General features: G+C 43.7%; 12 protein-coding genes across 12 annotated transcripts; 4 read left to right on the top strand and 8 right to left on the bottom strand.

Annotated features, from left to right (window-relative positions):
• Window positions 1–14,515: 14,515 nt before the first annotated feature.
• Window positions 14,516–16,143, bottom strand: K441DRAFT_700744 (uncharacterized protein; the record flags this gene model as incomplete). Its single annotated transcript, XM_067653277.1, has 3 exons — window positions 15,890–16,143; window positions 15,002–15,790; window positions 14,516–14,948 (listed from the first exon to the last, which is right to left on the bottom strand). Exons 1-3 carry the CDS (start codon window positions 15,910–15,912, stop codon window positions 14,516–14,518), a joined length of 1,245 nt encoding a protein of 414 aa, XP_067497662.1. The 5' UTR covers window positions 15,913–16,143.
• Window positions 16,144–31,946: 15,803 nt separating this feature from the next.
• K441DRAFT_669587 (uncharacterized protein) lies at window positions 31,947–32,748 on the top strand. Its single transcript, XM_067650168.1, has 2 exons — window positions 31,947–32,295; window positions 32,351–32,748. The coding sequence occupies exons 1-2, from the start codon at window positions 32,026–32,028 to the stop codon at window positions 32,639–32,641; spliced, it is 561 nt and encodes a 186-aa protein (XP_067497661.1). The 5' UTR covers window positions 31,947–32,025; the 3' UTR covers window positions 32,642–32,748.
• A 2,481-nt stretch (window positions 32,749–35,229) lies between these two features.
• On the bottom strand, window positions 35,230–38,213 carry K441DRAFT_700743 (uncharacterized protein). The gene is made up of 2 exons (XM_067653276.1): window positions 37,843–38,213; window positions 35,230–37,784 (listed from the first exon to the last, which is right to left on the bottom strand). The coding sequence occupies exons 1-2, from the start codon at window positions 38,184–38,186 to the stop codon at window positions 35,612–35,614; spliced, it is 2,517 nt and encodes an 838-aa protein (XP_067497660.1). The 5' UTR covers window positions 38,187–38,213; the 3' UTR covers window positions 35,230–35,611.
• A 487-nt stretch (window positions 38,214–38,700) lies between these two features.
• Window positions 38,701–39,564, bottom strand: K441DRAFT_690758 (uncharacterized protein; the record flags this gene model as incomplete). Its single annotated transcript, XM_067652412.1, has 2 exons — window positions 38,701–39,408; window positions 39,535–39,564. 2 exons carry the CDS (start codon window positions 39,562–39,564, stop codon window positions 38,701–38,703), a joined length of 738 nt encoding a protein of 245 aa, XP_067497659.1.
• Window positions 39,565–40,514: 950 nt separating this feature from the next.
• Window positions 40,515–41,885, bottom strand: K441DRAFT_690757 (S-adenosylmethionine synthetase; the record flags this gene model as incomplete). The annotated part of the gene is made up of 4 exons (XM_067652411.1): window positions 40,515–40,973; window positions 41,025–41,652; window positions 41,724–41,779; window positions 41,844–41,885. 4 exons carry the CDS (start codon window positions 41,883–41,885, stop codon window positions 40,515–40,517), a joined length of 1,185 nt encoding a protein of 394 aa, XP_067497658.1.
• A 2,995-nt stretch (window positions 41,886–44,880) lies between these two features.
• On the top strand, window positions 44,881–48,849 carry K441DRAFT_700741 (putative WD-repeat protein). The gene is made up of 5 exons (XM_067653275.1): window positions 44,881–45,090; window positions 45,160–46,736; window positions 46,790–47,413; window positions 47,652–48,242; window positions 48,280–48,849. The coding sequence occupies exons 1-5, from the start codon at window positions 44,988–44,990 to the stop codon at window positions 48,715–48,717; spliced, it is 3,333 nt and encodes a 1,110-aa protein (XP_067497657.1). The 5' UTR covers window positions 44,881–44,987; the 3' UTR covers window positions 48,718–48,849.
• Window positions 48,850–49,186: 337 nt separating this feature from the next.
• Window positions 49,187–50,658, top strand: K441DRAFT_739620 (uncharacterized protein; the record flags this gene model as incomplete). Its single annotated transcript, XM_067654359.1, has 3 exons — window positions 49,187–49,201; window positions 49,353–49,445; window positions 49,503–50,658. 3 exons carry the CDS (start codon window positions 49,187–49,189, stop codon window positions 50,370–50,372), a joined length of 978 nt encoding a protein of 325 aa, XP_067497656.1. The 3' UTR covers window positions 50,373–50,658.
• Window positions 50,659–50,945: 287 nt separating this feature from the next.
• K441DRAFT_682067 (uncharacterized protein) lies at window positions 50,946–51,833 on the bottom strand (the record flags this gene model as incomplete). Its single annotated transcript, XM_067651536.1, has 1 exon — window positions 50,946–51,833. One exon carries the CDS (start codon window positions 51,831–51,833, stop codon window positions 50,946–50,948), a length of 888 nt encoding a protein of 295 aa, XP_067497655.1.
• A 1,160-nt stretch (window positions 51,834–52,993) lies between these two features.
• Window positions 52,994–57,839, bottom strand: K441DRAFT_682066 (uncharacterized protein; the record flags this gene model as incomplete). Its single annotated transcript, XM_067651535.1, has 3 exons — window positions 52,994–53,866; window positions 53,918–56,013; window positions 56,063–57,839. The coding sequence occupies 3 exons, from the start codon at window positions 57,837–57,839 to the stop codon at window positions 52,994–52,996; spliced, it is 4,746 nt and encodes a 1,581-aa protein (XP_067497654.1).
• A 699-nt stretch (window positions 57,840–58,538) lies between these two features.
• Window positions 58,539–59,539, top strand: K441DRAFT_669582 (pre-mRNA branch site protein p14). Its single transcript, XM_067650167.1, has 5 exons — window positions 58,539–58,640; window positions 58,753–58,776; window positions 58,843–58,899; window positions 58,993–59,120; window positions 59,204–59,539. Exons 1-5 carry the CDS (start codon window positions 58,603–58,605, stop codon window positions 59,302–59,304), a joined length of 348 nt encoding a protein of 115 aa, XP_067497653.1. The 5' UTR covers window positions 58,539–58,602; the 3' UTR covers window positions 59,305–59,539.
• Window positions 59,540–59,806: 267 nt separating this feature from the next.
• On the bottom strand, window positions 59,807–60,212 carry K441DRAFT_682064 (uncharacterized protein; the record flags this gene model as incomplete). The annotated part of the gene is made up of 2 exons (XM_067651534.1): window positions 59,807–59,916; window positions 59,972–60,212. 2 exons carry the CDS (start codon window positions 60,210–60,212, stop codon window positions 59,807–59,809), a joined length of 351 nt encoding a protein of 116 aa, XP_067497652.1.
• A 1,987-nt stretch (window positions 60,213–62,199) lies between these two features.
• K441DRAFT_327382 (uncharacterized protein) lies at window positions 62,200–66,643 on the bottom strand. The gene is made up of 3 exons (XM_067641204.1): window positions 66,576–66,643; window positions 63,231–66,499; window positions 62,200–63,176 (listed from the first exon to the last, which is right to left on the bottom strand). The coding sequence occupies exons 2-3, from the start codon at window positions 66,379–66,381 to the stop codon at window positions 62,308–62,310; spliced, it is 4,020 nt and encodes a 1,339-aa protein (XP_067497651.1). The 5' UTR covers window positions 66,382–66,499; window positions 66,576–66,643; the 3' UTR covers window positions 62,200–62,307.
• Window positions 66,644–69,208: the final 2,565 nt, after the last annotated feature.

Here is a 69,208-nt window from a genome sequence, read left to right as displayed (position 1 = left end):
GATTAATTGAATCGTTTATAGTGTTTGCTGGCTAGTCGTTGTTATCTGGCTCTGGCGACGGTTGTCTAGTTCTAGTAACGGTGGTCTAGCTCTGGCGACGGTGGTCTGGTTCTGGTAACGGTAGTCTAGTTCTAGCAACGGTAGTCTGGTTCTGGCGACGGTCGTCCGGTTCTGGCGATGGTTGTCTAGTTCTGGCGACGGTCGTCTGGTTCTGGCAACGGTCGTCTAGTTCTAGCNACGGTTGTCTGGTTCTAGCGACGGTCATCTAGCTCTAGCGACGGTCGTCTAGCTCTAGCAACGGTTGTCTAGTTCTAGTAACGGTCGTCTGGTTCTAGGGCGGTCGTCTAGCTCTAATGACGGTCGTCTGGCGACGGCGATGGTCGTCTGGTTCTGGCGACAGTCGTCTAGTTCTGGCAACGGTCGTCTGGTTCTGGCGACGGTCGTCTGGTTCTAGCAACGGTCGTCTAGTTCTAGCGACGGTCGTCTGGTTCTAGCGACGGTCGTCTAGTTCTAGTAACGGTCGTCTGGTTCTGGCGACGGTTGTCTAGTTCTGGCAACGGTCGTCTAGTTCTAGCAACGGTCCTCTGCTAGCTGCCGTTCCAGTGCCTCCTAAGTTAGGGAGGATGTAAGGAAGGGTAAAAATTAAGGTGGCTGCAAATTGATGAAATGGGTTNATTAATTGTCTGGGCCCCTGAGGGCTTTGAGCTACAAAGAGATTTTACAGTGCACGTGACCTGTGCACGTGACCTGTGCCTTAGAGAGAATATAGATTATCTGACAGATGCAGAGCTTCGTGTAGAGCCTCCGTACGCAGAGCTTCGCGCAGAGCCTCGTGCAGAGCCNCTGTACGCAGAGCTTCGTGCGGAGCTTCGTGCGGAGCCTCGTGCGGAGCCTCTGTCGCGGAGCTTCGTGCAGAGCTTCGTGCAGAGCTTCGTGNAGAGCTTCGTGCAGAGCCTCTTGTAATTAGCATATAACTTAAATAATATATTATATTACCTCAATTGCATATTAAGGAATATATAAGTTAGTTAACTGCGTATTATTTAACTTTTAAATATGTCAAGTTGGTTAACTGCGTGTCATTTAACTTTTGAATATGTCAAGTTGGTCAATTGCGTGTCAAGTTGGTCAATTGCGTGTCGAGTTGGTCAAATTGCATGTCAATTACGCGAAACGCGCTTAGCAAAGTCAACTTGAAACCCAGCCTGCGAATATTTTCCCGATGTGCGGACGCTAAAGAGACTAAACTATAAAAGGTAAAGTTCTTAGTAAAGCTATAAGAGCAGTTAACTAAGCAGACTCCAATTAAGTTTAATAGAGGCTTAATTATACAAAAGGGTAACCTAATCTAGTTAACTTAGAAACGCCAAGCTTAAAACCTAAGACTTATTATAGTAAAGCCTACGGACCTCACTAGTTCCTATAAAGAGACCCGTAAGACCATAAATATAAAGGACTAATACGTCGCATAGCGTGTAAAAGGCGCCTATATTACCACAGTCTATTAACCCAAATCTACCTATAATTTATCCTTTACGGCCCAGGAAACAGACCTATAAAAGGAAAATATTAAGCAGCTTAATAAGCGTATTTAGTAGCAAATAGACAATATAATAAGAGGACTTACTTTTATACTACTAGACCTAAATTCCCTTAGCGTATTAGTATTTATAGATACCTCCTTTACCAATAATAGGGACCTATTATTACAAATTAGCTTTATAATTGTACTTACGGACTATAATTAGGACGCAAATATACTATATTAGTCTTTAATTAAGTGTAAACAAGTAACCCACAGCATACTAGCTTCTAAGCTATACGTATTAACTTATAGCTTTAATATAGGAACCGCAATTAAGTTAACAATCCAGAAGATTCTATAATTAGAGCAATTACCCCTAGTTCTATACACCGATTTAAAGTCCCTCTACAACTGTATAGTTAAACTAGGTACGACATAAAAGAAGAGGCTTATAGTCGACCTAATGTGCTTACATCGGGCCTACAAACGACGTGAGATTACGGAGGTTAAATAGATCAGCAGCGGATGTTACGGACGCTTTAAGTACGATGTTACGACTACTTGGAGAAGAGTCGGAAGAAGCTAGTTAGTTGATATAGGCACGGACCAGGATGGAACCCGTGGAACTATGTGATAAGGAATGGTAAGCGAGTCACATAATAGTTAAACGTGTTAGCTGTGTTAAATGTAAGGAACGTTACGTCTAATATAGATAAGACGTATATTACGTATAAGAAGGATTTCTTAGGAGTACAGTTGTGTATTTAAGGACCCTTAGTCCCTACCTAGATAGTTTCTTCCTTATAGTAATTCTTAGAATACAATTAGAGTTAATCTGTTAGGCAACTACTCTACCAGTTATTATTACGTTATTAACTTACTTATAATACCTATATACCTAGCCCATTAATAAGTCTACCGTAGTCCCTACTATAAGGCTTCGTTATATAATTACTACTAGGGTTACGGTTTTAATAAGTCGAATAATATACTACTAAAAGCAGCCACTATAACGCTATCAACGGCGGCAACTACGTTAAGATTAGGTAATAACACCAGTATAGTAAACACTAACTTATAATAACCTGTAATAGTAGAACAGTTATAAACAATAGTTAATTAGTTAATAGGAGATAACGCGGCACTTAAAAATAGGATTAATAGAATAGGAGTAGTAAAGGTTAAGTTACTATTAATCAAAAGATTCTTAGGAGAAAGATTAAAGCTTAAAGGATTTTTTACGCAAATATACTTTAAGGTTGCGCAGAAAGAAGTAAAGCTGGCAATAACTATAGATCAAGTAGCGTATGCAGGATTGTTTTTATTAGGAAGAGTACTTAAATAGTTTAAGCCTTACCTTATAGAGATATAAGTAAACGGAATAATAATAATAAACTAGAAAGTACGGTTTATATTTTTAAGCTAGAATAGATTTGCGGAGTAACTTATATAGATATTTAGGGACCCAGAAGCAATAACTATAGTAGAAAAAAAGCTTTAGAACCTAACGTAATAAACTTTAGCAATTAAGTATACGATATAATTCTAAACGCTAGCTATATAACTTAAGTAGAATAATAAGGCGCTTATAGTATAGTATAAATAGGGACTTAAGGCTAAAGTCTAGGACGCAATTATTCTAATAGAAGATGCGGATACCCTAAGGGAATTAATAGATTAAGTAATTAAGATTAATAATAGGATCTTCTAAAGGGAACAGGCTAAGAGAGGCTAGAATAAAGTTCTATAGTTATATAAGACGCAAAATATATAACAACTAAAGCCAAATTAGAAACTATAGTATAGCGTAGAGCTAATAGACCTAAGTAATACTAAAGAAACCTATAAGAGATAGAGTAAGAAACTATAGAAACCTAGAGGTTAAGGAAGAACTTCTGCAGAGCTTCGTGCAGAGCTTCGTGCAGAGCTTCGTGCAGAGCCTCTGTCGCAGAGCTTCTGCAGAGCTTCTGCAGAGCTTCGTGCAGAGCTTCGTGTAGAGCTTCGTGTAGAGCTTCGTGCAGAGCTTCGTGCAGAGCTTCGTGCAGAGCTTCGTGTAGAGCTTCGTGCAGAGCTTCGTGCAGAGCTTCGTGCAGAGCTTCGTGTAGAGCTTCGTGCAGAGCCTCTTGTAATTAGCATATAACTTAAATAATATATTATATTACCTCAATTGCATATTAAGGAATATATAAGTTAGTTAACTGCGTATTATTTAACTTTTAAATATGTCAAGTTGGTTAACTGCGTGTCATTTAACTTTTGAATATGTCAAGTTGGTCAATTGCGTGTCAAGTTGGTCAATTGCGTGTCGAGTTGGTCAAATTGCATGTCAATTACGCGAAACGCGCTTAGCAAAGTCAACTTGAAACCCAGCCTGCGAATATTTTCCCGATGTGCGGACGCTAAAGAGACTAAACTATAAAAGGTAAAGTTCTTAGTAAAGCTATAAGAGCAGTTAACTAAGCAGACTCCAATTAAGTTTAATAGAGGCTTAATTATACAAAAGGGTAACCTAATCTAGTTAACTTAGAAACGCCAAGCTTAAAACCTAAGACTTATTATAGTAAAGCCTACGGACCTCACTAGTTCCTATAAAGAGACCCGTAAGACCATAAATATAAAGGACTAATACGTCGCATAGCGTGTAAAAGGCGCCTATATTACCACAGTCTATTAACCCAAATCTACCTATAATTTATCCTTTACGGCCCAGGAAACAGACCTATAAAAGGAAAATATTAAGCAGCTTAATAAGCGTATTTAGTAGCAAATAGACAATATAATAAGAGGACTTACTTTTATACTACTAGACCTAAATTCCCTTAGCGTATTAGTATTTATAGATACCTCCTTTACCAATAATAGGGACCTATTATTACAAATTAGCTTTATAATTGTACTTACGGACTATAATTAGGACGCAAATATACTATATTAGTCTTTAATTAAGTGTAAACAAGTAACCCACAGCATACTAGCTTCTAAGCTATACGTATTAACTTATAGCTTTAATATAGGAACCGCAATTAAGTTAACAATCCAGAAGATTCTATAATTAGAGCAATTACCCCTAGTTCTATACACCGATTTAAAGTCCCTCTACAACTGTATAGTTAAACTAGGTACGACATAAAAGAAGAGGCTTATAGTCGACCTAATGTGCTTACATCGGGCCTACAAACGACGTGAGATTACGGAGGTTAAATAGATCAGCAGCGGATGTTACGGACGCTTTAAGTACGATGTTACGACTACTTGGAGAAGAGTCGGAAGAAGCTAGTTAGTTGATATAGGCACGGACCAGGATGGAACCCGTGGAACTATGTGATAAGGAATGGTAAGCGAGTCACATAATAGTTAAACGTGTTAGCTGTGTTAAATGTAAGGAACGTTACGTCTAATATAGATAAGACGTATATTACGTATAAGAAGGATTTCTTAGGAGTACAGTTGTGTATTTAAGGACCCTTAGTCCCTACCTAGATAGTTTCTTCCTTATAGTAATTCTTAGAATACAATTAGAGTTAATCTGTTAGGCAACTACTCTACCAGTTATTATTACGTTATTAACTTACTTATAATACCTATATACCTAGCCCATTAATAAGTCTACCGTAGTCCCTACTATAAGGCTTCGTTATATAATTACTACTAGGGTTACGGTTTTAATAAGTCGAATAATATACTACTAAAAGCAGCCACTATAACGCTATCAACGGCGGCAACTACGTTAAGATTAGGTAATAACACCAGTATAGTAAACACTAACTTATAATAACCTGTAATAGTAGAACAGTTATAAACAATAGTTAATTAGTTAATAGGAGATAACGCGGCACTTAAAAATAGGATTAATAGAATAGGAGTAGTAAAGGTTAAGTTACTATTAATCAAAAGATTCTTAGGAGAAAGATTAAAGCTTAAAGGATTTTTTACGCAAATATACTTTAAGGTTGCGCAGAAAGAAGTAAAGCTGGCAATAACTATAGATCAAGTAGCGTATGCAGGATTGTTTTTATTAGGAAGAGTACTTAAATAGTTTAAGCCTTACCTTATAGAGATATAAGTAAACGGAATAATAATAATAAACTAGAAAGTACGGTTTATATTTTTAAGCTAGAATAGATTTGCGGAGTAACTTATATAGATATTTAGGGACCCAGAAGCAATAACTATAGTAGAAAAAAAGCTTTAGAACCTAACGTAATAAACTTTAGCAATTAAGTATACGATATAATTCTAAACGCTAGCTATATAACTTAAGTAGAATAATAAGGCGCTTATAGTATAGTATAAATAGGGACTTAAGGCTAAAGTCTAGGACGCAATTATTCTAATAGAAGATGCGGATACCCTAAGGGAATTAATAGATTAAGTAATTAAGATTAATAATAGGATCTTCTAAAGGGAACAGGCTAAGAGAGGCTAGAATAAAGTTCTATAGTTATATAAGACGCAAAATATATAACAACTAAAGCCAAATTAGAAACTATAGTATAGCGTAGAGCTAATAGACCTAAGTAATACTAAAGAAACCTATAAGAGATAGAGTAAGAAACTATAGAAACCTAGAGGTTAAGGATCTAGTAATTATAGGACTAAGGAGTATAGGCTAAACTAGGGATCTTAATAGTAGAAGACGTTTAGGCGGACTCTATAATAAAGTTAATAGTTTAGAGACGGAGCTTATATAAATTACGGAAAATAGGGTTACTTTATAAGGGATTATAAAGATGGTTAGAGTTACTATATAATAAAGGGAACTAGACTAGTAGTATATAACATACACGTATAGAGGGACGATAGTATACTGCGAGGAATAAAAGAATATTTAATTAGAAGTTTTGCGTTTTATTACAATAACGTATACTAAATTTATAAAAACGCTAAGTATAGTGCAAGCTATTAGCTATAAGAGCCAGAGTTAAAGGGACTTAGAGGAACTAACGAGTTAGATAAAGAATAAGGTCAACTCTATAAGCTAGATTAAAATGTTATAATAATATACGGACAAGGATTAGTAATAATAATAATAGAGTTAGAGTATTTATTAATTAATAGCAATAAGAATAGTAAAGGAACTAACTGGGGGTATCTAAACCTTAATAACATAACGGAAGTAGAGACTAAAACCGCTATAAAGCAAGGTTTAGTAACGGGTATTATAATACTGTTAGATACGGCATCTATTACTTTATAAGACGGAAGGAGTAATATCTAGAAACGATTAAGCAAGCAGACGACTGCTTATACTAGCTTACCACTTAATAAAGGCAAAAGGCTAAAGGCTTAAGATTCTTAAGATAAGATAAAAGACGACTAAGATTCTTAAGATAAGATAAGATAAGCTTAAAGACCTATAACGGACAGAAACCAATAGAGTAGAGCAGTAGCTTAGTTTAAGGACATATGAATAAGCTTGGGATAAGAATTCCTAATAGCATAAGATTTTTAAGAAGAGATAAGTAAGATCTAGGACTCTTAAGATAAGATAAGGACACTAGTAAAGCCTAGTTAGACTAAGGCTGGAGCTAAGCTTAAGTTAAAAGTAAGCTTAGGATTAAAGAATCTAAGGGGCCAAGAATTTGGAGCGTGAATTAGGACACCCATAAGTAAGAGGTAAGAGGCTTCTTTATAAATTAGAGAATCTATAGTATAAACAGCAATTAAACTAGGAGACAGATATATAGACCTAGAGGACTTACTAGGGGAACATAGTATTTAGCCTAAAGATTAAAAAGTTAATACTAAGATTAAGAAGTACAAAGACTTTAAGGATCCACTTATAAGACGCAACGTAAAAGAAACTATAGAGGAATTCAGGGCAAGAATTACCTTATGGTAAGAACAGAAACTAGACAAGAGATCTAGCATATTAGGACGTATAAGGGATAGAGCGCTAGTATAAAGAGTCACTAATAGGCCTAGAATAGGCACACTAAGAGCTAAGTAGCTTACTAAACTGGAATAAGAAGAGGATTTAGGGATTCCTACTAGGTTCAAAGAACAACATACTAAAGGCTATTACAACGCAGTAATAAAGAGATATTTCCTTACAAACGAGCTATATACACTTAAGTAACTATATTAAAAGTGGTATAGATAACAACGCAATAATAAGTAGGAAGATTTCTATATATGGTTGGACGAAAAAGTTATTTAAGACCACCCAATTATAGAGAAGGCTATAACTTATATTAAAGGAGCCTTAATTATAATATCAAAAGATCTAGAGGAGTAATTAGAGGACTAGAGAAGCGAAAGACAAATCTTAGTACCTATAAATAAAGTCGCAACGCTTAGATTAATACAAGAGAGGTTTAAACTCTAGGACAAAGACAAACCAAGAGTTAACCTAAAACATTAAGTATATTATATACTATTATAGATAGCATACGTAGATAATACGTGCAATATATATAGAGCACTAAAAGATAAAAATTAAAAGTATCTAATAAGGATGTATTGGATGACGGATAAGGCAAAATATTAAAATACTAAATATATGCATAGTTGGTACCTAGTAGAAGTTTAAGAATAAGGGGACTTAATACTTTAACTAGGAAGATTCCTTATGGAAGAATGCCTAGATAGACAATAATAGTGGGAGTGTCTAAAGAACACCTATCTATAGCATATTAAAGATAAAAAGCGAATTAAGTATTAGCCTAAGTTAAACTAAGTATAAATAGGATCTAGCAGCTAATAGTTAGGAAAAGTAGAGGCCTATAGGACCAAAGGGAGCTAGTAGTAGAACCTTAGACCCTTAAAGGAATTTAAGGATAATACCTAAATTTATAAATTAAGTGGCAAGATTAACAGTTTAAGGCATTAATAGATAGTGGAGTAATAAGGAACTATATCTTGCTAGCAGTAATAAAAAGAATGGGATTACCATATAGAAAAAAGGAATATTCTTACCTATTAGTAATAATTTTAGGAGATCTAATAGCCTACGGAGGAGGTATTATTAATCTTAAAACAGGACCTATTTAGTTAACCATTAAAGGAAGACTAGTTAAGATATCTTTTAACATATTACTATTAGGGAATAATAAGGCAGTACTAGGAATACCTTAGTTACAGGAATATAATCTAAAGATCAATTAGATTATAGGTTAGGTTGATATTAGAGATACTTAACGCCGCAAGATACAATAATAAGCTAAGTTAGTATGGTACTAAGTAAAAGCGACCTATAAAGAAACAGAAAAAGGGATAAGTTATATACCAAAAAGATACCATAAGTATAGTAAAAAACTATAGTTACCTAAAAGTAAAAAGCTATTAGAGTATATAGCATGGGACTATAAGATAGAATTAGAACCAGGAATAAGTCTAAGGTTCTTTCCAATCTATAAGCTTACTAAAGAAGAAGGTAGAGCATTAAAAGAGTTTATCTAAGAAAACTTATAAAAAGGATACATTAGACCATTATAGTTATTAGCGGGATATCTAGTACTGTTTATACTAAAAAAGAATAGCAAACTAAGGCTATATATTAACTATAGACAGTTAAACAGCATTACTAGAAAGGATAGGTATCCTTTACCCTTAATTAGCGAAATCTAAGATAGAATAGGCAATGCGTAAATCTTTATAAAGATAGATCTAAGATAGGCGTACTATTAGATTAGGATTAAGGAAGGCAATAAATAAAAGGCAGCCTTTAGGTTAAAGGAAGGACTATATAAACCATTAGTTATATAATTTAGGCTTATAAACGCACTAGTAACGTTCTAGAAGTGTATTAACAATATATTAGGAGAATATTTGGATAAATTTGTTATGGTATACCTCAACAATATTATTATCTACTTAAAGAATAAGGAAGAGCATGGAGAACACGTTAAATGGGTCTTAAAGAGACTATAAGAAGAGCAAATACTAGTAGCAATTGAGAAATGCGAGTTCTTTACTAGGAAGACCGATTTTGTTGGATTTATTATTAAACTAGGCTAACTTAGCATAGATCTAAAGAAGATTAAGGCTATAGTAAATTGGTAGGAACTAGAGAATGTTATATAGTTAAGATTATTTTTAGGGTTTTATAATTACTGCAGAAGGTTTATAGCGCAATGGTTAAAGGATATTAAACCATTTACACAATTAATAAAGAAAGAAGAACTATAGGTATAGGGAGAGGAGTAATAAGAACTCTTTAGGAAAGTTAAAGAGTTATTTACCTAGGAGCCAGTTCTTAAGATCTATTAACTAGGACTAGAGACGGTTGTAGAGATAGATGCATTAGACTTTATACTAGGAGTATGCTTTATATAAAAGTATCTAAACGAATGGCATCTAGTAGCATACTACAGTTGAAAGATAACACTACTAGAGTTAAACTATAACATTTACAATAAGGAGTTATTAGGTATAGTTACAGTACTAAAGAAATAGAGAGTATTCTTGCAAGACATAAAAAAACCATTTATGGTTAAAACGGATTATAAGAACTTAATAGGATTCCTAACGATAAAGGAACTTAACTAAAGATAGGTTAGATGGGCAGAGATGCTTATAGAATACTATTTTAAAATTTAGTATATTAAGGGTATAGACAATACGCGGGCTGATACGTTAAGTTAAAAGGCTGAACTATAAAGTAACAATAAGCCATTAGGGGCTTTACTGCGAAAAGATATAGACGGATTAATTAGGTATAATTATCCAAAAATCATAGTAACGTAAGAGAATAAGTTAGGAAAGGTCTATAAGATATTAGAAAGCTTTTAGGTATAAAGGATTCTAAAAGTATAACTAGAAGACCTACAGTTAGATATATACGAAAACTAAAAAGCGAAGTATATCCTAAGAAGTATAATAGAGTAGTTTATAGAGGACTTCTATAAGGGACTAACTTAAGGATATAACGGAGCAACGGGCTTAGTGTTAAGACTTTAGGAGGAGTATATTATTAACAGAATCTAGAGAATAGCTAGAAGGGTTACTAAAGAGTATTTAGATTATTAAAGAAATAAACTAACGAGGCATAAGCTATATAGAGGGCTATAACCTATTAAAATACTAGAAAGACTATAGGAGGTTATATTATAGGACTTTATTATTAAGTTACTAAAATTAAGAGACCCTATTACTAGATAAGATTACGACGTAATCTTAGTAATAGTAGATAAGCTTATAAAGTGGGGATACTTTATAGCCTATACAGAAGAAATTTTAGCGGAAGATATCGCTAGAATCTATATTAAAGAAGTGTTTGTAAGATATAGAGCACTAAGTAAAATCATATTAGATAGAGATTTAAGATTTATAGTAGCATTCTAGGAGGTATTTTTAGCAAAATAAGGAGTTTAAGCAGCAACTTCTACTATATATTATCTACAGACAAACGGTTAAACGGAAAGATTAAACTAGACACTAGAGCAGTATCTAAGGCACTATATTAATTACGCATAGAACAATTAGGTATCGCTATTACTAGTTATATAGTTTGCATATAATATAACACTATAAGAAGGAATGGGTACGTTACTATTTAAGGCGAATTATAGATATAAGCCAAGAACATTATTATCGCCACGTTAAGTAAAGAAAACAAGTAGCAAAGCTAAGTAAAGAATGGAGACTTTAATAAATCTTTATTCAAACCTTATAGAAATAGCTAAAACAGTACAGCAAAGAATGAAAAAGTACTACGATGCTAAGAGATCTAAGGGACTAGATCTTAAGGAGGGAGATAAAGTATGGCTACTATATAAAAATTTTAAAAGTTAATAACTAAGCAAGAAGTTAGACCACGTTAGATTAGGACCTTTTAAAATTATATAGAGGATTTCATTAGTTATATTTAAGTTAAACCTACCAGCTAAAATAAAGATCTACCCTATATAGCATATCGCAATGCTAGAGCTAGCATATAGGAATGTTAAGCTACTAACCTATAAGGTAGACACGTATAGAGGATAAGAAGAAGATAAATAACAAGTTTTAAAGATCGTTAGTTATAAGAACGTAGACAGTAAAATATAGTATAAAGTGAAGTAGATAGGCTACGACGAGACTACCTAGAAACTACTAGAGAATTTAAAAAACGCTATAGAAAAGGTATAGGAGTATTAAAAGAAAATAGGTTAGGTAATATTAATAAGGAAGAATCGCTAAAGAATAAGTTATTTAAGAGGGACCCAGGAAAAGCAACTGCCGAACTACTTAGAGTTGTTCCCCCTACTATAGGAGGAGAGTTAGTTCTCTTATTACCTAGTTCTTAAAGACCTTATTAAACAAGCTTCTACTCCTTTAAACAAACTTTCTTACGGACACGTTCTAAACGCTAAAGATAAGTATAAGCCAGACGCTAAGCTTTAAGGACATATGCGGACTCTTCTAAGGCACACTGAACCTTAAGCAGCGTAGAGGCCAGTTTACCATTAAGCTTTATAGCGGTAGATTAAACACAAGACCTTATAACAAATTACTTAGGGAACTTAAAAACTATTAAGAGTAATAGGACGCGTATATTTAGCATTAGATGCAGAACGAATATTATAAGATAAATATATATTAGCGCGAGTGCATTTAGAATAGGAGGAAGGTTAGTAACCGGAAGGACTCGCAATTACAACGTAACTTAACCCCTCCTTTGCATAACGAGAGCAAGGAATCGCTATTACTTCACCTAGCGATAGTATTAAGGAGACGGTATAAAGGCGACGCTTAACCTAAAAGAGAAAAGAAATTGCTTTAGGTATAATAAGCAATAATATTAACTAAATTAATTAGACGGATATTATACCTCTAGTAAATAACCTAGAGATAATAGGTATCTTTAAGAACGAAGATAAAGAGGAGGGAGATAGTGTTACGGATGCTTTAAGTACGATGTTACGACTACTTAGAGAAGAATTAGAAGAAGCTAGTTGGTTAATATAGGCACGGACTAGGATAGAACCCGTGGAACCATATAATGAGGAATAGTAAGCAAGTCACATAATGGTTAAACGTGTTGGCTGTATTAAATGTAAGGAACGTCACGTCTAATATAGATAAGACGTATATTATATACAAGAAGGATTTCTTAGGAGTACGGTTGTGTATTTAAGGACCCTTAGTCCCTACCTAGATAGTTCCTTCCTTATAGTAATTCTCAGAATATAATTAGAGTTAATCTGTTAGGCAACCACTCCACCAGTTGTTATTACGTTGTTGACTTACTTGCAATACCTACACACCTAGCCCATTAACAAGTCCACCGTAGTCCCTACTACAAGGCTTCGTTACAGCGGAGACAACCTAGCGGACGCTATAACTAAGGCAAAGCCGTATTAAGCTCTAAAAACCCTAATTAACACAAATAAGCTCAATCTAAAGGTTATAGAATGGGTAGAACGTGACTAACGGAGCACTTACGGTTCATTTTACGGGCCGTAAGTCCTACTTACGGCTAGCTTAAAGCACCGTTTAGAAGGCAGCCTAGAAGGCACCTCGGGAGGGATTTCCTATATATTTCTTTTATATTTTACGGTTCTATTAAAAGCAATTACGGAGGTTATATACAAGTAGGTCTATCTTTAAGTACCACTAGTATATAATTATAGCACCTATTATACCAAACGCGTACTTACGCGTTTGGTGCACCAACTACTTATATACTAACTAATTAGGGGGGGAGGCGCGTCAGTATATAGACCATATAGTCTACCTTAATAGAATCGACAGTTACCACTATCCAAAAGAGCATACGATACTATACGTATTTCGTGCCCCTGGATATAACTCACCTATATTATTAAGTTAATACAAACACATACTTATAATTCTAATATTTTGGTATTCCGCGCACGGTCTAATTTTTATAGGACGCTACTAGGGGAAGAGATAAGCTACCTTTAACTAGGTAGGAATATCTAGTCCCTAGGGGGTTAAAAAGGGGCGTATCTATAGGTGTCCTTCTATTAGATCTTATATACTATCCGGAATTACAAAAGGACTCCTTAGCCTATAAGCCATTATAATTAATTAATTAGTTATTTATATAAATGCCTATATAAATACTTATACAAATAAATATTTATTTATTTATATAATTTCCTATATAATTATCTTTATAAACTCTGCAATTAATTGCTAGTATAAATATATACGTCTATATACCTATATATTTACGCACCTATATATCCATATAAAGCCCTATATAAGGCTTTGCACGAGGCTCTACACGAAGCTTTATATAAGGCTCTATACGAAGTCTATACGAAGCTCTGCATAAGGCTCTACACGAAGCTCTATATAAAGCTCTGCACGAAGCTCTACACTACACGACGCTCTACACGACGCTCTACACGACTCTCTGCACGAAGCTCTGCACGAAGCTCTGCACGAAGCTCTGCACGAAGCTTTGCAGAAGCTCTGCACAAGGCTCTGCAAAAGCCCTGCACAAGGCTCTACCTAAAGCTTACCCCCTTCTGCGAAGCAAATCTATACCCACTACCAGTCCTTAATTATTATTTAAAGCTAGCTTATTAGTTTAAGTACTCCAGTTGCGGTAAGAAGAGGGTGGTGGGAGGGGTACGGCTGCTACGACTGAGGGTCGTCGGGCGTAATAACAAGACAATGAATTGGAATCGGGCAAATCGGGCAACGTAGTCTTCTTCGCCAGGTTTAATTTGGTAATTCTGGCTATTAGGAATAGCTTAGGGAGCCGTAGAAGCTAAGACAATTTGGCTTAAAGTAGGTGTATATAGGCCTAAATACCCCGCGCGGGACTAACAAAAATCCGAACCGTGTACCAGACCTTCTAACGAAGGTCTTGCCAAAAGCGGTTGGCGTCTTGGCAAATTAAGCCTTGGCAAGAAGGTCTGGGAACGAGATAACAAGACCGAGCTCTGCATGTCAATCTAGATAGACATCAACCGCATCCACAAATCACAAATCAATCAATATTCATCGTCTGCGTCATCTGTATCATCAATTAGACCCTCAAAGAAGCTCCGCTGTGACCTTATGACCTTATAATTCCAACAAGGGTGGACTCTAAGAATAACGTCTCTTCCTCTTCCTGACCTTCGGACCATCATCCTCATCGTTATGGTTGTCAGCATTCATCTCGGAGTCTCCTTCGTACTCCAGGAGATCGTCGCTATTGATATTGTCGTCGTTTCCCCCGCTAACAGCCTCGTCGACAGTATATACGCTCTCCACATCTCCTTCGCTACCCTCCACGTCTTGGACTGTCCGCTCCCACTGCTTCTCCCAGAACTTCACCAACCCTAGAAGATTGCACACAGCATGTCTCCGACCAACTTCACTGTTGAGATCGAAGAACGCAGTCTCTGTCATATGTAGGTACGCTTTTGATGCTCTCTGCTTCTCCGCGTCGGTACACTTAAAGTACTCCATATAATCTTTGGTCCAGTGAAAATACATAAAGCGCATAAACGTTTGGGTCATAGCTATAACAAACGCCCTGGCACAGAAGTCAGCAGTTAAGATTAGATGGGGAGAGAAGGGAAGACATACCCATCTCGATCTGGATAACTCAAACACGCCGTCAGCGCCTCGCAGGTATACTGTGACAAATTAGCGTCGGGAACCACTGGCTGATTGTCGTCATCGATACATCGAAATGCCTTCTTGGCTTCTAGCAATGCCAGTCGGCTCTTCCACGTCCATGGATGTTTATCTAGCCCCTTCGTCTCCACCTTCCAGATGCCGCCATCGTCCGTGGCGTCGACCCTTAGCGAAAACAGATTATGGTGCACTCGTACTCGATCACCTCGAAATTCTAGCATAGTTTCGCTTCTCGGATCCTGTCCCGCATAGAAATTCAGTATATATCGAATAAAGGCCCTGGCAAGATCGACTGTTACGTCCTCGGGCTTGGTCCTGTTGGTATGCTCATCATTGTCCCGGTAGGACTCTTGAGATGAATGGGACGACTGGTGTGATTTCTCCGAATCGCTCGACGATGTTTCTATGTTCTCGCTGGATACGTAATCCTTGCTCTGGGTTTTCCGCCTCTCCCGTTGGGGACGTTTTCTTGCTTCGACAGTTTCTTCAGTGGCCGTACATTTCGCCAGCGCAGACCAGAGCATTCCCAAGTTACCGTTCTGCTGCTCCAGTTGCAAGCTAGATTTGTACTTCAAATCTTTCTTCGGGAGTCCATCCACGAGACGTTTGATGTTATCCCAGTCTTCGTAGTCCTTGAGATCGTTTGGCTCTGGCGCGAACCCTTTTAGGACGGGAAGAGTATTGCCGCTGGTGTGCTGGATGAGACGACAAGCGATGAGATGCTCCTTTTTCCATTCGCTAGCGGGGAGGTTAAGATTTTTCTTTTCTAGCTCAAGTATTGTGCCAGCATTGGGGTATTTGCGCCTATATTCCTCCGGGCTTCTCGTTGGATATTACGGCTTTGTGGTCTGGTTCGTCATTGTTGTAAGGCCTATGGCAGTGAGAGAGAGTGGGTTACGAATGTATTAAGAATGAGCTCTCGGGGTAGCATATTTAACAGTTGTGATCCCGCTCTGACTTAACTCAATATTAAGGCTCTCTGACTTTTTATTTTTTCATTATACTACGTAAAGTTACCGCGCTCTGACTTAACTTTAAGGCATCCATCTCTATAGTTAGCGCGATAAAAATTTAGCAGGCTCACCCGTGGCTCTAATTGGCTGTTGCTTAGGAGACCTCCAAGAGTCATACCCTTCTACCGTGGTTCACAACGGCGCTGCGCCCTGCCAATCTCAAATAATTACAGCACGAAATAAACTAAATGCATCACGCCCTGAAGTATACAACCAATTCAGGTCTCGTTTTCGCCGCTTGCTAATCCTCAACGTTATTTCCATTATCCGTCTATAACCGTCCTTTTTATCCATTCTATCGAGTCCGTGTTGACCAACGACTTATACCAGATAGCATCATCTTTGCTGCTGAGCGTTAGGACCTCCAGACGGTCCAAATCCGAGACAACGGCAACAGGTTCCGTTTCAAAGGGGCCCCCACCGAGGGATTTCCAACTGGTCCACTGAGATCCCGTAAATGCCGAATGCCAGACGACATAGTCGGTTCTAAGGGCCAGGACATCTAGACGGTTAGATCCCAAGGAAGAAATTGTTAGCGGGCTTCAAAAATCTCTTCCTAGACTTTCTACCTGGCCCCATTCGCCTCCAAGCTAGTCCAAGTGCCACATCGCCATATCTGTTCCAAGAGCGACTATATCGATCTGGTTGGCTCCCCAAGAGACAGCTGCTGGAGGGGTAGAGAAAATACCTTGTAGACTTCCCCAGTCGGAATCCCATTGCAGCCCTTCGTTCCCTCTATAGGCTTTGTGGTAAATCGAATTGTTAGTTTCTAATGCGAAAACGTTAAGTCTGTTTCCCCCACAATGCTATAGCCGGGGGGCTCGAAAAAATGCCACCAAGGCTCATCCAGTTTCCGCTCTATTGGTTATTGTCGAAGTATTAGGTGTATATAGCTCCATCTAAGCCTATTCCGAGAATGTCAACCCGGCCCTCTCCCTAAGAGATCGCAGCCGGCGGAAAGGTAAAAACTCCCCCCAAGCCACTCCAGACCCCATCCCATGTAGAACCGTTGGCGCTCTTGTAGTAAAGACCCCTATCTAATCCCAGTGCAAAGATTATACCGACATTTGGCCCTAAGGATATCGCTAAAAGTATTTGGTAACAGACTGTTCTATGGTATACGCTTCCCGTTAATATATGTGAACTGGGTGTTATAGAAGTGTGCGATGCCATTAGACCTTAGGTATTCGCAGCAGTAGACGGAGAGCTAGCATATAAATTAGCCATGCCTAAAGCTCGCACACTATAGGAGATACGCAGTAGACAATATACGTTAAGATTGTCTATAGGGAATTGTATTAGAGAGCGAAACCCGTACTAGAGTCTACTGTAAGGCTTCTAGATAGTATATAGATAAGAAAGAAAGCTTCTAGATTAAATAAAGCATAAGGTATTTAAGTGGCCATCAATCTCCGGCTAGAACCGGGCTTACGTTAAGTTTACATCATTTTTCTTGTTCTTATTCGCAAGTACACCTCCAACGGTCCCTCCTATAGCGACAGCGATAACTGGGAAGACGGCAAGCCCTACACACCACAGCCTACGCTTAGATTTCCTTTTAGGAGCATAGGTCTAAGCTTCAGTGTCAGTTGGGATAGGATAATTTTCTTTATATTATTTGCCTTCAAACGGTAGAGGAGATGTATACCCATATGCGGCGTTGGGATCTTGGCCATACTTGTCGTCGAAGCTTTAAGCCGGGTACTTTGGCGGGTCTTGAGGTACTACTCTAGGCCTTCGTTTAAGCGTCGACCAGCTATAGTTCTGAATGATTTGCGGAGCAGAATCACCAACAATGCGTTTATTAAACTGCAGATCTTAAAATAAACTAGGAACTAGGAAACAAACAGAATCCCTCTAAATTTATTATTTTACGGATCTAAATTAGAGGCTTTGGGTGCATCGTAAGGTATATATCCCTAGCAACAGTGAAATTCGTCCATATATTATTGATAAGGCTTAGCTAATAGGATTAATAGGATCTAGGGGCGTGCTAAGAAACATTCTAGCGTTCCCGTACGGGCGGGACGCCACCTTTACAGGGGGTTAGGTTTAGAAGATAGAACCTAAAAAAGGCAAGGCTTTTCTAAATAAACTCCTAGGGAGACGGCTTAATAGCTAGACGGCTCTAAGGACCCCCTAGACGCCGCTACGTATATAACTTATATAAGGAACGTAGACAGTAGCCGTAGTAAAGATTACTAGTAGTAAGCCACCTAAGACTAGGATAATGTATACCTCTAAACGCATATCGTATATAGGCGTATCGCGACCTAATATTAGATGGGAAGAAGGCTTAGATAACGTATACCCTAAATATATATTATGCGCAGGTATATTATAACCCGACGTTAGAATAGGGCTAGGATAATATATACCCCTAAACGTATATTATACGCAGGATATCGCAACCTAACGTTAGAGAACGAGATAAGGATACTATATACCCTAAACATATCGTGCGTACGATATTGCAACCTGACGTTAGAGAACGAGACTAGGATACTATATACCCTAAACGCACTATACGCAGACGTATTATAACCCAATGTTAGATAGGTAGAAGGCTCGGACACTATATACCCCTAAACGTATACTTTATATAGGTATATCGCGACCCGACTACGTCTAGCCTATACTATAATAGTTGCGGGTTATAGGCCTTATAGGCGGCCCTAGTACTACTATACTAATAACTTAGCCCTAGCGGACTAGAGTGTCCTATTATTCTTATTAAGACTTTAACTAACCTAATAGTACTAAACCCTTAGCCTAGGTAACGGTCCCCTATAATAACCCTATGAGTTACCTTACTAGCACTAACTTTACGCAGAGTCTCGTGCTACGGTAAAAGTAGTAGTAGCTACTTTAGCTAAAACGGCTTATAGAATACCCCTAAGTTACTAGTCCATCTATAGAGTATAAGGGACGCCTTTATACGCTCTATATGCGACTACCTAGGGGCAAGCTCTTACTAGTAATATAATTAAGAACTCCTAAGGTATAATAAGGTCTAGCCTTACTAAGGACTTCCGCGAATACCTAGGTAACTATAATGCCTACTAATGCTCTATTACGCTACTATATACCTTATAGTAAGCTATAGCCTCTTACGACCCCCTACTTAAGCCTAGCAGCATTATTTGCTTAACTTTATTACGGACCTCCCTAAGCCTAAAATACCTCCTTATCCTTATAGACTGTTTTATAAAGCTAGTATGCTACTACCTAGCCTTATAGCTAAAGCGAAAGTAAAAGGTAAGCGCTACTACTAAGATATAGCCTATACTAAAGAAAGGTAGAGGATATAGGGATTAAGGAATAAGCTAATGCTTATAGTAAGAGTTATGGTATATATACGGGGTAAAGCTTAATTTATTAATATCCTATATAAGCTATACTTTAACGCAACCTAGTGACTCCCTAGCGACTCCCTAGCGACTTATAGGTGGGGCTACGGCGTATAATAGTAACGAAGCTTAATTTGTTAATATATCGTATATACTATAACCCTTTAAAAAGTACTCTCCCTAGACCTAGTCCGTTACTCTATACTATCTTAGTAGACTATTTATATAGTAGGTAATAGGCCTATTTATAACTAGAGTCCTTTAACTAGGGTTTATAACCTACTAGTAACTTACTAGTAGTAACCTATACTAATAACTTATATATATTATCTAACGTCTATCTATAACTAGGGTCCTTTAACTAGGGTTCTTTAACCTACTAGTAACTTACTAGGAGTGACCTACACTAATAACTTATACACTATTCTATGCATATACTATATAGATAACGCGTAAGGCTAAAGCATAGGTTAGTGGCGGGTTTAATGGGTATATAGCCTTATTATCCTAAATTTAGCTATATATAAGTAACCTATAACCTACCCGCGAAGTATATATAGCGCTATACCAGTATAGCGTAAGGCTAAAGCATGGGTTAGTGATGGGTTTATCGGGTATATAGCCTTACCGTCTATAAATCTGGCTGTATATAAATAACTTATAACCTACCCGCAAGGTACTAGCAACCTACCTATATAAATAAGCCTTTAGAATATTTCTAGTCTACTAAATTTAGGTAACAGCATTGAGCTCTACTAGCTCTACCTATTAAATAGACTAATTAGGATTTTCTATACCAAGTATATAAAATCGCTATTAGCTTAATAAAATATAGTAAAGTCTTAGCAAGCCAAATCTAACTAATTAGATAACTTTAACCGGCGGTTAAAGTTCCTTAATATCATCGCGTAAGTGTACTACCTATCTCTCTATACGCAAAATTAGGACGCTCTTTCCCTTCTAATTTTTTCCTTATTAAGGTTTTTATAGGGTTTTATTAAGGCCTAAGTATATAAAGGATTGGGGACAACCCTTTTAAAAGAGGGGGGGGGTATTATTAGGTAAAACCTAAGTATATAGTTATATAGCTGCGAGGCACAGGCGACTTGTATACGACCTGCCCACAAGGTATATACGCTGCACATACCTAGGGAAATCCCTTCCTTACCTTGCACCTTAGACTCCTCCTTCTCCTTTAAGGATTTGTCTACCTATAATATACCCTATTATTCTATTATTAGACTCCCTATCTATATCCTTACCTTATAACTTATAAGCTTCAACGTACTATTAGGGATAGAAGGTATCTTCTATTGCTTATAAGCTCTTTAATTTAATAAGGGTTTTTACTTCTATAGAAATATAACGATCTTAGATATATAGTGTCCAGGAATATATTTATAAGTAGCTTACCCTTATAAATAATAATATGTATACTCTTACGCGGGCCTTTTTAGCTAAGTAATTTTCATTAATAATATGTTAGGAACTATACTAATTCTTTTAGCTAATGGCTTTCTAATCCCTACTTAGATACTAATTTAGAACCTAGGGATAATACTAAAGATAGTAATAAAAGTTAAGATAAACGTTCTCCTTATTAGTCCCCCGTCCGTACTAGCCCGTCTTTTTACTACTTAAAGAAGAATATTAGTAAAAATACTAATACTTCTAGGGATAGAAGTGCTAATAATACTGCTAATAATAATATTAAGATAGAAGAGGAGGCCGCTGTTACTACTACTAGTGCTTAAGTTATTATTTTATTTTATTATTATTTTTATAAAATAGCTTTATATAGTATCTCTTTAGTACCTTTAGGATATTCTAATACTAGGAATTAACTTTATGCTTTAGGGATACCTTTACCCTAAGCTTTGGTAACAATCTATATAAAAGTAGTGCATTACTATAATCCCTATATATAATAAACGGGTAGTATTTCTATAGGTACCTTATAATTTCTTTATATTTCTAATTCTTTATAGGCTATCTTTTTACTCCTCTTTATACTATTAACTCTACTATATATCTCTAGTACTAGACTAAATACTCTCCTTTTATCCCTAGAGGGCCTATTAAAATCCCTAAGGCCTCTTCTTATAGTGCTACTACTTATTCTTAAATAGCGTCTTCTCTAGATAGTATCCCTAATAGTTCTCCTATAGATCTCTATAAGCTTCCTCTTATAGAATTCTAGGATCTCTATTATAATAGTAAAACGTTCCTATTTTTAATACCTATGCTTAACCCTATAGTTTTAATTTAAAAGGTCTTCCCTATTATTTTACCTATAGTATTTCTAGAACTATTACTAAATCTTAGTTTATATTCTTTAGGAAAGTTTTAATTAGTAAGTTATATCCTAGCTAAAGGTGCTCCTTAGGTTCCTAACTATTATACACATAGGAGTATCCTTCCTAATAACTAAAAATTCGCGCTTCTTCTAATACTATCTTTTATATTCTATTCTAGTTTCCTATTAATTTCGCTAGATAGAGACGGTTCTACACTATCTCTTCTCTAGTATAGCTTTAGTAAGGAAATATAAAATGTAGGATATATTAGATATAATTTTAGCAATTCCAATTTATAGGCTTAATTTCCTTTAGTTTTCCTAACTATCTTAAAGGGTCTAAGCCACTAGTAATCCAGCTTCTTCTTAGTACGTTTTATGTAGATATTTTTTATAAATAGTAAGACTTTATCTCTTATCTTAAATTCTTTTAGTATATATTTTTTATTATAGTACTTTTTAAGTTCTTCTCTATAAATTCTTATTTACTTAATCCTCTTAGACGCCACTAGTACCTCCCTTTTATAAATAATGTTCTTAATATTCTAGGGGTTATTTACTTTTAACCTGAACAGTGCTTTATAAGGGGTCATTTTTATACTACTATAAATACTTATATTATATATATGCTGCGCTAAGGCTAACCATAGTATCTAGTTATTTTGTTAACAACTAATACAGTAATGGAGGTAGTGTTTTAGTAACACATTTAGACGCTCTATTAGCCTATCTATTTATAGGTAAAAGGTAGTACTTATTCTTTACTATATTTTTAATAAGAGATAGAATAAAGACTAAAATATACTATTAGATACGGTACCTCTATCGGATATAATTCCCCTTAGTATACTAAATAAGAGCTACTATTCTAGAAATATGTCTACTAGCTCTACTACTATAATTATTATTATAATAGTAAAGTACCTTAAAAACTTTATATATCTATTAATAATTACTAAAATAGCGTTAATAACCTCTCTAGTTCTTATTTTAGTAGGGGGTAAGCCTATTATAAAATCTATTATTAATTCTAATATAGGTCCCTATAGAATAGGAAGCACTAATAACTAGCCGTATAGGTAATGCCTAGATATTTATACCCCCTAGCATATATTATATCTTAATATATAGTGCTTAACCTCTTTAAATATTCTATCCTAAAAGTATTTCCTTTAAACAGCCTTAAGGGTTCTATTAGCACTATAGTAACCCCTAAAAAGGTTATTATAGAAAACCTTTAAATTTTTATCTTAAATCGCTTAGTGTAAGGGGATCTTATAGACAGGGGGCTATAAGGACACGATTGTGGAATAGGATAGATTGGTAAGAGAGACAAATCCTTAAGGAGTAAGGCCTTTAGGATTATGGAGACTATATACTATAGGCACGTGCCTTTAGCACGTAACCAGCGACTATTTAAGGGGCGTCCGGGGGTTGTCCTAAGGGCAACCTAAGGTGACCGCAATAATATCCCTTATATTCCCCCCCCCCCCTCTTACAGTCGGCCCTAATCGCCATTACTTTACAGTAGGGAGATTATAAGGGCTCGTCCTAGAAGGGGTTTAGAGAGATATTAGAGAGGTGTCGGTATACCGCTATATATTATCTATCTATCTAACCCCTACTTTAAACTCCTAAAAAACCTTAATAAGGGAAAAACATAACTGGAGAAAAGACGTAAAGATTACTAGGAACCCACTAGAAGCTTACTAGAAGCCTACTAGTAACTACCTAAACTAACTTAAGGATTTTTATACAACTTTACATCTAAGCCTTTATGCCGGTCTGTAATTAATTATAAGTATTATAGGTAATTTAGTATTCCTAATATAGTTTCGTAAAACCATTTAGTATATAGCTTAGCATATAGGGCCTTAGCTTACCGTTATCTTTTAACTATTAAAATATAATCTATAATTGTTTTATATAATCCTCTATATTACTAACGTATTATTCCCACATTTGCCCTTAGGCTATTAGATACGGTTAAGGTATTAATTAGTTAATTAAGGAGACTTGTCTCCTAAGATTTAGTGTATATGCTTTTAAATCTAGTAGTCCTATACCATATATTTAGCGTAGCTCTACTACCTAGCAATAGGGACATTTCGCAATAGTAATTATAGCTATTATACGATTGTCAAGAACGTCTATAACGTTAATCTTTAATACTATAGTATTATTTTAGGTATAATCTAACCTATATACGTCTTTAATTGACGTCTTAAATGCCTTCCCCTAGCCGCGTACTTAGTTTTTATAAGGAAGTGATGGTTAGATAACTATACTTATATTTCCTTTCTTTTAAATAACGCTATTATAGCGGAGTTATATTAGTAAGGTTGTGGCTATTTACTAGAAGGGTATTAGACGGTAAAGTATAAGAATACCTTTGCTTATTAAGCTGCTCCTTTTCCTTAATACCTTACTTTCCCATTATTAACCTTCATTTAATTTGGACGTATCTTTAATATATTATTAAGATTTTCTTCTTTTTTATCATTAATTTAATATACCTCTTCGTTCTCCTGCTAACTGCTTTTCTAAGTAGATTTTACAGCATATCTTAGCCTTACCTTTATATATAGAACCCTAACCTCCGCTAACTCGCAACTAGTGCTACATCAGCATTTTGTTGGGGTGCCAAGATCCTGGAGGCCTCCTGACAGGATTTTGATTTTCCTGGAGGTCCTGATCGTCCTGACAGGCTCCTGGCAGGCTCCTGGCAGGATTTTGATTTTCCTGATCATCCTGAACGTCCTGAACGTCCTGAACGTCCTGATGTCCTGAACGTCCTGATCGTCCTGATCGTCCTGATCGTCCTGACAGGCTCCTGACAGGCTCCTGGCAGGATTTTGATTTTCCTAATTATCCTGAACGTCCTAAACGTCCTAAACGTCCTGATTATCCTAGTCGTCCTGACAGGCTCCTGACAGGACCCTACCATCCTGATGCGCTCCTGACAGGAAACTAGTATTTCCTGATCGTCCTGTCAGGTTCCTGGCAGGATACCCCCCCAAAGCAACACCCTATGCACACCCCTCAAGCAACACTACTGGGGCTCTGCACGAGGCTCTACATACACGAAGCTCTGCACGAAGCTCTACACGAAGCTCTACACGAAGCTCTACACGAAGCTCTACACGAAGCTCTGCACGAAGCTCTACACGGGGCTCTGCACGAAGCTCTACACGAAGCTCTGCACGAAGCTCTGCACGAGGCTCTACATACACGAAGCTCCGCACGAAGCTCTACACGAAGCTCCGCACGAAGCTCTACACGAAGCTCTGCACGAAGCTCTACACGAAGCTTTGCACGAAGCTCTGCACGAAGCTCTGCACAAAGCTCTGCACGAAGCTCTGCACGAAGCTCTACACGAAGCTTTGCACGAGGCTCTACACGAAGCTCTACACGAAGCTCTACGTACAAAGGCTCTGCACGAGGCTCTGCACGAGGCTCTGCGCGAAGCTCTGCGTACGGAGGCTCTACACGTGCCTCTGCCAAGCTACCCCCTTCCTTACATCCTCCCTACCTTAGGAGGCACTAGAACGGCAGCCAGCAGAGGACCGTCGCTAGAACTAGACGACCGTCGCTAGAACTAGACGACCATCACCAAAACCAGACAACTGTCACTAGAACCAGATAACCGTCGCCAGAACCAGACAACCGTTGCCAGAACTAGATAACCGTCCTAGAGCTAGACAACTGTCGACCTGAATCGAAGTTCCTTACTACCATCGTAATACTGTCTGACGACCTAGATCGTCTATACGAACTATGTCTCAGTTGTCTCGTATCTTAAGCTCGTATGTCTCATCAAACGTCTTATTACCTATTTCTCTTAACTATGACCTACTACATGACGACGTCGTCGTCATTGTATTTAGACTTACCTGATGTATATAAGAGAGCTTCTAGAGCCCTCTTTAATAAACAGAGTTCTTATTCCTGATCGTCCGTTTAATAGTTATAAGCCTAGGCCGTTTACTGTATTATCTTTAATTCCAAAGCCTTTATTCCCATTAATTTTAATTATTATCTTAATTATAGACAACTACCCATAATGACTTCTTAATAAGAAACCCCTTCCGTTATTATATTATCTGTTATCCTTATAAGCCTAAATAATTAGGACGAATAGATTAAGGTTATTAAGTTAAAAGTAAATAACAATCGTCTCTGGAAGTATGTTGACCCATTAACACCTAAAACCGATCTGCCACAGCTTAAAGAACCTATTCGTGCCTTATTTAAGGATACTAATAGCCAGGGGAAGATGAAGCTTGCGGACCTAGATAAGGAGGAGAAGGAGGAGCTCCGTACGCTTAAAGCCGACCATAGGGATAATATAAAGCTATACAGAAAACAGCTGTTAGCTCTTAATACGTTGCGTAGCTATATCCTAAGCTCTATCTTACGTACCTACCTTATCTACACATTTAAATGTACCACTACCTATAACGTCTTAGTATCTCTTAAGAAGAGAATTGCTCTAATTAACTACGCCTAAAAGCTTTAAATAGCTACTTAATATGTAAGGCTTAAGAAGGCGCCTTAGAACTAGAACTTTAAGATCTAGTTATAAGAGTAGGAGAAGGTGTATACTAAGTATAAGGAGCAAGCTCTACCTAAGGTAGATAGTAATTATTTAGTAAAAGACTTCGTATATGTAGTTAAATCTATTACACTAAGCTGGTTAGAATATTGGAAGAACGAGCTTAATAAGCGTGAGTGGGAGAAAAAGACGCTTCCTACCTTCTTTAAACTGGTTAAAATATACCGAAACTACCGTTGTACGGACCTCGCCTAAAAGGGTAAGACCCTATAAGGAGGATCATTCGGAGTTACCTTTAAAGATAAATTACCGAATTCGAAGCCTAAATTAAAGCCTTAATCGTTAGCAGATAAGCAGAAGAAGAAAAGGCGACCACCGCTAGAGTGCCTATGCGGAAAACGTTACTACTTTAATAAGTGCTGGTACATCGTAGATTCGATTCCTTGCCTATCGTGGTTTAAACCAAGTAACAAAATTTAGAAGAAGGTAGATAAGAAGATCGCTAATACGACGCCTAAAATTAAGGCTCGTATTAAGTAAATTAAAAAGGATAATTAAGCTAATAAGGACGATCGAGCCAATAAAAAGCTAAAGAAAGGCAGCAATTAGAGCTTACAAGGGCCTACTGGAAACTTTGCAGTTTATTATATAGGATCTAACAACACAGCTTCCAATTACGAGCTTCGCGATAGTATAATTCTTGACTTAGGAACCAGCCTACACGTCTTTAACGATAGAGCCAGGTTCATTAGCGACATTAAGCCTATATTAAAACGCATCTACACGGGCTCGCATATAGAAGAAATCGTAGGCTATAGTATAGCTGTATTCACAATTGATAACCTAAAAGGGAAGAGATAGATATAGCTCTTAGGAGCAGCCTTTATACTAGGCTTTTATACTAACTTAGTATGTCTTAATAAGCTTAATAATAAGGGAGTCTACTAGAATAATAAAGAGAACACTCTCTTCTATGGCGACAACGAGACGTACGCCTACTATGGCCACCACTATAGTCAGAACACTATCGAATATAATAAGCTAAAAGGTGACTTACCTAAGGCTTTATTTACGACTCAATTAAAGCCAATAAAGCATTTATTAAAGCCTCTATTAAATTAGGCAGAAGGCTATATATAGCACTAGCGATTGGGCTATATAGGAAAAGACGCAATTAAGCAACTACCTTAGTTAGTGACGGGCGCGATTGTAAAAGGCCCGATAATAGTAGAATGTAAATTATGTGGAGTAAGTAAAGCTTACGAGGTGATATTAAGAAGACTACTAACTTGGTCGCTAGTTCCTTTCTATAAAATCCACCTTAACTTAATACCCGGAATAGTTGCATTTAATAGCGATAAGTACGCGGTATACTTCCTTAACGACGCAACGCGAATAAATAAGGTAGAGATGATAGCTAAGAAGTCGTCCCTTACCCAAATTGTTATTAATTATTGTAATGTTATTAAACAACGATATAGCTTTAAGGTAGCCATTATCTACATAGATGGAGAGACGTCTTTTATAGGTAAATTTAAGAAATAGGCAGCTAAATGAGGAATTAGTCTCAAAAGATTAGCACCTAATACTTAATTATAGAACGGTCTAGTGGAACGATCTAGGGGGGTAATTATACAGAAGGCTTAGTGTATAAGAATTAAGGCTTATCTACTAGAAGAGCTATATCTTAAAGTCTATAAAGCAGCTGCCTATTTACTTAATCGAACGCCCAGTAGAAGACTTAGGTAGTAGATACCTTTTAAAAGAATCTAGTTAGCTATAGGTATATCACCACCAAAACTAAATATAGGCCACCTACAAGTCTACGGCTGTAGGGCCTACCCTCTTAAATATAAAATCCTACGCCTAAACAAGCTCGCGCTAAGGGCCTATATAGGATATCTGGTAGGGTATAATTCGACAAATATATTCTAAATCTATATTTCTAGTTAGAAAAAGGTTATTAGAACAAGAGATATAAAGTTTAATAAGCGGTTACTCTATAATAACTTATAGCCAGATCTTATAAATATACTCTAAGTTAGAACTAACTAAATATTGGAAATTATTAATATCTATTAAATATAGGATCTTTAAGACGAATTGGAATTGTTATCTAATAAAAGCGATAAGACTTAAGACGAGATTTAAGTTAACACCAAAGGGAGATAATAGGTGGAATCTGGTGGAAATAAGGAAGAGCCTAATATTAAGAGTAGTAAGTAACAAGATTTAAGCTCTAAAGACGACTTAGCTCACCAGAGCCTCTACTACTATCCTTAAATACCTTAGTAAAGAAGCCGCACTATATCCTAGTTCCGACTAATAAAGCTAAGCTAAAGAAGAAGATTAATGGCGATATAGGAGAGCAAAACGTGGTTAAAGGAAAGAGACTTAAAGGACGATTAAAGATCTATATAGGCTTTCTTGCTAATATTACCGACCAGAGCCTTCCAGCTTAAAGATTAGTTTTTAATATAGGGCTTATATTTCATAAAAAGCTATACCGTAATTAGCTCCCACTGCTGCCTAGAAATTAAAAGGAGCTTTAAAGACATTAATATAAGGAAGAGTTTAAGGCTGCTGCCCGAAAGGAATACACGGACCTTTAAAATTAAGGAACGTTTTAAGTCGTTAATAAGACGATCTATACCAAAACAGTGCCTATTATCTAGGTATTTATATATAAGACTAATATTAACGGATATTTAATAAGGTTTAAAGCTCGTCTTTACGCACGAGGTAATCTACAAGAGTTAGTTTATAAGGACACCTATGCCGTAACTTTAGCAGCAAGATCATTTAAAGCCTTAATGGCTATTATTATAATATTTGACCTAAACTGCTAGCAAAGTGACGCTGTCAATACATTCGCAAATAGCGTAATTGACGAGGTCGTATATATTAAGTATCTAGATAGATTTCTAATTAAGGGCAAGTACCTACTTCTCCAAAGAGCGCTCTACGGATTAAGGCGATTACCTCTGCTATAGCACGGTGACTTAATAACAACGCTAAAAAAGGAAGGCTTAAAGCCAGTGGCGGAGAAGCCTTGCCTATATCAAAACGATTGGCTAATAGTCTTCTTCTATGTCAACAATATCATAGCTGCCTTTAGGAAGAAAGACCTACTTAAGCTCTAAACCTTTAAGGAGCACCTTATAAGAAAGTACGAGATTAAGGACCTAAGTAACCTTACCTAGTTCTTAGGAATTTAAATTATCCGCGATAAAAAGAATAGGAAGCTCTAGCTCAGTTAGGACTTATATATTAATAAAATTGTAATAAGCTTTAAAGTTAAAGATTATCGCAAGATATATATACTAATGGGTATTAAGGAACTTAAGCCTAATCCGGAGTAAGCCTCTAAGTAGGATACCTACGCCTATTAGAGGAAAGTTGGATCTATACTCTATACAGCCAATATTACTTATTTAGATGTGGCGAGAATAGCAAGTAAGCTGTTAGAATTCTTATAAAATCCATTACCAGTTTATGACGCAGCTACTATAAGGGCAATTGCCTACCTTAATTAAACTAAGACTCTTGCGATTAAGTACTTAAAGGAGAATATAATAAACTAGATCTTTATAAAGGCAAGTGACGTATTATTTGGCGACAATCTAGTAAGCAGGAAGAGTACAGAAGGCTACCTATTCACCTTAACCTACGCACTTCGCGTTGACAAAAGTGGGCGACAGGTAGTGAGGGCGTTCTTGGCGCATAAACAACCTTCGCACTGATTATACACCCTCTCGTCAATTCCGGTGGTTAGCGTGTTTTATTAACTTTCCCTTAAACAGCAAAAATACCAAAACTTCCCCTACAAAAAGGCCGTGCAGAGGTGGCTGCGCTAACCACCGGAATTGACGAGAGGGTGTATTAGCAGGGCTTTAAGTGCCGTAGGGGTTATCTTAGTAAGCGACTCAGACGGCAAGGGCAGACCGAAGGCGCACTCACTAATACTAAAGTGTCACTAGTCTCCACCTAAAAAAAACGCCACTTTTTTTAACTAATCAGCTATCTACCGACCTTAAGTCTGCCCTGCCGTCTGAGGGCCTTTGGTGTGAGTTTTGGTAAGGCTTAACTTTAATTTTCGCAAATTTGTATGACACTCTCTCCTGTATATTTAACTCCCTAACTATACCTATTTAACCTAATAAGCTAATGAGTTGAGTTAGGCCAGTCTCCTCCATAATTAATTACTTTTTTATAATGGGAGTATATTAGTAGGGGGCAGTATCTTTGAGCTCGGCGATATGCACGTGATAGGTTATGTGATAGTGCGCGGGCCAGTTTCTTCCTTATAGTAAGTAGACACCGACGCGTGCTTGCCCTCCCTAGCTCTGCAAAAACCTTATGCGAAGCTCTACTTAAAGCTCTACTCAAAGCTCTACTAATATGCAGCACTAATATACTAGGAAGTCTTATAATCGTCTCCACGAATATCTCTACGAACGGCTCTACAATCGCCTATACAATCGTCCGTATAAACGTCTCCACTATCGTCTCTATAAACGTTTGCACGAACGTCTGCACAAAAGCCTGCGCAAAGCTCTTTATAAAGTTGTTACAAGGCCTTTAAAAAATAAGTCTAAATACAAGCTCTATATAGAGAAGCTCTATACAAAGCTCTGTATGACGCTCTGCTTAAAGCTCTACTTAAGGCTCTCCACAAGGCTCTATCGAAGCTCTACTCGAAGCTCTACTCGAAGCTCTGCTCGAAGCTCTGCTCGAAGCTCTATTGAAGCTCTATCGAAGCTCTATCGAAGCTCTCGGGGGGGTGGGAGGGGGGCATCGAGAGAGGATTCGCGCACGAGTCGGCATAATAAGACGCGTCGAGAAATTTCGACCTATAATTTTAGAACTTTATATTAGCTAAAATGCATAAATAAGTACATAGATAAATAAAGCGGCCCTTGAAATATAATTGATTACCTTTTAAAGTAGTTAACTAGTTAACTAGTGGAGATATATTGCTCTTTAGTAGCGTCGCGTTTGATTAATGAGTTGGTATTTATATATTTTCGCACCAAAGGCCCTCAGACGGCAAACTAGACAGGAATCCGAAAGATAGGGGTTAAATAACGCTAGCAGGGGTTTTATAAAGCTATACCATTTAGGTATTAGAGGATTTAATGTCTGGTTTGCCGTCTGAGTCGCTTACTGAGATAACGTAGGGGAATTTCAACGCAGTACTCTCAAAATTCACCATTCATTCTGCATAGCTATATAGCAATAGCGTTGTTTACCCGGCTCTCACGCGGAGTAATAAGTGGCCGATTCAGGCACGGACCTCAAGCCCCAAACAAAGACATATCAATACTCAAAATATAGTAAGGCAGATAGTAGTGTATAGGGTTAAGCTCGAGATTTACGAGATTTATGTGTTTTAGGTGCTTTAGGCATATTGATGTCGGTTTTGACCTACCAAAATGGGTGTTGTTTGGGTAAATAAAGACAGGCACGGGCCTTAAGGGCTGTGCCTGAATCGGCCACTTATTACTCCGTGTGAGAGCCCGGCTACCCACCCCAGGGTTTACCCTGCCATGTGCGCCCGCTCCTCCCCAATCAAACGAAGCTCATCCTCACGGTGGGGTAAAGTGGAGACAACAAATTGACTCTAGCGCTTCTTTCCACTAACGCATTTGTCGATCTTGAAAAGTGACTTCTTCCCGATGAGACTCCAATGTCCTACCTGTAAAAAGCCGTTCGGCAGCACGCATTCTCTACAACAACACACTGGCAACAATGCTTCTATGTCTACTGGTTCTAAGTCATGTAACATTTGCAATCTATCATTCTGTAGCTTGGATGCCCTGCAACAGCACTTACGTTCCAAGCATGCTTTAGATCGCCGTGTTCTTCAAAACGTACCCTGTCAAGCAAACGAGCCTCAAACTATTAGCCCTACCACACATCCAATACAATTTTCTTTGGACGAGGCTTCAAGTCCACCTCCGCAGTCGCCCTTAGAGCAAGCGTTACAACGGCTACGCCTTCAAGTAAACCAAGATAGATGCGCAAGGGTAAGATCATACCTCTCTTAATGACGGTGGTGTACTTGAGCTGATCAGAGCTTAGATAAGAAGAGACGATGCGCCGCCTAAGCTTCCGGCGACCGACTCAAGCTTGAGGTTCACTCCTGTCGCATTCGTGAAAGCAGGAGAAGCACCTAAAAGAAAAAAAAAGACGAAGGCAAGGAGAACATGCGAAAGAGGGCGTGGTGATTCGGAAAATACGCCAGTGATAGGCTCGGGTTTTCGTGATCATAACTGGGCTCTAGGCGAAGGCAACAGCGATGGTTATAATTGGGCTTTATGTGACAAAGACTGCGGCTGGTGCGGCCATTGTGCTGATCACGTTGACTATTGAGCTTAGTGTAGTTCCAGACGGTATAATAGAGGCAGATGGGCAAAAGCAATTGGTATGAAAGAATCCTTCGCGACTATGTACCGCTCTTGCGTAAAAATAAGAGAAGCTTCTTTTATAGTACTTTTAAAAAATAAAGCTATTATATATAGTATTAATAAATTAAATTGTTATTTAACTTTTAACTTTTATTATTTTTAAATAAAAACAATAAGTCTATCGTAGTATTTCTATAAGGCTTCGTTGTACCCTTAATTATTTTTAGTCTATAATAATAATTCATTGCTTAACGTCCGATTCGGATCCCTATTGGGCCCACGCGGACCACTCCTTATATACATGTGGGGAGAAAACTCTATTTAAGAAAACCCCGTAATCCATCTCCCCGCCTTTTAGGACTCGCCTACAAAGGGTACTAAAAATGCAAGATTAGACGCGCTTAGTAGAAAAGCTAAATTACAAAATAAAGAAAAGCTATTAGGAGCAATATTTCGAAATGACTAATTAGGTATAACCACCTAAAGATCGCAGCAACTAGAGAGGTATAAATCTACGAATTACCGGAGAGTAATTAGACACAAAGGATTTAAAAGGCGCGGCTTAAAGATCTAAACTGTTACGGAACTTATATCGGCAGTAGTGCAACTACTGAGAAGAGGCACGAAACGGGTTGGTTAAGGCAGCACGGTGAGTCACGGGGTCAGTTCGGAATGTGGGAACGTGGGAACGCGACGTATTAAACGTACCGGCGTACCCAGTATATTTCTTAGAGGTCGGGTTGTGTATTTAAGGAACTATAGTCCCCACCTTAGATCTTTCTTCATAGTAAATCTTAGAATATAACTAGAGTTAATCTATTAGGTAACCACTCTGCTAGTTTATATTTACCTTATTAACTATTATTTACCTATATACCTAGCCTATTAACAAGTCTACCATAGCATTTCCTATAAGGCTTTATTATATATTTACTACCTAGCTATAGTATAATAAGTTAGATAAGATACTATCTAAAGTAGTACCTACGACGCTATCTATAGTAGTAACTACCTTAAGGTTAGAAGGAGATACTAGTATATAAGATAATGACTTATAAGTAGTTATAATAGTATAACTTAAAGACTTTATAGCTTAAGTGGATAATAACTACCTAGTATTAGTAGAATAATTATAGGATATAAAGAGAGAGGGGATTAAGATGCTATTAACTAAAAGGTACGTAGAAGAAAAGTATAAGCTAAAAGGATTCCTTATATAGATATAATTAAAGATTAGATATAAAGGAACTAAGCTAGTAAAACTAATTAATTAAGTAGCGTATATAGGATTATTCTTAACGGGTTAGATATTAGAATAGCTTAAACCCTATCTTATAGAGATATAAGCTAATAGGTTAACAACTACTAACTTAAAAGCGCGGTATATATTCTTAAGCTAGGAAGGTTTTATAAGTAGACTTATATAGATATACGGAGATATAGAATTAATAGCAATAGCTAAAGGAAATATTTATTAACTTATATAACGGGGGTTAGTAATAGAATATATAACGTAGTTCTAAATACTTATAGTATAGACTAAAAATCGTCCGTAGGCTTGTTACGGCAGCAGTGGTTCCCAAGGAGGTCAAAAAGTAAGGTAGATGTAAGATTTGCGGTGTGGGTATTAAACGAGCGACTTGATTGTAAATCTATGGAAATCAGGTGAACTATATACACAAATGTAGAGTCCTAACCGTAGGATCTATGACTTGATCTATGACTCATTTTAGCCATATACGAGGTATGCGAGATATACGAGGGTAGTGCTGATGCTGCCTTCCAGGCAGCATCCTGTATCTCAGCAGGGTACCGGTAGTCGGTTTCAGTAGAGCACCACAGGTGACTCGCAGGCGCCTCGCAGGCGAGTCCTAAAAGGCGGGAAGATGGATCACGGGGTTTTCTTAAATAGAGTTTTCTCCCCACATATATAAGGAGTAGTCCGCGTGGGCCCAATAGGGATCTGAATCGGACGTTAAGCAATGAATTATTATTTTTAGTACCCTTAGTATACTAAATTTCGAAATAGAATTCTATAAGCATTTCTACCTATCTAACTTATCTCTTATTAAGGTTCTTTAGTTATTAAGAACCCCGTTAGGTTCTTATAATCTATTTTAACTATAAATGGCTTTTCTATACCTTATAAGAATAATCTCTATTCTTTAAGTACTATAACTATACCTAATAACTCCTTATTATAGATATTATAGTTTAGTTATAAGCTTTGCAGTGTGGGAATTAAACGAGCGACTTGATTGTAAATCTATGGAAATCAAGTGGTATAAATACATAAAAGTAGACCCCTAACTCCGAAGCCTATAAGTCATTTTAACCATATCCGAGACATACGAGGGTAGTCCTAACGCTAGTGAAATAGGGTAATATGCAAGGTCCGGTAGTCGATTACATTAGCTTTAGTAGTATTATCTATAATATACTACTAGGTGCTATATATTCTAATATTTCTATAATAAGTATACTCCTAGTGTAAAGTCTAATGCGTCCGTTTCTACTATCGTTTCTAGTTTCGGCTAGTAGATTTTAAGGATTAGATCTTAGGTAAATAGTTCCTTAAGTTCTTTAAATAGCTTCTTCTACTTATCGCCCTATATCTATAGTTCCTCTTTCTTTATTAACCTTATAAATAGCTTAATATTTTTTTAACTATTACGCGATAAACCTCCTATAGTAATTACAAAACCCTAGGAACGATCTTAACTGTATAACGTTCTCTAGCTCTTACCAACTTACTATAGCTTCTACTTTCTTTGGTTCTATGCTAATATGTCCTAGTTTAATAATGAATCCAATAAAATCGGTCTTCCTTATAAAGAACTCACACCTTTCGATTGCTACTAGACGTATTTTAGGAGCGGTGTAGAAAAAGAATAGGTATAGTTAGATCTATCCAAGTAGAGAAAAACATCCTCATTCACGACAGCCCCCAAGGCCCCCATACCGTCTTCGAGCGCGCTCCCCAGAGCGGCTGTTGCGGCGGCGTCAGCCCATTTCTCCCCGGCAGCGTCATGCGCGATGGCTTAGGCGCACCATTCGCCGTCATCAGATCCGGCCGCACATCGCCAGCCAATTTCGTGCGGCGCGCCCCAACAAAGGACGCCGGGACGACAGACGCCGGAGCAAAAGCCGCAGCAGCCTCATCCGCCGTCCCGCCCTCCCCAGCCACAAGCGCGGCCAGCCGTCCCTTCCCTCCTTCTCCCCCTCCCCCCTTCCCACCCCCCCGCGGCACAGGCTTGAACCCCTCCAGCGCCAGACTCCCCACCTCCACGTCCGCCGGCCCGCCGGATTTTAACCGCGGCTCGGCCCCCTTGGCCCGCCGCCGGACCTGCGCGCCGAGGACGGTGGGGTACTCCTCGCGCAGCCCCGTGCCGCCGCGCTGCGCGACGCCGGGCTTGGGCATCGCGTCGTCGCGATCGGGCGCGGTCGGGCGCGGCTTGTAGACGGCGTGGGCCTGCCGCTCGTGGAAGACGGCGTCGATGTAGCGGGTGAAGCGGGCGGGGCAGTGCGAGCACGGGTGGTGGTGGTGGTGTTGGGATTCTGCTGTGGGGGAGCTGGCGGGGTTGTCGAGCGTGAGGCCCTGCGCGGAGAGCGAGTGCGCCTCTGGGAAGGCGCTCGAGGGCGTGATGCCGCCCGGCGCGCCGACCCAGAGGTCCATGCTGTGGCCGTCGACGAAGTGGGCGGAGATGTGGTCGGCGCGGGCGCTCCAGGTTTGGAGGCGCAGGCCGCAAATGCCGCAGGCGATGACGACGTCGCGCTGGATGGGCCGGCACCAGTCTGCTATGTGGGGTAGGAATACGGCTTGTTTGTGGACTTGGGTCAGGTGTTGGAGGAGTTTGTCTTTCCGTGTGAAGGTGCGCTCGGAGCGGGGGATTGGAAGGCAGCTAGAACAGTTGCGCGAGTCGAAGTGGGTTGGGGATGGATTTGGGAGGCCACAGAAGGCGCAGTTGGATGCGCCAGTGTCGGATTGAATGGTGGGCCCGTCTGGCATGCAGATCCATTCTTGCTGTGGGAAATGGACAGACTCTTCGTGGCGGCGCCAGTCGTATTTTTGAGCAAAATCCGTCGAGCAGAAAGTACACTGGAAGATTTTATAGGGATGGGAGGGCTTCCTGATAAAGGGTTTCGCTTCCTGCAGTGTTGAGTTTCGCTGTCTTTTACGCCCTCTACGAGGACCTCGATTTGTCATAGAGTCGATGCTTGCATGCGAAGAAGCAGAGCCTGAGTTACTGCTGAACGCGGTATCGGTCACGGACATAGCATCTGCCCTACTTGAAGATCTTCTCTCGTTGCTAGGGTGTTTTGTGATCTCATTTGAATCGAGTGAAGCGGCGGCCTTCCGAATAGCATCCTCAGATATCCCCTCGTCTTCAGGGGAGCTGGAAAGGAATCGCTCCATAGGATCTTGTTGAGGCGGTGTGGTTTGTCTGGGAACATGGATATTCGCAGATGCTAGGAGCTTCTGTGATTCTTGGTCTCTGAAGCACCTCCTTTTCTTCGCTGCTACGGGCTGTCCCCTACTAGCCATGATCGGTTTGATTATGAACTCGGGACCGGAAGTCTGCGCGCTCTTTGCTTCGTCGGTATCACCCAGCCCAGATTCGACATTACCGAGTGACGGTGGCGGAGGCAACTTCCGGGCCCTGGCATTGGCAAAGAAAGTGCGAATTTGGCGTAAAGATAGATTGGTTGCCTGTGCTAGCTCTTTTATATCACTCTTCTGGAGATAAGGGTCGTGCTTATGTCGTTCGAAAGACTCCTCAAGCAACCTTTTGGCGTCAGGAGGTATTCGACAGTGTCTCTTCGCGTTGCTTTCGCTGCCGGTAGCATCTTCACCCTGTTCCGGTAAGGCCAAAGGCTCGGGCACTACGATGAAGTCGTCGAACCGGCATTGGGACGGTAGAACGTCCCATACGTCTGCGAGATCTGGGCCTGTGAAATCAGGCCATTGTGAATTGGCGAAAGCAATACTATCCTGAAGGCTGTCCCCGTCAGGGAAAGCGACCAAGTTTGAATTCTGCTCTATGTATTGAGAGTCCAAAGGGGAGAGATCTGGGACCGGTATATTGTCCACTGGCGTGATAGGCCACCTGTAAGATCTAGATAAGTATCGGCTCACGGAGTTAAGGAGCCACACCTAAGACTAACTCAGAGATCCCATTAGTTGTATTTGTTGTCGGAAGGCTGCTTTCGACGCCATCGAAGCCCGAGTTGGCTTCCAACCAAAAATCGGGGTCTACATTGGGGAGGGAGGAGAGCAGAGCATCCAGCTCGTCGTCCCTTAAACTATCCATGACTGCGTAATTGAGAGAGGGCAGATCCGACGCCCTGATTGTCACTACATGGCTCGCTTGGTGCCATAGTGCGGATATGTATCGTAATCCTAGTTGGTGTTTGGCTGGTAGGTGTGACGCCAAGTGTCCGCCCTGATCATCAAGCTCGAGCCAAGGAAGGTAAGGCCCCAACATGGGAGCCACATTGAAGTACAACATTAGCAATGCTAGTAACTCCGACTTAAATGCAGAAGTTTTCCGTATCAGGCGTGAAGGGGTTGAAGGAGGCAGAAGCTAGAAATAGGCTTTTACTAATATGGAAAGCCCGATATTGCCTGTTGACCTGTGCTATTGATGAAAGCCATGATCATGCTCCTGAGACTGCTCCTTATGTTCGGAGACTGCTCCTTATGTCCGATGACTGCCGATGACAGTTATGAAGGCTGCTGACGAAGCATCTAGGTTTGCTTTAGATATATTTCGTAGCTCTTTCGTCCGCTATTAACCAAGAATTAACGAAGAATTAACGGCTACTTCATAGCTATTAATAATCTAAGTAGTCCGGTGCTATCGATTTTGCTTATCTTGGTGTCAATACCTTCAACAATGATGATTTATGTTCGATGGCTCCTTATTTATATTCGATGGCTGCTGATATATATTTGTTGGCTGCTGATTTATATTCGACGGCTGCTGATAAAGCACTCAAGTCTACTTTAAATATATCTCCTACCTAAAACAACAAACCCCCCAACAACGCCCCGCCCAACAACCCCCCAACGATAGGAAATCCATAACCGCCCCCGTACCCATATCCATACGGCCGCTCATACGGTTGCGCCGGCCTCACAAACCGCGCATTCGGATTCGCATACGCGCCGCCCTGCGCATACGGACTATACCCGTAGGCGCCCCTCGGCAGCGCCGCCGCCGCCGGCCCGTTCGGCGGCTCGATGTACACGTCGCGGCCGTCGGTGTCCTTGCCCAGGAACTGCGGCTCGCCCGTCCGCAGCGCGCGCGCCATGGCGTCGCGTGCGCGCAGGTGGGCCTCGTAGGCGCGGCGCTCCTGCTCGGCGCGCTGCTGCCGGGCGCGCTCGCGCTCCGCGTGCGTTGAGTGCGTTAGCTTGTCCTTCATGCGGCGGCCGAACTTGTGGATGCCGGTTGGGTTGGCGTCGTTGGCGTCGTTGGGGGATTTGCGTGGAGGTAGCTCTGCATGCTGCTGCTGCTGCTGCGGGCGGTGGGTGTCGTCGTCGCTGCTTTCGGCTTCGATGTCGGCGAGGCTGACGCTGCGGTGGAGGCGGGTTACTTTTTCGCGCTCGGCGGGCGAGAGGGTCGAGAGGTATTGCTCGTCGTCGTAGGGGTGCGACCATATTGAGCGTGGTGGCGAGGCGGTGGTGTCGATGAAGAATTGGTGGTGGGTTTCTGAGTCGTATTGTCGCAACTAGCCTTCGGGCAGAGGTCGAAGCTCGTCTTCCATGCTGCGCCGTTTTTGAGGAGGGATGCCATTGCGGGATTCATGCTGCGTGGTGGAAGTGTTTGGTTGATTCGTTGAGCTTGAGCCGGTGACAGTAGCTTCATATGATGGTGGTGCATCCATGACGTCGAATGTTCGAGGTTAAGTATTGAAGAGGAAATGTTTTGATGTGCGACTGAGGGAAAGCTTTAGGAACGTGTAGGATTAAGAAGAGGTGTAGCTTTGAGAAAGTGCCAAAGGCGTAGTATTTATCAAAGTTTGTTGCATGCACCTTGATGATAAATTGCAGTGTTGTCATCCGATGACGTTGTTGTGAGCGGCTGAGCCAACATCTGCTGTGAGCCACACAAAAGATTAGAAAAAAAACAAATGTTCTGATTTGACATCAAATCGGGGCTGCGTCAATACGAGCAAGCAACTTTGAACAGAACCAGCCACCGAAGCGACTGCGCATGTCTTCGGGAGTCTGCAGTTCCAGCGACAACCTTCAGTCCCTCTCTCGACCCTTTGTATTTGCGATAAGCAACAGACAGTGGAGCCGCATTCTGCTTTTCGGACTGCCTGACCAGCACTTGCTTAGCGTGTTAATTCAAATCACCATTGTTAGAAAGCATTGACCTTCAGATAGGCAAAAATTGATAGCATCCGGCTACTCGGAGGATGTAGCTCGGCGGTTGTGAACGGTTTTTAATTAATCTGAGCCCCCGGGGAGGGGGGCTTCCTATGAATGGTTGTGTGGAATCTTTTATCCACGAGATGGACCTGCATCCAGAACATTTGCTAAGAGCTCAAGCCTTTTCCCCAAGGTTGAACTTTATCCTAAACGCCGACGCTTGTATGAAATAATGCCTTTTCTTCGCGGTGGGTATTACCTCCAAGGCCTCCGCGGCCTCAAAATGACTCTATGTTGAATAATCTGAAAGTTCTGCACCTGAAAAATGCGATGCGAAAACTTTCGTGGGTATATCCCTCCGTGCGCCGGTTGTTGAAAGACGAATTCCCACTATACATGCGTTTCATTCATGTCATAAATGTGGTTGAAGTTGATTCAATCCACAGTTGCCGCAAGCCGCTTACAGAATAAGCTGCTTGGGCTTCTCCCACTCGAAATCTTGGTTCGAGAAGTGGCCGTTCTTGGCCGTCTGGAAGTAGATTGGGTTAGTAAGGTTGAGCTCCTTGACGATGACACCAGGTCTCAGGTCAAAGTTGTTCTTGATTATCTCAACGAGCTCGTCGGAAGATTTGTCGGATGTGCCGTATGTCTCAACGAAGATGGAAAGAGGCTCCGCGACACCGATGGCGTAGGAGAGCTGGACGAGTGCGCGACGAGCTAGTTTGGCATTGACAAGCGACTTGGCGATCCATCGAGCAAGGTAGGCAGCCGAGCGGTCGACTTTGGAGTAGTCCTTGCCGGAGAAGGCACCACCACCATGAGCACCCCAACCACCATAGGTATCGACGATAATCTTACGGCCAGTCAGACCGGCATCACCCTGAGGGCCACCAATGATGAAGAGGCCCGAAGGTTGGATCTAAACAATGTTAGCGAATATGAAGAATATGCTAAATACTAAAATGCTTACGTGATAGACGGTGTTGTCGTCGAGGTACTTAGCGGGGATAACCTTCTTGACGATCTCCTCCATGATTTCCTTTCGGAGCTGCTTAGTCGAGATGTCCTCGCTGTGCTGAGCGCTAACGACAACGGTGTCCACTCGTAGAGGGATGACAGCACCACCATCGTGCTTGTACTCAACGGTGACTTGAGTCTTTGTGTCTGGTCGCAGCCAGGGAAGGCTTCCGTTATTTCGGGCCTCCTTCATGGCACGGTTGAGTTTGTGAGCGAGCTGGAGAGTCAATGGCAACAGCTCGGGCGTCTCATCAGTAGCGTAGCCGAACATGATACCCTGGTCACCAGCACCGAGTCTCTCAAGAGCCTCATCGTAGTGAAGACCCTGAGCAATGTCGGGCGACTGTTGCTCAATGGCGACGAGGACGTTGCAGGTCTTGTAGTCGAAACCCTTGTCGGAGTGATCGTAGCCGATGTCCTTAATGGCGTTTCGGATAATCTTTTGGTAGTCGAGATGGGCCTTTGTTGTGATCTCACCGAAGACCATGATCATGCCGGTCTTGGCGGCCGTCTCGCAAGCGACCTTGGAAAACGGATCCTCCTTGAGGCAGGCATCGAGGATGGCGTCTGAAACCTGATCACTACAGGAAAAGAGCGATTAGCAACTGAGGGGCTTCGGAATTTGTGGCAAAGAGCGAAAAGTCAAGCTCACCAGATCTTGTCTGGGTGGCCCTCACCCACAGACTCGGAGGTGAACAAGAAGGTGTTCTGAAGGAGTGTCAGCATGCCCAATTTTGTAAATCAGTCAAAATGGCTCGGAAGGGAGGGATACCTTCTTGTCCGACACACCGTTTACTCCATTAGCACTGACCATGTTTGCGGTATTGAAACAGAGTTTAGGAGTTTGAAGCTGGATCAAGAGTAGTCGTAGGAGGAAAAGAATTGGAAATGTGAGAGAAGGCGCAAGGTTTGGGGAGGGTGTCGGTTTAAGAAGCGGAGCGGAGAGTGAGCAAGGGGAATGAGTAGTTTTCTGTGCCAATTGCCGAAAGAAAAATCGAACCGATAACGGGCCAAGAGAGCACATCATCGCCTCACCGCCTGTCACTCTGACGTGCTTCTATTGGCCGTTGTTGGCGCCACAATATATTATTGCAGCGGCAGAATGTCTAAAGTCCGGAGTCTGAGCTTGCTGAGGTAAAGGCCAACGTTACCTCAGCAAGCTCAGACCATAGAATCAATTAGCGGACATACGGATACAGGCAAAACTCCTTAGTACGATATGGCTTCTGCAGCCGAGCGTATCGTAATATCAATGGTATCGTTGTATTCAGGTTTTGTATGTAAGATACACCAAAAATCAAATTGTAGTATGTATTGTGTATCTACATACGCGAAGCCGTAATTGGGCGACTGGCTCTACCAAAGAAAGAGGTAATCACCACTTGCTTAGTGTTTTGAAGCCGTCGGTCTTAAATTCGACGATCGTGCCTTAATAGAGTTACAATAACCTCTCTATCACCAGCTTCCTGTTGTTCCCTATACTATTAAAGGGTTCGTAAGGCCTCTAGCGCCTCATTAAGCTTAATTTAAGGTTGTTGGGCGTCCTCTTTATCTATTTTTACATCGCGATCAGGTCCAGCGTAGAGTGCGTATTTTCTAGCGTTTAAAGTTAGAGAATCCATAACGACGTAGCCTCTTAAAATTTCAAGACCTACCCATAATTAATAAGGTAGAATTAAGTATAGAGAGTAAAATCTAAGGTTTAATTTAACAGATTTTAATAAAAGTTAATAGCTAAACTTGCGGTAAGGTAAGGCCAAATCCAACAAATTAAAACTGGTTATACCGATTTTAGTGGAGGCACCTAACGATATCGTAAAAAGTCAGATTATCGTTAATTACGCCAAAAAAGGCTTAATCAGGGCGTGTAGATCGTAATACCAATGGTATCGTTATATACCCGGTATCGTACTAAGGAGTTTTGCCTGTATCCGCAAGCGGATATCGCTAACCTTTTTTGTTAAAGAGTTGATTATATGGTCTGAGGGGACTTTTCTAACGTTTCTTAAGCGACGCGACTTATTTTGTATATAAAGCAGTTACCTTTTTTAACGAAATTAATCTACATCCCTATAATAGCTATTATCTTAGAAATACTATTAAATTAATCTATAGAAGTAGCTCTATAATCGATTAATATGTTTACCCTATTAGCCCCCAGGATGTTAAGTAGTAAGCGCCGCCGAATGGGTAATGTATTAACAATTAAATCGCTCGCCCCTACCATAAATATAGCACTAGTTAACCGGCGGACGCGTGACGCCTATCTAAACGCTAACTGGAGTATCCGCTAAGCGGATATTAAAGGAAAAGAAGGTTAGTTATTTTAGAGCATTTACGGGACTAGTACTAGGCCTTTAGTAACCTTTCTTTAACGTAGCTATAAGGGGGTGTACGCGTATCATTTAGGGGGTGTATGATTATCGTTGACCAATTTTTTATCGTGTTCAAGTGTCTACGATTTAGTGTTAGCGCAAGTGCCAATTTCATCTTCCCCGAAGAGGTTAGTCAGCTTGCGGACCGATTGAAAATCCGCACCAACGGAATCACGAGCACTGAGGTAAAGGCCAATGTGTCCGTTGTTAGCGTTTCGGCCCGACCTCACAACCGAATGTTGCTGCGGCTGACAGACAACGTTGGGCAGTCTAAACTCAACAAGGTTTGGTGAGAGAAACAACCCTCATTGCCGTTATCTCATAAATCAGACCCCCGGGGAGAAATTGCGCTACGACGTGGAAGGACTAGCGCTACGCTTGTGGACCTTACCCTAGTCCTGTAGACTCCTGGACCAATCAGATCACACTAAGAGGAATTTCTCCCCAAGGGTCTAAGAGCTTATGGGCGCCCTTTATATAAGAACTCAATGTTTTTTATTAGGCGATAACTCTTCCACTATAACGCGTATCTTAACCCTTTTATAACGTCTAGTTATTATAAAAATACTATAAGGTAGGAGCTCTTTAATTTCTCTATCTATTGTATTAAATAACGACGTCGTAGCTATATTATATAGTTAGTTGCGTCGGTCGTAATTTATTGGTCGCATTTTCTTATTAGTTGCATTTTCTTATCGGTCGCATTTTCTCGTCGCAATCTTGCCTTACTGCTATGCCTTACATACTTCTCTATGTCTAATTATCTCTAAAATAATACAAGCTAAAAGCTCTTTTTCTTCTCTATCGCCTCTATATTATAGCAATATTATAGCTCTATTCTACGAGAAGTTAGATATAGGTAGTCGGTCATTTTAGTCTATTTTATTGCAATCTTGCCTTACTACTAAAACTTACGTACTTCTCTACGTCTAATTACTTATAAAATAGTACGAGCTAAAAACCCTTTGTTTTCTCTATCGTCTCTATATTATAGCAATATCGTAGCTCTATTTTATAAGAAGTTAGACATAGGTAGTTAGTTAGTTTTAGTTAAAATCTACAAAACATTTAAATTTAAAGTCTAACTTATATTCTGCGACGATGTATCTTACCCCCTAGTATTCTTAGTAGGGGGTTATAATTTATAAATATATAGATATAATTACCTAAAGAATTTATTACATCAATAAAATATATAATAAGTCTTATGGTTAGGACGTCGCTTATAAAAATATACAAAATTTGATTTTTAAAATATTCAATTCTCACCAAAGCGACGCCCATAAGCTCTCAGACGCTCCGCAGAGGATTTTGTCAGGTGACAGGGGTGCGCAGGGGGCTGATATTAGTGCGCTGTTCTAATTGGTCCAGAAGAGGGTCTATGTGTTATCCCATGTCACGGAACAAATCTTCTGCGGAGCGTCTGATTCATGAGATAACATTGCCGGCATGGTCAAACAGATCTGACGTGAGATCTGTCACGTAATGGCCTTGTAATGGTTGTCGCTTGAGCGCGCAATTCCGTCCCTTGCTACGGCTCAATGTCAGGTAGCACTCAACTTATCAGCGGCGTATCCGCAACCAACAGCGCACAGGTTGTAGCTGGTATAGTTCACGGACCGGTATACTTTGGAGATAGCGAAAGTGAGTATTTCAGCTGGCTAGCGCTAAATTCTTGAATTTACTGAAAGCTGACTGACCGTTTACGGCTAGACAGTCCGCTCAACCGCTTGCCGTACGCTATTGATGCGTCGTTCAATGCCTACAACCGGGAAGACGAATCTCTTTGCCTCCCTAATACCCGCATCGACCTACTTCGAGAGATATATAATTGGGGAGATGGACATGACGAGAAACGCTTTATCTATTGGCTGAATGGCTTAGCCGGCACAGGAAAGTCTACAATAGCTCGTACTGTCGCCCGCAAATACTTTAATCAGGGTCGGCTTGGAGCCAGCTTCTTCTTCTCAAGAGGCGGCGGAGATGTTGGCCGTGCTGACAAGTTCGTTACAACTGTTGCCTTGCAGCTTGCGAGCAGCGTGCCATCACTCCAAGGAGCTGTATCTGACGCAATCAGAGAGCGTAGCGATATCGTAAACCACGCTCTTAGCGATCAATGGCGCCAACTTGTCCTCCGTCCGCTTTCTAAGCTCAGGGTCAATTCACATCCCTCGCCGTATGTTCTTGTGATTGATGCGCTGGATGAATGCGAGGGCGACAATAAAATTGAAATTATCCTGAAACTCCTAACCGAAGTTAGATCACTAAAGACAGTCCGGCTACGAATATTTCTGACGAGCCGACGTGAAACTCCGATTCGACACGGGTTTTACGAAATACCGGAGGCTGAGCATCAGGATTTTGTGCTCCACAATATTTCACCGTCGGTTGTAGACGACGACATCTTTCTTTTCCTAGACTATAGCCTTCGAATTATCAGGCAAAAGCGCTCCCTAGATGCTGGCTGGCCAGGTGAAGAGACTGTTAAACGCTTGGTCCAGAAAGCAGGTGGCCTGTTCATTTGGGCCGCAACTACCTGCCGTTTCATCCAGGATGGCGAAAAAAGACGGGTTATCAGAAATCGATTATCTACTATTCTCGAAGCTAGCAGCTTGATTGCAGAACCCAGCGGACCAGAAGAGCGGCTCAATGAGATGTATACTACGGTTCTCAGGCACTCGATTCCAGTAAAATGTTCTGATAGAGAAAGAAAAGAATTGCTTGACACCCTCAGAAATACCCTTGGAAGTATAGTAATTTTGCTCTCTCCACTTTCTGTGCACTCCTTGAGCAAGCTGTTGGATTTGCAAAGAGAAGACGTTGACGACAATCTTGACAATCTGCATGCAATCATGGATATTCCAAAGGACCAAACTCGTCCACTACGCCTCCATCATCCCTCATTTCGCGACTTCCTCCTTCACAAAGATAGATGTAGTGATTCCAATTTCTGGGTGGACGAGAAACAAGCACATGAGAAACTAGCCGCTTGCTGTATTCAATTGATGTCGACTTCTCTTAAGGAAGATATCTGCGGCGTTACTGTACCGGGTACGCTTGTAGCCGATGTTGAAAGCAGTCGAGTAGAGCAACATTTGTCTCCAGAGGTCCAGTATGCATGTTTATACTGGGTACAACACCTTCAGAGAAGTCGTGCTCGGTTGCGAGATAACGACCGTGTCGATCAATTCCTACGGAACCATTTTCTCTGTTGGCTTGAAGCGCTTAGTTGGATGCAGAAGATATCGGAAGGAATTCTTGAGATAATTTCTCTTAAGTCTATTACATCTGTAAGTTACCGGCGATAAATTATAGAAAACTTAACTAAACGGCAAAACTCTAGGCGACCAATTGTCCTAGTTTATATGTGTTCATTCATGATACAAACCGATTTGTATTACATAACCGGGTTGCGATAGAGCAGGCTCCATTACAAGTATATTGTAGTGCGCTCTTCTTTACACCAGTGATGAGCATAGTACGGAGAGAATTTATGGACAAGATGCCACGATGGATTAAGAGAGGGCCAGAGGTAGAAACAAACTGGAGTGCGATACTACAGATCCTCGAGGGCCATTCGAGTGGTATCTACGCCGTGGCCTTCTCGCCCGACGGCAAGCATCTAGCGTCCGGTTCGAGCGACACTACAGTGCGGGTCTGGGACACAGCTACAGGAGCGACGCTACAGATCCTCAAGGGCCATTTGAGTTCGGTCAACGCCGTGGCCTTCTCGCCCGACAGCAAGCAGCTAGCGTCCGGTTCGGGCGACACTACAGTGTGGGTCTGGGACGCGGCTACAGGAGCGACGCTACAGATCCCTCGAGGCGGCCATTTCGGGTTGGGTCAACGCCGTGGCTCTTCTCGCCCGACGGCAAGGCAGCTAGCGTCCGGTTCGATCGATAGGACAGTGCGGGTCTGGGGATGCAGCTGCAGGAGCGACGCTACAGATCCTCGAGGGCCATTTCGGGTGTGATGTCAACGCCGTGGCCTTCTCGCCCGACGGCAAGCAGCTAGCGTCCCGGTTCGAGCGACACTACAGGTGCGGGTCTGGGACGCGGCTACAGGAGTGACGCTACAGATCCTCGAGGGCCATTCGACAGTTGTCAACGCCGTGGCCCTCTCGCCCGACGGCAAGCAGCTAGCGTCCGGTTCGAGCGACACTACAGTGCGGGTCTGGGACGCGGCCTACAGGAACGACGCTACAGATCCTCGAGGGCCATTTGAGAGTTGTCAACGCCGTGGCCTTCTCGCCCGACGGCAAGCAGCTAGCGTCCTGTTCGAGCGACACTATAGTGCGGGTCTGGGACGCGGCTACAGGAGCGACGCTACAGATCCTCGAGGGCCATTCGAGAGTTGTCAACGCCGTGGCCTTCTCGCCCGACGGCAAGCAGCTAGCGTCCTGTTCGAGCGACACTACAGTGCGGGTCTGGGACGCGGTTATAGGAGCGACGCTACAGATCCTCAAGGGCCGTGCGAGTTTGGTCAACGCCGTGGCCTTCTCGCCTGACGGCAAGCAGCTAGCGTCCGGTTCGTTCGACGGGACAGTGCGGGTCTGGGACACAGCTACAGGAGCGACGCTACAGATCCTCAAGGGCCATTTAGGTTCGGTCAACACCGTGGCCTTCTCGCCCGACAGCAAGCAGCTAGCGTCCGGTTCGTTCGACGAGACAGTGCGGGTCTGGGACGCGGCTGCAGGAGCGACGCTACAGATCCTCGAGGGCCATTCAGATGTTGTCTATGCCGTGGCCTTCTCGCCCGACGGCAAGCAGCTAGCGTCCGGTTCGATCGATAGGACAGTGCGGGTCTGGGATGCAGCTGCGAGCGGCGCTACAGATCCTCGAGGGCCATTCGGGTGATGTCAACGCCGTGGCCTTCTCGCCCGACGGCAAGCAGCTAGCGTCCGGTTCGTTCGACGAGACAGTGCGGGTCTGGGACGCAGCTGCAGGAGCGATGCTGCAGATCCTCAAGGTAGATGTTCGAATTAGAACGCTCTCGTTCTCCAGCGATGGGTCATACATAGTGACGGACCGTGGGCGACTATGCCCAACATCTCTTCACCCTAGTGCGGTGCTTTCTTCCCCTTCTCCATCACTACAACCAGTTAGTACCCCGTATAGGGTCTTTGTGCGAGATGAGTGGATATCACGCGAATCGGACCGCATGCTTTGGCTTCCTCCTGATTACCGGTATTCGTGCTGCGCCATTCGCGAGAGTGTCGTCTGTTTAGGTCATCATTCTGGTCGCGTGTCAATATTTGAGTTCTCCTTTTGAAAAACTGGATAGCAAACAAACCTCCTCCTAATCCACCTCCTTGCAGATACCGCGTTATCTATACACATATACAGGAAATCTAGAAATATCTAATGCTGAGAAATACAAAATTATAAATATAACTACTAAGAGATTTATAAGCTAAGATATCTATCTTAAGTTTGACTCATGACCAAATTTGTAATAAACTCTTCAACTAACTTAAAGATCAAAAATAATATATCCCTTTGGCTGGTAGATTTAGTCCTACGGTTATCGATAAGAGCTAGCCAATAGAATCAATGGGATCAAGGCTCCGTAACCGTACGCGTACTTTTGATTCTATTGGCTAGCTCTTATCGATAACCGTAGGACTAAATCTACCAGCCAAAGGGATAACTCACAAAATCTCATAGAACGCGATTAGATAATAGCCTTTCCTTATCAAGTTTACATTAAACCTATTGGGTTGTCTATAGGGGTGTGGCTAATGGATGAGAGTAGAGTAGGGCTGACTTCTCTTACAGGGGGTCTTTTTCTGTAGAGCTTGCAGGGGTGTATTACGCTAGGATTAATTTAGGGTTAAATACGCCAAGAGCCGTGAGCCAGGGTGTGGAATAATGTTAGGTAGTGCGTGCGAAAGCCAATTTCGCTAGTCACTGTATCCAACATCATCCTCCGCGAACCCGAACGCCGCACACTGCGTAGAACCTGGACCTACCATGAGCAAGTTCGGCGTGCTGGTCATGGTACCGAATTCGTATTCCGTATTAAAATGTCCTCGACTTAGCTAATACCCAACCAAGGGACCAGCTGGAGCAGGCAAATCAACCTTCTGCACTGCACTTATCCAGCATCTGCGGAACAACAAACGCCCATGTTACTATGTAAACCTCGATCCTGCCGCCGAAGAGTTCGCTTTCGAGCCGGATATTGATATCAAAGACCTCATCAGTCTCGAGGATGTCATGGAAGAGATGGGCCTAGGTCCGAACGGCGGCCTGATATACTGTTTCGAATTCCTGCTCGAGAACCTCGACTTCCTTACAGAGCCTTTGGATACTGTCACTGATGAGTACTTGATCATATTCGACATGCCAGGCCAAATCGAGCTGTACACACACGTCCCTATCCTTCCTACACTCGTGAAGCATCTCATGCGGGGCTCACTCAACATCAACATGTGCGCAGCCTACCTCCTCGAATCCACCTTCGTCATTGACCGGCCCAAGTTCTTCGCCGGCACCCTGTCCGCAATGAGTGCCATGTTGATGCTGGAAATGCCACACATCAATATTCTCAGCAAGATGGATCTGGTGAAGGGACAAGTGGCGCGAAAAGATCTGAAGCGCTTCATCGATCCAGATGTTGGGCTGCTGGATGACGATCCATCGCGGACAATGGAGTTCGAACAGACACCGGGAGACAGCGATCCCATGTCCACCAAAAATGTCATGGGTGGCTCCTCTTTCAAACGGCTCAATAGAGCGGTCGCGCAACTCATCGATGATTTCAGCATGGTATCGTTCCTACAGCTAGACGCACAGAACGAAGACAGTGTCGGCGCCGTGCTAAGCTACATCGATGATGCTATACAATACCACGAGGCTCAGGAGCCAAGAGAGCCCAGGGACGAAGTTGAAACAGACATAGGATATGACGCCATGGATGAGTAATGTATAAATCGGTGCATGCATTTATATGGAGTTTGGCGGCGCTACAAGAATTCATTTGACATCAGAAAGGCGTTGAGAATTCATAAAACTCCTGCCCTAAGAGTGTGGATTTCTATATAAGGAAAAGTCCTGGGGATATATTCTGATCTAAGCATTTTATACCCATTAGAAGTTGCCAGCAAGGCTGAAACGGTACGTATCTTGCAATTACACCGCTAAATTCAAAACGCCAGTGGTTCTCTATATAGAACACAATCTTCCCGAGTTTTCAACCTCGTCTCATCTTGGAACTCCGGGCCCCGTTTCGCGCTCTGCAAAACTCTGCCTATCCTTCAGACCCCTAAGCTGCCTGAATGGACACTAAAACTTCGCAGCGGAATCGATGCTCATGACGCAGGCGCCATCGACCGAACGTCAGGGTTTGCTTCAGAGGACGGTCTTCCCTCCCCCCATCGCAGCATGCCTCAAAGCCGCTCCCCCCTTCCCCATCTCCAACCAGGGAATCCAACCAGAAACCCCAACCCTCCTCAAGCCTTGCCTCCCCATCCCAAGCCATCCCTCCGACCACCCCCACTACATCCACGTCTCCGGCCCCCCAAACGGCGGATACCTCCCCTCCCTCCCCCTCTCCACGCAATCCCACCCCCACGGCACCCTCCGACTCAAAACCTCATACCCCGCCACCCTCCTCAGCCTCCTCCCCGCCTCGCTCGGCCGAAACGCCTCCACCCTCACCTCCTCCAACCGCCGACTCGTCGCCGCCCGCACCGCAAACCTCTCCCGCTCCCGCTCCCGCTCCCGCCCACACCCCGGCACCGCAACCACAGTCCTGTACCTCCCCTCCTCCCGCGGCGCCCACTCCGCGCCCCGGTTCCGCGGCGAGCGGGGGGAGGGCGGAGGAGGAGGCGGCGGGGGAGCGGCGGCGCGCTTGACGCCGTGGCCGTGCAGCGGTGCGTAGCGCGGTTCCGGGGGCAGGGCGAAGCGGACGTGTTTGCGGGTTTGGCGGGCGTCGTGGGTGTGGGTATGCGTGTGTGCGAACTCGGTGCGCGAGGGGGAGAGGGAGAATTCGGTGAGGGAGGTGCGGCGCGGTCGGCGGGAGAGGGCGGAGAAGTGGATCCAGCACATTTGGAGTGGTGCTTGAGGTGGTGCTGGGGATGGTGCTGGAGACGGTGTTGGAGACGGTGCTGGAGACGGTGCTAGAGACGATGGAGGATTGGGTTGCGGTGGAGATGGTTGAAGTGGGTTGGGTTTGGTGGATTTGGTTTGGTGAGTTTGCGGATTTGGAGGGATAGGTATAGCGAGTAGTGGAAACGATAGACAGACGTTTTCTGAAGAGCGGAAACTCAATAGGAGGAGTGTATAGTAGGCGTATATAGCAGTCTCCCCAAAATCAGACGAAAGATAGAAGCAGCAACGCAATCTAACGAACGAACCTCCCCAGGCACCCTCCCCGGCACCCATCACTGTATATACCACCACCCCCCTCCACGCGCAGCCGCAAGACCCCCCATCTCGCACGCCCAGCAGCGCAGGTCATGCTGGACCTGTCGTCCGCAACATCCCACGGGACCCCTTCCACCATCGCGCACAGCGCGAGGGTGAAGAGGAGCGCACGCTTGAAACTTGAAACATGCCTGATTCTCAGTCCTCTGTGGTGGGCAGAAAACATCAGCGGAGGGCAGAAACATCAGCGGAAGGATCTGGAGGTTATGTCATTGGTGAGGGCCGGGTGACTCTGTAAGGTACGCGTGCGTGGTTGGTGTCTTGCATGCCGCGCCGGGGTGGCGTTCGGCGAATAGGGAGCTTGGGGCGGGGCGTGTTGGGTGCCAGGTACCGTGGCTTGTGAGACATCAAGTTCTTGGGGGTTGCTGGATGACTTTGCTATGTCGACATTTCTGCTTTGCTCTACTTTGCTTATAAACAGAAGGATTATATTTATTTTAAGGAATAAAACGTTTCTTCATTTATGCAGTTATTTCCATAACGGCTGAGTGGCGTCAGAGCACCACGGCTTGACAAGACACTCGCAGCTACAAGAGCCAGATACCCTCTTGGTAGCATGCCAACTGCTAGAAACTATGGAATTTAGTAGTCTGAAGCTACCCCAGGTGGCTCCGTGTGTAGATAAATAAGTCGAACACAATGGGCGCAATCAAGCAAGACAATCCCCAATCCAGCCACCCTACGGCACGGTCTGCTGCCCAGAAAATAATAAAAAAAGCTGAAGTGTACACGCCGCGTCTCAGAAATCAAAGAACGAAAAAAACCTACCGAAGAGGTATTACACGGGTATTGGACTATCCATGGTACTTTTACGCCTAGTCCGCCTTTCGCAATATAAAGGGATTGAATAAACGCCGTTCTCCGTGTCTCTCTGAAAATGCCCCCCTCCAGCCCAAGTCCTGTTCTTTGCAAAGTAAATGAAGTAAAAAAGAGGCTCCACCCACACCATCCATTCGTCCAACCGCTGTAAAGTCCGAGCATGAAAAATATCATTCATCAACCAACCATCCAGATGGTTTTTAGTGCACTATTCCTATGTGTGAAAACTCGCATTAGTAGGCGTTCCGCATTTTTCATCATCATGGGTGTGAAATGACAAGCTCTGCTTTAGAGATAGGTCACTTGCTTCTTCTCCTCAATCCAAACTCCTTTTCCTGCAACTCTCGGGCAAGTCGCAGACTCGCTTCCTCCTCGGTTTCCGTTTGTGAAAGGGCGCGCGAACCCGTTTCTAGTTTCAGGGAGCCTTTGCTCTCCAGCCGCGCCCTGTTGACGTGTGCTGACCTCGGGGTCACGTCTTTCCCGCTGGCGACAGTGCCGGGGGTATGGCTTGTCTTGCGACCACTGGTGCTTCGGCGCCGGATCTGCGGGATAGGTTGAACAGATTCTAGCGTAGAGACAATGCCATTTCGTTGGTGTTTAGGCGAAGTGCTCTGGGCCAGATCTGTTAGTGGCGACGATGGTTCCGCGTCTATGTTATCACAAGGTTTCGGCGCCGATGTGACGGGATTTCGCCGCTTAGAGATACTCTGCAAGCTTTGACGATCCTGTGTTTCCACGAAATGCTCATCAATGGGATTCTCGATTGACGAGACGATAGCGTCTGCGTGAGGTACAGCGTCTGGCATTGGCTCTGGAGAAAAGGTAGTGTTCCGGCTATTCAGGTCGTATGTGCTCTTGGGTAGCGGAGGCGTCATCTGCGGGACTTTGGCAGGCGAAGAAACAACGATGGAATCATGAATCTCTATCGACAGAGCTGTATTTGGTCGATGTAAAGCCCCTTCCATATGGATATTATCCCTGGGTCTGGAGGTCGTTCCAACACCTCTAATTGTATCGCTAGTAGGTATTGGTTCCTTTTTTGGCTTCTTTTTTGCTGGACTGGCACCTTCATCGCTAACTCGTCTCTTTTTGGAAGCCGAACCCCGGGGCACTGGTACTTCTGACGCTTTGACAGGATCGATATTCCCGTACTCATCGTGAACGCACCGGCGCTATTGCTACTGTTAGGCGCAAACATACAAATGGATGTGATTGAAACTCACCTTGCTTTTACGGCAATCAAGACATGCTTTAGTCCTTCCGGGCTTATTGTTGGGCGTCTCCATCGTAAATTCGGAGGCAGACATCCTATCGTCAACGATGACATGTCCGTCGACCTTAGCCAACCTCTGTGGTATAGCTATCACAGCACCAGCATCGCTTTCCCGCCGCTTGAAATCCCGTGCAAGCGGGATGACCACTCCCACGAATTTCGAATTTCCGGCATGAACCGAGCTGCTTTGGGAGGAACTGGAAGCTTCTGCACGCGAATCGGAAGATCCACCACTCCCGAGCGATGCCACGAGCTCATCTTTGTGTTTGCATCGGATTCTCCGTTTCCTGCACGCGTCACAAGCGATTCGTTTTGGTCCGAGCTGGGATGTCTTCGGAGTGCTCAGATGCTTCCCGTTCTGGTCCAAAACGGGACGCTGAGGGGAAGGAGCCGGAGAGTCACCACGTATAGATCCAGTGGCGACAGGCGTCTCTGATACCATCGCTTTCTGTCGCGAAGACTGTCGATCTCTAGATGCACGGATTGCTTCACTCCACGATTTCCGCTCCAGTTTCTTAAGTGCAGCGGCGCTGAGCTTCTTTTCTCCCTTAGATTCTCCAGTTTCCGGCAGAAGAGCTTCAGGGTGCGCCCACTGAGGAATATCCTCATTGCCTCGCTTCCATGCTATCCACATAGCAAAAGTTTTGATGAGGGTAAGCGGATCTCCTCGTCCTTTGGGTATAGAACGTGTTACTGCATTACGAGTCTCAGCTGTTATGCCCTCTATTCGGCCAAGGGATATCATTACGGTCCTCCAGATGTAGTTCGCAAGGTCTGGAAGACCATCAAGCTCAGCCTTGGAGTAATATCGCGCGTTATAGTTTTCCAATCCAAGATCAGAGTTGTGTCCAAACTTATTAGGCTCACAGTAAATAGGAGTCGGCCGGGGAAATTGGTTTCCGTCGTGGAAAAGCTGCGCAACGGACGGTGGGAGAGGATCTGTTTCGAGATATTTCAAAACGGTAAACCATAGCACTTTCTGAAAGTGAGGGTATCGGAATTTCCTCGCCACTTTCGTAGCCTTTTCTACCTCTGCGACCCGAATCTGCATGCCGTAATTCAGCCGCGTGAGAAAGTTGCCACCGATAACCAGACTATTTTCGGGTGTCCAAACTGCATGTATCCAGCCGGACGGAATGAGCATGGTATCTCCTTGGGAAAGATCTATGCGATAGCATTCTTTGACCTGATGAGGAAGGAATGTCCAATTCTGAGCAGGCGATAAACACCACTCCTCGTACTTCTTTAGGTTCTGTTTCGTTGGCGGTATAAAGAAAAATGTCTTCTTTCCTTTGACGATGTGGTAGTAGACGGACGAGCCTCCGAAATCGATGTGAAAATCTGTGTAGCAGTCCGCCACAGACATAAGACAGTAGAACTGGACCTTCGGGGCATTGGCTTTGTCTTCGTCAGGCCAGACAGCATCTTGTAGATCCATATCGCGAACTACTTTCGGCCTTCGGATCAGCCTTCCAAGCTTGCTTTGAGACACTTCGAGACTAATCACGTTTCTGACAACCTTCTCGCCTTCTTCCTCGTAATAGTCCGCCCACCTCCTCATATTCCACCTCTTGTCTTCGCCTTCTTGGGACTTCACGTCGATGACCTCGACTCTTTCTTCTGGCCCGTACATCTCAGCTACTCGACGTACAGTCAATCCTTGTGGAATGACCATGTCAAGCTTATCTTGGCCATCGTCAGGGACATATTCGTAGTCGTAGTCGTCAGCATCAACGTCTAGGTCTTGGCCTTCGCGAGGTAGGGCAACTCGAGGAATATCTGCATCCGGGCCGGGGAGTATAGGGCGGGGATTTAGCGCTGCTGGAATAACAACTGGCTCGCGGAACCCATTCATTTTCTCAAAATATTCTGCTGTGACGAGCTCAGGAGGCAGACGAGCAAACGTCTCTTCGTCGAATTGGAGAGTACCGTCTTTAATAGGCTTAATGTAGTGGTGCTCGGGGTTCTCATCGGAGGTACGCAAGACGCCCTCATTGAGGCCTGCATAATCCACGGCAGTGTGGGCTCGGGTGGACTTTCGAACAACTGCTTTTTGTTAGTGCCAGACATATTCTACGAATAGTAGAATACTTACAGGTGGTGGGACCGTGTTTCGGTCTACATTGTCGACAGAAGAACTTATCGACGCTCCGAACGTCTCTTTCATTCTGGAAACCGGCACAAGCAAAATGGAACCAACCCTTGCAACCATCACAGCTAATCCACTTTTGGCTTTCTCCAGTCAGGACGTTTGAGGTAAAATTGCATCCAGCGCAGACGGTGACTTGAGTGGTAGCATCCACCTGTTCTCCAGGAACAGGATTCGCTTGCGCAGGTACATTGATAATCATGTTGTTATTAGGAGGCACAGAAAGAGCGCGAAGGGCGGGTTTAAGTGGCGGAGGTTCTAGGAGCCCCTCAGTTCCTTTATCGACCCGGTATCCAGTGTCTTGGGTTATACCAGATAGGACTTCGGCCGCAGGGGAATCTCCGGTGTTGCGTGGTGTTCTTATATCCGAGAGAGAATGCCGTCGGTTTTGTGATGCAATCTCGTGCCTCATATCTGGAGGACCTGGATGACCACTAGGCACTAAATTCATTCTCATATCATCTGGTGATACCCTATCTAACGAATCTGCGGGTAGACTTTGTGGTGAATGTAGCTGATCTGGAACCCCCGCTGTGCCAGTAGAAGCAGCGGTCTTGGCTTTAGCAGCGGTCTTCTTCTTTTTGCTACTTGCACTCCGAGCTCGCGGGCCCCTTGGCTTTCCTTTCGGCCATCCCTGATGCGATTTCTGTTTCTTCGGCTCTGCGCGACCATTGGTATCAGGTGTTGCCAAAGGGGCGGTCGAACTGAATGTATCCTCGGGCGGTGTATGTGTTTGTAAAGCAGATCTATCAAGATTTTCCTCATAAGTACCGTTAGGTATCTGCTCCAGTATCGTAGTGGATGACAGTTCCCCATGCCGTTGTTCAATTCCCTGCGTCTCTTCATCTCGATATTGAGGGGCCCAATGGGATGCTTTGTCTCGTACAACTGCTCGCTCATGTGGAGCTGAGAAGTCCTGGTGGCTTGGCTCTACAGGACTCCAACCATTCGCTAATTGTATCCTAGACTGCCTTGAGAATGAACTAGCGCTTCCAATCTGATGGAAATCCAGCAACAGCTGAGCATCAGATAATCTCTTGCCCAAAGCGTTGTTATCCTCCTGGTAGGGCCGAGACATTGGATTGTCTTGATACATCCTCGTCCCATTATCAACCATCTGCTCCACGTTGTAAGACCATCCATAGGACGGATTATGGCTCGTTGCTGGTCTTGAAACCGACTGGGGAGGGTATTGCGGTGAAGGGAAGACCTCCGACCGTGCCCGCTTCGACGGTCTTTCATCGTAGGCATGATTGAAATCCTCAGAGAATATATGCTTAGCACCATACCCGTTCGAAGGAAAGCGTGGTATGGTTGTCGGAGATATAGGAGCTTGAGAGGACCGACGGGAAGGTTGTGCGAAGACAGGACTTGCAGCTAGGGATGAAGCGGCGTTTGCGAGAGTATCTATTGGAGATCCTTGGACTTCAGTGTGTGATGTAGTTGGGCGCGGGTGCTGAGCGCGCTTGGGGGAAATAGCGGGCGCGCCTGGATGATCGTGATCAAGTTCGCCATGTCCTCCTCCACTCTTAAGTTCTTCCGTCTGCCCACTGCTAGCGCGCTGGATATCATTCGTTCCATTGTAGTTCTGAAAGAATGTATGGCCCTCTCCATCGCGGCCTTCGACTGGAGTGAGCGGCTCAATGAACTCGTGCGGTGGCGGAGGCGTGCCGAAGCGCAGCGGGGGTAGCCTATACTGCGCTTTAAATGAATGACAACTCATAGTGATGCCCAGGTGATACTTGGGTTGTAAATGGGGTGGGTGGAAGGGACTTCGGGAGTCCGCACGAAGTGCGCGAAGGCGCAGCTACGGCACCTGCTGTAGCGGGTATCGAAATGGATGGTGAGTGAGAAATAGCATGTCCTGAGAAGGGATACAGGCACAGAGCTATGATAAGGTCGATTGATCGTGGGGAGTAGAACTTTGCGGTGTCACTGGCAGTTGAGTTGTGGTGGGGATGAGAGCGGGCAGTGGAAGTCCTCCGTATAATCGAGCCACTGCTTTGCCAGAGCAGGGCGAGGCAGAACGCAACAGCCACAACGACTTTTCAAAGCAGCAACATGCGGAAACGGGGCAATGATGAATATGCAGCATGTGTTCACAGTCAGGGATTATTTAGAAGTGGTTTCAATTTCCCGTGTCTCAGCGAGCGCTCTATATATGTACATACATGATGCCGTTCGAGGCAAGTCACCAGCGCTCTCTTCATTTTCACCGAAAAGCCAAATCCGGTATATCTACAAAACTCTCTGTGTGGAAACAGCGCTCCATATGTATTTGGGATATTTCACCATCTCTAGTTGGTGGGATAGGCGGTGATGGAATGAAAGGGTGCTTCTCGAATCAAGCGGTGCCAAGCCTGGAGGCTCAGCGGCGCTGAACAAACCATTCGCCTCCACATCGATCTTCTCCGCCCTGCCAGATCCGGTCTCACGACACTACAAAGTCCAACTCATCTATCCTTCCAATAACCCACTCCAGTAAAATGAGCCGAGGCGGAAAGCTTGCTCCAGAAGTTAATCGGTGAGAAAGCCCAGTCTTTGATTTGTTGGTCGCTTCTTGCATATTTGCTGGGACACCCCAGACATCACCGCCATGAGTGCACACGACACCTGCTAACGCGTCTGATTCGTAGAGCTCTATTCGTAAAGAACCTGAGGTATGGTTTGGAGAACACCCGGGTGCTGTACGGCGCGCGAATGCGACTCTTCTAACAGCACTCTAGCTACAACGTTTCACCTGAGGAACTCTTCGACCTCTTCGGCAAATTCGGCCCTGTGCGGTATGCTGCGCTTTTTAGAAACCTGCCCCTGTTACACTCGAAAGATAATTTGATACTCTTTTTTTGACCTTACGGAACTGATGATGAGTCCAGTCAAATCCGCCAAGGCATCGCCAACAACACAAAAGGCACTGCATTCGTAGTCTACGAGGACGTCATGGACGCGAAACAAGCCTGCGACAAGCTCAACGGCTTCAACTTCCAGAACCGATATCTTGTTGGTATGGCCACCCCATCCGCCTTAACCCCGAGTCATAACAACCTGGCCGATATCGGATACGAAAGTGCTAACGAAACATCACAGTATTATATCACCAGCCAGAGAAGATGGCAAAATCGAAAGAGGATCTCGCCGAACGCCAGCAGAATTTAGAAAATCTCAAACGGCAGCACGGTATCGAATAACGTCAGGCGAGGCCCACGGAGGAAGAAGAGAAGCGTGGCAGGAGTGGGCCTCCCGTGGGCCTCCGCAAGACATCGTTACCAACAGCAATGAGGTCAAAATTGTCGAAGAACTATCAACCTCAAAAAGGACACAACATTAAAACTTCTGCAAATAGGATTTGGACTCGAATTACTGGCTTGGCGTTGAAAGGGTCATCATCAGTCTAACGTGGAATGGATATAAATTACGGCAGGGCTTGCTTTTTTGTGGTGGTACCGAGCCAGATTTGCTCTACCACCAAGTTTTGCGGGACTGTTACAGACTGACTGGACTGTATTGTGGCCGCGGCAGTGACACGATTATGGACGAGCCAAGCTAGAGCGCCAGAAGCTGCTCAATTGACCAAAAAATAACATTCTATTCGTGATTCCCTATCATTCATCATATCCTGCGTGCTCGTGGAAACGTGACCCAGACCAAAATTCTGACCGTGATTATCGTCAATGAAAACCCCTTTTCTATTTACATCATATCCATCATTCCTCGTGCACTACTTCCCGTCCCTTCATGTGCGAAGTGTCCAAGCAGATAGTCCACAAGGACTTGAGCAGCTGGCTCTTCCAATGCTGCACCTACCCGTTCAAGCAAGATACGCTCATGGAAGGTATCCACCCAATTGAGCCTCACTCTTCTTCACACGACGCTTGCCGGCTCCCGTTCCAGTTGGTGCGGGTGCCGTCGTGCCAGTACCAGTGCCGACTGGGACGACGCTGGTGGTGGCCGTAGGGTTGGTGGTCGTCACAGACAGAGTTGGGAAAGCGGTAGTTGTCGTCTGTGTCGTCATATGTGTGAAGAAATCGAGAAAGGGGAGTGCATTGGCGACAGTGAGGAGGACAGCCAGGGAGAGGATGCGAGCTGGGACGAGCATGGTTGTCACGCTGGGTCCGTTGGATAAAGAGTCGGCCTGAGCTGAAGATGGGGTTTTTGATCGGTAAACAGAGGCTTGGTGGACTGATGAAGATAACTCCGATAGATTGATATTGCCCAAACGAACGTGAGAGAAAACGAAGGTAGCTGGTGGATGGTTCCTCTGAATTGGCCTGGGAGAGAACGAGACTTTACGTACCCTACTAGATATATATACTTCTTATCTCTATCATATGGTGCATTCCCCGATGATACATTACGCATGCCAGTCTACTCCAAGACTAACTAGGTATCCAAGACCACGCATGCTGCGCGATAACAACGCGTCACGCTCCAAGGTGGAGCAAGACCTACAAGCCCTCCACTCAGCAAGGAGTCTCTAAAACCACAGACGCCTGCGGCTGAGATCTGTTAGGCTTAATATGGAGTGATTAATTGGTGTGTATCAGCGTATCCGTCGTCCATGGTTGGTCAACAGTCATTCAAAGGCAGAAATCTGAATTTGGGCTCCGGTGAGGCTCTCCCGTAGGGCCTTCGCCGTACGGTGTGTTGCACGGAGTGCTTGGGGCCGACGAGCGGTGCATGATAAATGTATGCGGAAGGTCAGATTGTGAACTACTGTAAAATAGCCGGTGTCAGTGGTTGGTGTTTGTCTCTAAGGTTGGCCCATGGTTGACGCAGCTGTTGTGATATGTGTGGCGTCCATGGCTAGGTCGACGTATGATTGGCAGCGCTATCTCACTGTGGGGTTTCGGACTAGTTCTCAAACTCCGGAAAAACGAAATAGATTTGGAAAGGGAGAAAATTATGTGAGAGAATACAACACGCAATTTGAAGGAGGGAATGGCGTGGTTAATGAATTGCAGAGAAAAGAATGGATTTTAAATAGCTTATGTCCTTGCATGGCGAGAGGTGAGAGGTGCATGTTATGAGTATGCTCCCAAAAGCAGCAATCCTACCCGTATCTTGAAGAGAGACAATGATAGTCTAAATGCATAGTTATCGCCGCCATGAGCGGGTATTCCCGTTTATATGCCCACTGGGCTAGTGAAATCGGATCCAATAAGATCATGGAAATACCACGTGCACAAAACCGCGCAAACAGGCCATGAACCATGGAGCATTACATGCAAGGCGATAATATGCTTTCCCCAGCGTCTGGCCGCATTTCAAGGGCCATCGCTGAAAATAACACAGCTCGCATAACTAATGTTTGCGACTCATGGATGCGGGCCCCAATCACTGGTTCCGGGTCGCGACCCTCGCTCTGATAGCACACCCGGAATCGCAAAGACTAGGGGCTATATCTGAGGGACATGGCTTAGAATGGAAAGTTGAATAGTGCTGGATTGTTTCCATTCCGCCTGCTCAAAGCAAGATCTAAGGTATTGCCGGTTGGCCACTTCATCCCGAAATCCAAGGTCAGTCAAGACGCCCAATGGCCGAGGCCTAAATCCTAGCTCAAGAGCTGATAATTGATCCTAGTGCTATACGAAGTAAGGCGCTTGGATAGTAACTCGTTAGTGTAGGTTTGTAGCAGCGACACCAAACTAGTTCGAAGATTTATGTTAAAAGAGTCCCGCAATCAATCATTCAATATGCAGGAAAGTTTCTCAAGAAAATATCATCGCGTTATTCCCAATGAATTTGTTAAACTTATGAATACATTCACCCTATCGAGAAGCATAATTATATATACAACACATAGCCAATCGAAACCTTCTCACCAAACGATTAGCCTAAATGGGGTATCAAGCATAGCAACAATTGCCAGCGATCGACAAGAAGGGTATATAGTTAGCAGCAGCCAAAAAGATAGGCAGTGTAACAAAAGAAAATTCCGTGGTGCCTGGGCGGCCAGTTCTAGCGTAGTAGTATAACACAAACCAAGTATAACAGATGTGGGTAATCAAACAAATTCCAGAAGTCCACCCGGGAAGCCCCCCTGAGATGGTACAAACGCCAATATCCAGAGCTCCAATAAGCAAAGTGAATGATAGTAAATATATTTGCGGAGACGCTGTTGCTACAGATGCTTTTTGGAATGCAACGAATTTTGACTTTTAATTAGACTTTTGGTTGCGAATCGAAGACGCTCAGAAACCACGGAAAGGATCGAAGTTGTCGTGGACAAAGTCTTCGTAGACACCTCCACCGCGGTGTGGATCGTTGGTGCTGCCGCTCCATTGGCTATTACCTCGCCTCCTGCCGGGCCGAGGTTTAGCTCCTAATAGCATAGATCCGTAAGCAGCATCCTCAGAAAGGGTCGGTTCGACAAAGGCCTCCATGCGGACTGTTCCAACAGCATCGAAGAAGTTGTAGCGTGCGGGGCTGCTAGCCTCAGATGTACGAGCGCTTGTGATAACACTAGCCGGGTTGTACACAGATGATGGAACTGAAGGTGGCTGTCCATAGAGGTCAGAAGATCCAGTAGAGTACATTGATGGGACCTGATTATGAGAAAAGCTACGGAAAGCCGCACTAGGTGGGGGAACACGAGGTCCAGTCGAGCTCCTTTTACGGCCGTGGCCAATGCGAGGGATACTCGGGGCATCCGCAGCGTCAGCAATGGGCCTATCAAACTGTGATTCCCCATACCATTCATGGATCGGATCTGCTCGAGGAGCATTTTGTCGCTGATTCACAGGGAGTGCCTTGTCTTTAGCCAAGCGGACTGAGTCCCGGATCTGGGCACGACGGAGTGTCGCTCCGGGGTGGCGAGGTGGTAACTCCTCCTGGGGAGGGACGGGTGGTAAGGCACCAAGTTCGGGAATTCCATGAGTAGAGTGAGCCAGGAATGAAAGAGCTGTCAGCCAAAGATAATGGCGTTCTCTGGATATGGCAGTGAACTTCAAAGCTCGAGCAGGTGTGAGAATTAAGATAGACCGGTTGAATATGGTCTGGATGCCAACGCTTTTGGGCAAGGGGGTATTATCTGGAACATCAAGAACAGATTTGATGACCACTGCAAAGACGTTAGCATCTGATATTGATAATCCCTCTTTCTGATAATACTCACATTTACGTCCACTCTTGCCCATTAAGGCAGACCCTGAAGTCGGCTGCTTACTACTCCACATGACAGCACGCTCATAGGGTGAAAGCCAGACCCAGCGTTTGTGCCGAATTCCATTTCCAGGCATTACAGAGCCATCATCGCCTGCCCGGCCAAGATCTTGAGGAGACTCTGGACCACCAAAGGTCTTTCGCTTCCTAACATACTTCCACATCCATTCACCAACCATGGTTGCAGCAATTGCGTCGACCACGCTGGTTGACTGAACAGAGCTACCAACAGAGCCGTTACCTGTGTTTGACGTATTCGTGGAAAGTTGAGATCTGTGACTATTCATGTACCCGTACTGAGCACCGGTGATCATATCATTGGGCAACGGCGGAACCTGTGGGCTCTGTGGCAATACAGGAGTGGCAGGTAATGGAGGTGATCTGCTTCTTTGGCGTCCACTCCTTGGCATCACGGCTGCAGACCGTACCTTTCGTAAGCTGTCCTTACGCTGGTGTTGCCTTCCGCCTTGAAGTCGGCGCCCAGAAAAGGTGCCACCGCCTCGGGGAGTTGGGCTCTGAGATCCTTCACTCTTGCTAAGCGGTATGCGTCGAGAGCTTGATCTTGTTGGAACTGGGAAGGGTGGTTTCGGCACATAATTATTGCTTGATCCAACGCTACCAATGCTTGGGCTACGCGACCGCTGGAAATGAGCAACAGTGCCATTCTGAATCATAGCGGAACGACGAATACTTGGCTGTCGTGTCAGGCCCGCCGATCGGAGAGGCTTAGCAACTTTTGAAGCCTTCTCGAACGAGTTCCGACCTGAGGAATACATCTTCCCAGGACCCGCTGAATCCTCCGAAGTTCGTGATGTCGACACAACTTCCTTGTCCTCTGGGACAGGTGTTGGCGGGTTATTAAATGGCCGTTTCAGATTACGGCTAGACATCATCGGGGTTGAGTATTGTGGTGCTCTATAGTCATCATCACTGAGGTCTGCTTCAATGTCATCGTCTTCGTCAGAGCTTGCCCCATCAAAGCCAGCAAAGAGACTGCTCGATCTAAAAGGCCGCCTAATTCCGTCATCCTTGCTACGTACGAGAGGGCCGTTATCGTTGTTACCTGGATAACGGTCCTCGGTCTTAGAGTCCGAGGCCCCGCCGAGCAGAGTCGTCAGGCCTTGCGTGTGCCGCAGAGTGGGCGCTTTTCCCTGACGATTACCGCCACCAGATGATACAGATGTGGCTGGTGTGTCAATCTCCATCCGTCGTTTTCCGGGCTCTGGCCGTCCTTGTCTGGGCTCAGGGGTTCCCGGTTTGGATGATATGGCAGATGGTAAAAGATGCGGAGGTAGTTTGATAGGCCTTCTGTCTATCCTAATCTCTTCGGTTTGGATGGAAATTGAGCGTGTCGGGATTCTCAAGTCAACAGTGGTTTGAGACCAGGCATTCTTCGTTCCAGGCGGCAGTATAGGCTCCTTTGGAGATGCAGGAGCGGATCGCGGTGGGTGAATGGCAATTGATGGAATAGGAATAGGCACTGGAGGAGGAGCCCGGTTAGGTGAGCGAGGAGGAGGAGGTGGGGCTATCGGTCGTGGTTCTTCCAAAGGATCCGTTTGCGTGGAGATTGAGGCGGTTTCTATCTTAAATAGAGGCGTTATTGGTGTTTGAGGAGAAGGCGGAATAATGATCTTGGGTGTTGCTGGTGGGCTGGGAGGTTGTTCCAAAGTCTGCGATGAAGCAGAGATCATAGCGGCGGGTGACTTAACACCATTCGGAGTTTGCTGAACATTTTGGCTAGGTGGAATGACAGAAACACGTTTCCGTCGTTGGTTCGCCTCGATGTCGGTAAGTGATTGCGCGTGGTCATTATACCTGACTGAAACGGGATCCTGGGGCAAGAATGGAGACGGTGGCGGAGAAAACTGCACTCCAGTATCGACGTATTGACGCTTTGGGGGTATGTTGATCAGAGTGAGTTCCCGCACGGTTGCAACCTCGCATGATTTCGAAGTCTCAACAGGTTTGGAAGGTTCCCCTTCTGTCACCTCTGCCAACGGACCCTTGCTTTCTATCGTCAGTCCAAGTATGCGTTTCGCCTTTTCATCTTGATACATGGATTGTCGCGATTCCAATGCTCGTCTTGCACGCATTTCATTCTCCGGGAAATCGTCTGAGTCAAGTTCAAGTTCACCCAGGTCTTCTTCCTCCTCATCGAAGATCAATTCATCTGCCAGGCTAGGTCCGTTTAGTCGTCCATGCCCATCAGAGCCCGCTCCGCTCATCACAGAGAATCTGTAATTTCGTCCAAGGCTCCGGTGACTACTGCTGCTCAAATTTCTTGAATGCATACCAGTACGGCTAGTAGATCTTCGTCGTGGAGATGAACGAATGCTTGCTGTATCGCTCTCATGTCCAACGCCGCTATCCCTTGTGTTATCGTCGCCTTCGCTGTCCATGCCCTGCTCATCCTGCGCAGCATCTTGTGCCGCAAGTTCATCGAGGATCATTTTCAACCGGCTTTCAGAAATGTGAACCCGCCGCTCCAGCATCCGTTTCTCGCCATCCCAAGTCTCTTTATCTCGCTCCCACATGTTGTGAACGCGGTTTGAGTCATCATCCTGGCTCCGGATCTTCTTTTGCGACGATTCTAGCTTATTTCGCAAATCGACATTGACCTCCCGAACTTCATCTCTTTCTCTCGCTAGTTCATCCAAGGCTGACATGGTTTCTTTTTCTAATTGCTGAAGCTGGCATTCGGCCGCGCGGCTCTCTTTTGTACTCCGAGCCAGTTTATCGGTCAGGGAGTCACTCTCATTTCGCGCAGTCTGGAGATTAGTTTCCAAGTCTTCAATAAATTTGTGCTTAGAATCTAACTCTCGGCGCAAAGATAGGATTTCGGAAACTAAAGATGCATGGAGAGTCGGGGTGAATCGCCGAGGATCAAGGATCGAAATGTTCTCATCGTTGGCAGTATCCTCAGAATCTCTACCATCCGGAGGTAGCGGGGGTGGCGAGGAAGGCGGTCCACTCGAGGGTGTTCCATACCGTGACGAACGTCGAGACAACGATGGCATAGGAGTATGATAAGGCGTGTCGGACGGCGAAGGAAGTGGCTGAGCGACTATGAAAGCCTCGTGCTCTTGAAAGTAATCCACCGCCATTTTTGAGACAGAGCGACTACGACCGACGTTGATAGCTCGCGGACAAAAGCATGTGATAGCTGATCCTTTCGGAACCGCGGCGAAGAGGAAGTATTACAAAGTAGGTTTTAATACATAGCTATACTCAAAGTCAGTGATGGGAAACTTAATGCTTATGCCCACAACGGCGTTCCTGGCACAGTCGTTAAATTTACCTTGTGCTAAGAAACAATGACAGAAGTCTCAAATCATTGAGCAAACACCACGGAAATGTCCATGAAGTAACCCCTCTTTAGCGCGAGCGATTTAGATGTAAAAGGTGTCTCTATACTCGCTGGTAACAGGTGAAGAGCAATTGTTTGAGGGAAACACCTCGGGTTGCCGAGATTGTGTCGGCTGATTGGGATCGGTGGAAAGGGGTCAAACGGTGTGCCAGTTCCAGTGAAGGCTTCAGAAAGGAACGATTGGTATGTTCGGAATCTAGGAGGCGAAGCAAAGATTAGCACTCAAGTTCAAGGTAATCCTCCAGACTCACCGCACGCGGGTCGCGTGAGGATAGCAATGCGCCGTAATAAGAAAGACGGCCGATGATGTGCCTTTCTTACCTATGTGCTAGACAATTCACTCTTCCAGGAGTCCGTCTCTCCGGTCCGGTCTTTTGAGCGTATGATGCAATTGGGAGTTTTGAATATAAAGTTAGGCTCTATGCAAAGACGCAACAGCACGCAAAGGACAGAACGCACAGCCGGCAGTAGTCGAGTTGTGATGCAAACAGCGAAATGGAAAGGCTTCTGGCAAAGGACGCCCCAAAAGATCGCGACCTAGCGCGTTCAGCAGGAGTAGCATTCGAAGAGGACGAGATCGTCCCGGGATGCACTCAAAGGTCTCGCATAAAATCGCTGATCCCAAACGATGTTCATGCACCGTTTCGCCCAGGGTCAGCAAGACCCAGTAGACTCGGCAGGGGGATGCCAGTCCCCCGGCTCAAGCCCATGCGAAAACGGGCAAAGGCCGGCTTCAGTGGCGAATCAGCGTCGTCACAGGTGTGAATTGAGAAGAGATTTGTGGTTACGGTTGACGGGTCTGCAGCGTGCCTGGTCGTGCTGTGCTTCCTGCGCCGCGTGCACAGCCGGCACCAAGTGACCGACCATTGGTGAAGGCTTGTAGAGACAAGGGGTGCGCCCAACCTGCATTCTGCATTCCGCGATGCCGTTGGCGGGGCCAATTTGACAGCAAAATGAACAAGGGCGTTCGGAAAATGTCCGAGCCTCTCCAGGATGGGTAACGGCCAACGCCGTGGTGGAGAGTAAAGGACAAACCAGCTGTGTGCTTGGGCAGGCCTCCAGAAGCCACGCGTGTTTGATCTTAGCCGCGATCTTCGCCGCACGGAGGCCGCTGGTCCAGCAGTCGCCAGTGTGACGGGAAAACAGAAACAGATCGACCGCGTGGGAGAAAGTAAGAAAGTATCTCTGCCACGACCGCTTGACCACTGGACTACCCTGGCACGGGCGAGCTGGTCGGGATGACTTGACTTGTTGACCTGGCCTCCGACTTGCCCCCAAGATTCAAGACAGGCCCTTCTCGTTTCTTGGCAAGCACACCGCGTTAGGCACTCCCGCGATGGCTTTTTGCTGGTGGCCACTGTCATTGCTCAGAACTGTGCCTTATCGGCGAGAGGCTTAGCTTATGGGTGGGTGCTGGTGCTCGTGAAAGCGAACCACTGCATGCCCTATCACTACACGAAGTGGATTGTTTATTCCTCGGGCTTCTGCCAATTGCGCGTTCTCGGCGAGGAGAGATGAAGCAAGAGGTTTGCCGTTGTCTGTTAGCTTGTGATTGCTTGCTTCAACCACCTCCTATCACTACCCCGTCCTTGTCAACACAGTTATAATTGTCCGGGACTAATGAGATCGCTTATGAGAGGGGCGAGGCTGACGCATCTTGGGCCCGAATCTCCCTCGTGTCGCGCCACCCAGCACTCCAGCGAGAATTCCGCTGTGTTTTTTGTAGTTAACTACCTGTGACGGCGTAGCTGAAGTCTTTCTTGAGCATCTTCTCCGTTACTCCCTAGTCAAAGGATGCTCGGAAGTGCCAGAGATGGGCGAAGCCTAAGGGGAACCCAGTTCTTTTGCTTTTAATACTATTGAGCCAGCATCACCTTTTCGTCCAAATCTCCAGGCCCGATTCCACTTTGATCAGATAACCATTGAAGCCACAATTATGCCCAAGCAGCTGTGATCCGCACCAATGTGCACAGGTTTTGGATGGCCTCGTAAAACAGCCGCGATAGCACCGAAGCCCACCTCATTCAGTTGTGGCTTCGCACATACCAAACCCACCAACTTAAGACAGGTTTACAACTTTACTTAGGTTATAGTAACTTATCTTTAAAAAAAACCTCCATATAAAGAATATTAGTAGTAAAATGTATTACTGCAAAAATCTTTCGTTTTTTGTTAAAGGGCTTTAGGACTAACGAGTTGTGGCTTTACGCGGCCACGACCAAACGAGGTGGGCCTCGCACGAAAGCCCGAACCGAAATCAACGCACTGTCCATCCTTTCAGGGGTAATCGATTTACCGTATATCTGACCGGCACTTTGCCTTCTCTTTTACGGGTATTCCACCAAAACGTCCCGTAAATTCTAAGTGATTTCTGGAGTCCCAACATCCGTTGAGCAGGTGCGAGTACGGGGTAAGAATGCCGTGACTATTCGAGCTACTTCTAAGACTCCGGGGGTAAAGAGAGACCTAGACCCGGTCATGGAATGTGCTGCTTGCTCCATCACAGCTGTAAAGGAGACGCCTCAGGAAGAGACCTTGAGGTCCAAGCATCCCATGTCGAAAAT

This window comes from Cenococcum geophilum (genome assembly GCF_001692895.1).
Source record: "Cenococcum geophilum 1.58 unplaced genomic scaffold K441scaffold_73, whole genome shotgun sequence".
Lineage (NCBI taxonomy): Eukaryota > Fungi > Ascomycota > Dothideomycetes > Gloniales > Gloniaceae > Cenococcum > Cenococcum geophilum.
Note: the sequence above shows the minus strand (reverse complement) of the source record. Positions and strands in the feature narration are given on the sequence as shown.

Bases quoted from the DNA above. Each gene is read 5' to 3' on its own strand.
- K441DRAFT_669582 (XM_067650167.1), top strand. From the start codon at position 58,603: ATGAGCCGAGGCGGAAAGCTTGCTCCAGAAGTTAATCG. The intron at 58,777-58,842 runs GTATGGTTTGGA...ACAGCACTCTAG, and splicing joins CTATTCGTAAAGAACCTGAG to CTACAACGTTTCACCTGAGG. The intron at 58,900-58,992 runs GTATGCTGCGCT...TGATGAGTCCAG, and splicing joins GGCAAATTCGGCCCTGTGCG to TCAAATCCGCCAAGGCATCG.
- K441DRAFT_700743 (XM_067653276.1), bottom strand. From the start codon at position 38,186: ATGTTGTACTTCAATGTGGCTCCCATGTTGGGGCCTTACCTTCCTTGG. The intron at 37,785-37,842 runs GTTAGTCTTAGG...TAGATCTTACAG, and splicing joins ACAACTAATGGGATCTCTGA to GTGGCCTATCACGCCAGTGG.
- K441DRAFT_327382 (XM_067641204.1), bottom strand. From the start codon at position 66,381: ATGGCGGTGGATTACTTTCAAGAGCACGAGGCTTTCATAGTCGCTCAG. The intron at 63,177-63,230 runs GTGAGTATTATC...ACGTCTTTGCAG, and splicing joins GGGCAAGAGTGGACGTAAAT to TGGTCATCAAATCTGTTCTT.
- K441DRAFT_669587 (XM_067650168.1), top strand. From the start codon at position 32,026: ATGTCTACTGGTTCTAAGTCATGTAACATTTGCAATCTATCATTCTGT. The intron at 32,296-32,350 runs GTAAGATCATAC...ATCAGAGCTTAG, and splicing joins ACCAAGATAGATGCGCAAGG to ATAAGAAGAGACGATGCGCC.
- K441DRAFT_700741 (XM_067653275.1), top strand. From the start codon at position 44,988: ATGTCAGGTAGCACTCAACTTATCAGCGGCGTATCCGCAACCAACAGC. The intron at 47,414-47,651 runs GTGTGATGTCAA...ACGACGCTACAG, and splicing joins ATCCTCGAGGGCCATTTCGG to ATCCTCGAGGGCCATTTGAG. The intron at 48,243-48,279 runs GTGCGGGTCTGG...GCGGCGCTACAG, and splicing joins CCGGTTCGATCGATAGGACA to ATCCTCGAGGGCCATTCGGG.